Genomic DNA, 72,089 nt, shown 5'->3' on the forward strand with positions numbered 1-72,089 from the left:
GCTGGGGTCGGGATACCCCACCAACTCCTCCTGAAGTCACCCCCAATGGGCTGGGGTCAGGACACTCCAAAATGCAGCGCCCTCTGCAACGCTAGGAACCCCTCTTCTACTGGGGAGCTCCCTTGAGGCCTCCTCCACCCCTACAGCCTCGCCCGGTCCTCCGGTTTTAACAATAACTGAACCCAAAATCTCCCCTTCCTGGGTTACCACATAACTTCCAAGCACAACCGAAATCTCCCCCCTCTGGGATTCCTACATAAGTTCCAAGCAAACCTGGCTCCCTCTCACATCTCCTCATCAGGGTTTCTTCTACCCAGTGCTGCCAAGCAGTCGCTCACCAGCTACCCGGCTTCTCTAATGTTCTGCTCAGCTTGTTTGCACAGAGCTCCCTCTTTCTCCTAGGCTGCCGGCAGGGGAACCAACTCTGGCCTTAGCCTTCTCTGTTTATAAAGGCCATGCCCTGCCCCCTGGCGGTCAGCTGACCCAATCTGTTGCCATAGCAACTCCCACCTGCTGCCCTGGCGAGTGGCAGCTGAGCCCATTTACTACTATTCGGTAGCAGGCACCCGAGTGCCCTGCTACAGGTGGATAGAAAATTGGCTGGAGCATCAGACTTAGAGGGTAGTAATCAATGGCTCAGTGTCTAGTTGGCAGCTCATCTCAAGTGGGGTGCCCTAGGTGTTGGGGCTGGTTTTGTTCAATATCTTCATCAACAACCTAGAAAATGGCATAGAGGGTACCCTCTGTAAGTTTGCAGATGACAGCAAGCTGGGGGGAGTAGTAGATATGCTGGAAGATAGGGGTAGAATTCAGAGAGACCTAGACAAATTGGAGGATTGGGCCAAAAGAAATCTCATGAAGTTTAACAAGGATGAGTGCAAAGTCCTGCACTTAGGATGGAACAAGTCCATGCACCAGTACAGGGTGGAGACTGTCTGGCTGGGCAGCAGCTCTGCAGAAAAGGAGGTGACAATAGACAATAAGCTGAATTTGAGCCAACAGTGTGCCCTTGTTGCCAGGAAGGCTAATGGCATACTGGGCTGCATTTGTAGGAGTGCTGCCAACAGATCAAGGCAAGTGATTCTTTCCCTCCTTTTGGCACAGGCGAGGCCACATCGTGTCCAGTTTTGGGTCTCCCACTACAGAAAGGATGCTGACAAATTGGAGAGTCCAGTGGAGGGCAGTGAAAATGGTGAGAGGTCTGGGGCACATGACTTATGAGGAGAAGCTGAAGGAACTGGGCTTATTTTGTCTAGAGAAGAGAAGACAGGTAAGATTTAATAGCAACCTTCAGCTACCTGAAGGGTGGCTCCAAAGAAGAAGGCTCTAGACTGTTCTCAGACTTGACAGATTACAGAACAAGGAGCAATGGTCTCAAGTTGCAGTAAGGAAAGTTTAGCTTAGATATTAGGAAGAATTTTCTCACTAGGAGGGTAGTTAAATACTAGAACAGGTTACCCAGAGAGGCTGTGGACTCTCCATCCTTGGGTGTTTTTAGACCTGGCTAGACAAAGCCTTAGCAGATATCCACAACATCCTAGTTGTGGACAGTTCTGCTTTGAGCAAGGGGTTGGACTAAATAACCTCTTAAGGTCCTTTCCAACCCCAATTTTCTATGATTTCTATGATTTAACTTAATGCACCACAGGCAATTATTTTTGTGGTATTTTACTTACTACTCTCTTTTGAGGACAACAGTGCTTTCAAAGGAGTAAAAAAACAATGCTACGCAAGGTTATGGCTGCCTGGATGAAAGCAACAATAACATGCAGTCAGGAAATTCATCACATCCCCATTTAACACACAAGAAGTTGATATAACAGACCTTGGGGCACTGAGAAAACTAGTGCAGAAGGATATACAGCAAAATTAATACTAGAACTTCTCATGCTGCAGAGATATGAGAACCGTGTATAAGAACTACATCATAATTAATTTTTTAACTATTTTCTTTTTCCGGTTACCTTTTACCTGAGGGAATCTGCTTCCAGCATGTATAAAAGTGTGCATGGCTCCCATACTCCAGTTACAAGCATTTGGTACATGGCAGCATAAGCTTTAGATAGTAGTTTAAATATTGCGGACGGTCTTCTGTGCACAAGGAAATCGCCTACCAATGAGGCAGTGGTTCATACATGCAGTCATGTAGGATAAAAAAGGCATGATGGCCAAGGGAATGTTTCTTTCCAAGTTATAAAAAATGATAAACAACCTCCAGCAGAAGCTCCTAGCTAGAGCAGGCAGGAAAAGGCACTTGACATTCAAATTTTAACAGCAGGTCAGAAAGTAGAAAGCTCAGAAATGCAGACCATATGCTTCTTTATTCTAAGCAACAGCTTTTAATGCTATAGATCCTAAACATTTATTTAATATTTACTGCTAAGAAATACTTAGGATGCATATAAGCTTAGGAAGACAAGGCCCCATCTACATGACTAGAGATTTGCTAGGCAAGTTCCCTTTCTGCATGGGGCTAACTGTATCATACATGGTTTACTAACTACCCATTAGGGTGGGAAAACATTGGTAGCCTAATCAGGGAATGTGTTTGCCTGGAATCCTACCTTTTAGAAAAAAGTGATAGTGTCTGAATAAAATCCAAGAATGCTCCAAGAAATAGTCGATGCAGTACTATAGTCAGTTCTGCTCTGTAACTGATTTGCTCCACTGAGCATGTGATAGAAAGTTTAGGATGGGATGACTTCATTCTAAAATAAAGCTACCAACTCAAGTTAAATAGAATAAAAGTAGAATATCAAGTTTCATACCATTCCTTGGCACTTGCAAATATTTCACTCAAATGTGTTATTAAGAACCATACATTTTCTGTAGGAACATAAATGGGGAAACAAGACAATAACTTATTTTAAAAAACTTTATTTTTCACAATACATTTCATGCAGATCATATTTACATTTCTCTTTAAGGCAAACAAAAATTGGGTTCTTATTCCTGAGTTTCTTAGCACCATTAGAAGTAGCAAATAAACACCTGGGAAATTTTGTCTCCCCTTATAAATCAGTTTTCTCCCACGAAAAGTATCCTTTCCTCCAAATTTGTATTTCTTTCAATAAGCTCTCTGTATGGCAATCCTTTCTGCTGCCCTCACACAGTTCTCAATTTTTAATCTTTCTGGGGGAAATACCATTTGAAAAGCTAGCTTCCTCTTATCTTAGTAGTTCATCTTTCCCTCCAAATGTATGAAGCCATAATATTTGGAGGGCTAAAAATCCATTTTTCAGCCACTACAGGATAGGGAATGAGCCCATAACTAATGAGTATTAGAGCTGATAAAAAGCTGTCAAATTTCAAATTTTAATTAAGTGAAAGAGGATAAAAAATCCAGACTACATTTTCAAGTGGTCATCCCTAGTTTAATCCATTACACTGCTGTTTGAACTTTTCTAATTTTAAAAGTTTTGATGAAATTTTAGACATATCTTAAAAATGCAGCAAAACTAATTTGAACAAAATTGCCTCTTCCTCACTGCCTCTTTTCTCCACCCCAAGTTGCTTCTTTAAAGTCTTGTCAAATGCATCACAAATATTTCTCAGAGGAGCTGATATTTAGAGCTGTTTATATTATACAACTATGACAACCCACATCAAAAGTTGACTAAGCTTTCCCATTTAAAATTCTTATCAAGTGAAAAGTAAGTAAACTGAGCTATCTCTTGGTCTGTTTTCAGTTATTCTGTACAAAGATGAGATGTGTCCCTTCGCAGATATTTCATTTAGAACTGATGCAAAATAGCAAATTGCCATAGCCAAATATTCCGTTTGTTAAAAGATGAGCTAAAAGGAGGAGAAAAACCCACAAAAAACCCACAGAGCTTCATCAGTTTCAATTTCTCACATCTGGGAAACTATTAGAAACTTAGCAGTAATGAAAAGACAAGAAATTAACCCAGTTGCTAAAGGGGACTAACAAAATTTCTGACCAGTTATTCATAAGGAAGCTAAACTCTGGTGGTACTGTACCTCTGTCATGGATTTTTCACAAGCGAATGAGATGACTTCTTAAAAATCATCATTACCATATACCTAACAGGGTCTATATAAAATGGGAACAAAACAGCTTACTGCAAGGCACCAAAATGATTGTACTGTATCATTTTTATTCTCATCTCTTTCTTCCTAATGTGAAGCATGCAGTTCTATTTTTAATATCAGCATACCTGTACCCCCAGCACACGGCTATAACTGCATTAACAACCTGTGAATTACAGGGCTTACGAAAGTTATAAATCTTCAGTTTTCCCCTTGGAAAAAAAACCTAGGCCACCTATTCTACTATACAGAGATAGGTTGTTATTCATTAGAGGAAGAACATACGATACTGTTTAAAACTGACTTATCTGGTCCCTGTAAAACAGCAATGCTGTTCAGAAGTCACTATTTAGTAGGGGGTGTCCTATCTCACTACGTGAGTTATTTCCACTACTCTTGAGAGTAGCAGGTTTTGCCTGTCAGAAGTCTATGGATCCTGGGGGACTCTACTGAAAATTAGGACCAACTATACAGGGACTCTACCAGATCCCTTGGTGCTAAGATGTTACTGACTAGATGTCTCCTGCCTTCAGGATTGTTCAGCCTCCCCTTCATTTGTTTAGGAAAAGAGAAGCACTTATCCATTTACGTTCCATCTGTAGTGCACAATATTGCAATGCACAGAGATACCCAAGACAATTCTGAAAAAGTTTGCTTGGCAGCATAGGCAGTTTAGCCACAGTAGTAAGGTGCTCTGCAGACCTGCTTCTCATCAAGGTGACTTAGCCCAGGCGGAGTTACAGTACCCAAGCAAAGTCATGTAAGTATCTCTATACGACCCTGTACATGGCACATGAAGACAGGTCTTTAGTCTCAGCTTGTTCAAGGTAAGCAGTATTCTTAACTATGATAATTTGTAAACTCAACTTCCAACACCAAATGTGAAAGTACTTCATGAATTATGAGAAACATTTAAATAGAAGTAAGTTTCCAGATAGTTTTGAATGCTACTCCTAAAGGCACAAGGTGCCTAGACACAGTAAAAGACACCAGTCTTCTTTACAATACAGAAAAAACAGATTACATCCAGTTTATTTATAAAAGGTTTATACAACGGAGTTATCACAAACATTTACAACCTTCCTGCTGCTTTTGAATTCTGAAGAGGTCGACACACACGTTTACACGGCTGTTTCCTTTGATTCTGATAGCTGAGGTGGCTTGAAATTTAGTATCTCTCTATATGTAATTCCTGAAAAACAGTATTAAAAGAGAGAATTGCTAGGATGTCCCTAGAATGGGCTGCACAGATGCTCATGTGGGACAAACCCCCAAATGGCTGGAAGTATGTCCATATGAGGATGAGAGGAAGAAAAGAATACAACATTTTCAAAAGCAGAAGTTCAAAACTATGTAAATGCTAATAATGTTCCAGTTCTATGTTACAGAACAGTAGCATTATTTTTAGGAAGACCTGCTGTACAGAGTGAAACTGAATATCAGGTTGTTTTTTAGGACCCTAAGTACAGGTACCTTACCTCTGGGAACTAATTAATTAAATGGGAGAACCAAAATTTAGACTCTAATCTCAGCTGAAAGTGTTGTCTCATACTGACAGGCAATGTGACCGTCTTAGGGCTGTGGCTGGTTGTTGGTTTTAAAGAGTAAGGTACTAGGAGGACAAGTTATGAAAAGGTAAGGTGCAGAGAGTTTAGTCATAGATAGGCAGACAAAAAGGAGTAGACTATTGGGCAAAAAGTCTATTGAATCATCACTTTTCTAAGGACTAGACAACTGGGAGAAGATGGCCTCAGATTTCCAAAACCGGAGCACAGTAGGCAGGAGAGGTATTGATATATAAGTTTTGCTACAAGTAGTTAACCTAACATATGTCCAAATCTGTTTTGGATGGACATTAGTTCTTTCCTTTACTTGGGATTTGCCTTTATTTCACCATAGCCAGGAAATTTAGTTACAAACAGCTTCTTTGTTCCACCTAGCTTGGAATGACTGTAACAGCACTTATTATAGCATCTCAGGATTTCGTCTTTTGACCAATACTAGAAAGTATGAAGAAACAAACTAAAAACATGCCTCTCTAAAATAAGCTGGTGTACACGATAGGAGGAGGCACTTCCTTTTAAAATTGTTTTAAATTGAAGGCTGAATTAATTTTCAACATTGTTAGGAGATTTTTGTTTTAGGCATCCCAAAGATGGGACTTGTCATTTTAGGAAATTTGGGAAAAGTCTTTGTCTAGTTTCAGCATACCCAAACAATGATGCACGAAGTGTGGGAGGAGAAAGAAGAAAACCAACAAATCCAGGAGCAGAAGAGAGAGACAAGTGAGGAAGGAAAAAAAATCAGCAATTTTCCTAAAGTTAAAGTTAAAACTGAAAAGCATGATAATCATCCTAATTTTTCCTTTGGTACACAGGCCTATAAACAAAAGCATTCATTAATCAGTCTCTTGCTGCTTTATGAAGGTGTGGCTGCTACATCCAAGGGCAAACCGTAATTCATTAGGTTTAGGGATGGCATTCTTCTATTCCATCAGCCTTAAGCAATAGTGTGCTACCTAAGAATTCAGAAAAGGGCTTGTCTATACAGTCTATGCACTGTTCTTGTGGAAGATCAAGAGAGCAAAGTATGCTGTGTTTTTCTTTCTTCCATTTTCAACACTTGCCAAGGCTAAATAACCCTGACCTGCCATAGTGAAACAGCAAGCTAGAAACACCTCATGTAACTTGCACAGATCTGTAACTCAGATTTGTTTCTAGCTTTGAGAAGGCCCATCAGGACAGGAGGGTATTGACAACCCTGCTCACATTTGTTTTAGAAAAGGTAGACTCAGTGGCAGTTCATAAAGGGTGTACGTGCACTCCCTGAGAGCACTGGTATACCCCAAGACAGGCTGCCCTCCCCACTTAGGTGACAGGCAGGCATGGGGTGGCAGGGGGGGACCGACTTCTGGAAGTGGCTGCGGCGCTCCCACTCCCCAGCCAGTTGGGGAGTGGGAGTGCCGCAGCCACTTCCGGAAGCCGATGAGCGAGATCACCCGTGGGGAGGCTCCCTCCTGGTCAGTGAGATCCGCTTTGGGGGGACCCTCCCTTCCCCAGTCAGTGAGATTGGCCATGGGGGGGGGACTCCCCCTCAGTTGCTGATGGGGCATGGGCCCCCCCCGCCCCGAGTAAGGTGGCACCAGTCAGCCATGGGTAGATTTGTAACAATCAAGGATTATCCCTGACAGTGTATAAGCCTTGAAAATGGATAAAGAGAAGACCCAGAGCAACAATAATTGGCTCCCACTCCATCTTCCTTCTTCAGTGAAAAAGGAAATTACCATTTAAATCTAATCTACACAATGACCACAACTAGGGGTGCAACAACAGAGACATTGGGGCTGAAGCCGATAGCCGATCTGATTTCCAATACAACTACGTGCATCTGATAATTCTGTTGTGGTGGAAGGGAAGGGCGAGGGAAGGGGGTGTGTGTGCTGGGGGGTGGGGTAGATCAAAGCCCCCATGGGGAGGGAGGGAGTAGGGCTGGGGCTGTGTCAGGGGCTGGGACTGGGGCAGGAGCGGAATAGAGCCATGGATCATCTAGGGGGTGTGGGGGACTCCCCTTGCTGCATGCATCCTGGGAGGGCATAGGGGGGGCATGTGTCCCTGGATCTGCATGGGATGCAGGCTGCAGCTGCAGGCTGGGGCTGTGTAGGTCTCTTCTTGGCGGGGTGGGGAAGAAGCTGGACCAGGCTCCGCTCAGGGCAGGCAGCAGCGGCGCTGGGAGGGAGGCTATGGGGAGTGGCTGCAGCCACCCCAAAATTTGCCATATCCCCCACATAATCTTCCCTCCTGCTGCCTAGTGCTGCTGCCACCCACCTTGAGCACAGCCCCAGCCCAACCCTGCCCCCCCACCACATGCCAAGAACAGCCTGGCAACACCCCAGCCCCAGCTCACAGCAGCAGTCCCTCTGCCCTGTGCAGATGCAGGGGCACACCTCCACCCGTGTTCCTGGGGTGTGTGCAGCGGCAGGAGCCGCCCCCCTGTGCCCCTTGGACGAGCCGCAGCTCTGTCCCGTGCCTGCCCTGCCCCAGCTGGGCAGCCCCTGTTCCAGTCCCACTCCCTCCCTCACTGCAGAAGCCTTGATCTGCCCCTCCCCCTCCCACCACACCCCTTCCTTCCATCACAACAGACTTACCAGCTGCACACAGCTCTCCAAGCTGCCGGGCTGTGCTTCTCACTGCCTATGTGCTGTGCTGTGGCTGCATGCAAGCACGGGCCATTTACTGGCCGAAGTATCGGCCACATCAGGCCAGTTTCTGATACAGTTAATTTTCTTCATATCGATGCGGATCCCATATTGGACTGATGCATCAGTACACCTCTAACCACAATGGTGTTTCACAGACTGCCTCTTATATCTAATTATTTTTTTGTGTTTCAGACACCACCAGCAAGTGAGAAGGCTTGATAAAAATCCAGAATGTTCCATTAAACCCCTCCCCACCCACAAAATAAATAAAGCAAAACAATACAATCAACAAAGAAAAGAAAAAGCCACCACCAAAGGCTACTCTGGAGTTTCCACCCAGAACATGGAGAAGGATTTATAATGCGCATACATACTGACCCATGTGCTACCTCTATTTAGTGGAGATACTAGGATGGAGCACCTACGGCAGCTGCCATGGGTGCCAACTTGGAGGGGGAGCAGCAAAAGAAACAGCTATGCAATTGTACCAATGGTGTAGTAGCAACCTGAAGTTGCTGCTACCCCTAGCTGCGTCAACACAGCTATGCTGTTATGCCTCTGCCTATACTCTCAAGAAGAATCCTTTTCCAGTCACATAAAGTAGGCAGCACTGCTTCCAAAAAGCAATTTTTTTTTATTTCCATTCATGTTACCTAAAGCTTATGCCTCTGTGGTTCAGAAAAGCAAGATTAGAACCTGACCTAGCCTTGCTGGGACCAAAAAGAGTTGAAGATTATACATGAGAACCTATGAAAGGATAATTTGGTGTGGAATGGAGATGACAGCAGAAAAAGAAGAGGAAGAGAGAAATGCAGAGACTAAAGGGGAGGACCCCAGGAGAGGTGAAATCAGTAGAGCGGTGGTTCTCAAACTTCCTTTTTTCGCAGACCACTTGAAAATTGCTGAGGGTCTCTGTGGACCACATAAACTTTTTTTTGTTCTACAAATCAAAGCACACAACTCATATTTTAATATCAGTAGTCTTACCTTACAAGTACAGATATTCTTGATTGTTCCGCAACCTTTCTGTGGACCACCTGAATGGAGCTCGTGGACCAGTGGTGGTCAGCGGGCCAGTTTGAGAACCTCTGCAATAGAGGGTTCCCCTTCAGGGAGAAAAACAGTGACTTTGTAGATGGCAAAAAGGAAGAGCTGGTTAGAGGGTGACAGGAAGAGAGGGCACGGCTCAATTTTAATATTTCTAGATCCAAATGATGCCTACCTTCTATCTGCTTTGATCAAAGCAAACTCCAAACTATGGAGGATTAACTGTGTTTTTATTTCCCTTTTTGTTACTTCCTCTTACCATCGCTGCAATGAACTTACGCTTCCATTCATCCAGTGGCAGGTCCATATTGTCAAATGTGTCATCGTATTTCTCTGCCTCATTTTCCTCTTCAGGATCATGAATTGGTTCAAAATAAGGATGTATTAAAGCTTCTGCTGCTGTTATCCTCTTCTCTGCATCTAATACCAGCATCTTCTCCAAAAGGTTTACAGCTGTTCAACACAAGCCAAACACTACCTTCAAATAAACCACTACCAAAGCTATCTTGGATTAACAAAACTGCTGTGGTGCTTTTGGGTTTTTGTTTTTTTAAAATTAGATGATTACAAAGACAAGCTATTTGGGCTTCAATTAAGATATTTGTTATTTTAAGGTAAAGTAGTATTTTGCAGCTACCAAGTTACTAGATCACTGCAATACTGTATTTACTAGATTCTAAGACAAGCCCCACCAACATACGAAAAAAGTCCCTTGTCTTGGAATCGAGTATGAGGGCAGTGCAAGGGCAGGCAGCTGCTGTTTCTCAGGGCTGAGGCCATAGTTGCAGCTGCTGTTTGTCTGTCCTCTCTCCTGCCATCTCCCCCCACCCATTCAACCTCTCCTTCCTGCACTTTACCCTTGGGCTCTGAATCATAAAACTCTATGGACACTGCAGCCTGGGGCACCGAGCACAGCCCCAGCCCAGCCCTATAGCAGTGGTGCACAGCCTGCAGGGCTGCTTTGGGAGCTGGTATGGGTCCATGTTCCATGCCCCACACTAGAACAGGATGGAGGCTGCCAGTGTAGAGCAGAAGGTAGGGAGAGGGGCCAAAGCAGAGGCTGGGGGGAGGCCAGGCAGGTAGTAGAGGTAGCAGGGGCAGGCACAAGCAGGAGGCAAGCTGCCTCCTCACACCACCTGTCTCCCTACAGCTTGCCCCTCTGCAATGGTGGGAGGGATGAATTAAAGATGTCCCTCTGATAATTAGAATCTTTATATAGAAAATTATAACAAGTTAAAAAATCTTCTATGTATAGAATCTAATGACTAGGGGATTGTCATAAATTCAGGGTCATCTTAGATTCAAGTAAATATGGTATTCCATTAAAAAAAAGTCTTAATTATGGGTAAGATCTCAGGGTAATCTGTGTGTTTTACCAGATCTCAGCTTTTTACACCTTTCAAAACATGAGTGAAATCACCTGTGTGGAACTGCAGCACTGATAGTCTGACATCCATATCATGGATCTGATCCAAAAGCCAGAGGAAAATCAATGATTTTTTAAAAACATTTCCTTCAGTTGGTTTTGGATCAAGTGCTATACCAGTTTACTGACATGGTACATTATCTTGAGCAGCTTATAACTGTCAACTCAAAAACAGCTTTCTTTGGAATACTTGTACATTTCTCAGTGAGAACTACTTCCACAACAAGGTTCAGTCTTCACATTTCTGTTGATTAGCCCTTTCTGTTGTGTAGGTGATCAGAAAAGTCTTTAAGAATATCTTTAAGATATTTTAGCATAACAGAAAATTAACTTTTTATTTGTTCAGTTTCCTGATCATCACAAAGGGTTTGATTCAGCAAAACATGCACACCTGGCATGGACTAGGGTCTCTAACACAAACTACTTTTGATCAATTTTCCTAATAAATGCAAAGTTATAAGCAACAGAGAGGAAAGGGTTGGAATAAAATAAGTAGCATCATGTAGTTTTACTTCTAACAGTTGATATCCTTTCCTTTTGTAATACAACAACACATTCACAAGCATTCTTACCCAAAGGATTTGTGTACTTCAGGATGGATGCAAAGTCTTTTTTCTGCACCTTTGGGAGGCTTTTGATATAGTTTTTTGCCTTAAAAGAAAATGAATTTCAGTTAGAACATTTCTTACCTCATAGGTATAAAAAGGAAGAAAAGTCTGAAAAGCAAAGGCACAAGTTTTAAAGATACAGAAAGACTATCAGTTTTCTAAATACATTATTCTAAGCATATAATTCATGCACTCAGTGTATTCTTCATAAAAAGTAGTAATAAACTCAATTAGAGCTGTTTATATGCTACACATAAGAAATATTAAAAAGTTTGGGCTATGTATTTTCAAGTGTCAACCTTTAGGCAGTACCAGGGGTTTTTCAGAGATGCTAAATACTTCCCGCTTCCACTGACCTCAGCAGAAATTCTAGAAGGACAGGCGGCTTCAGCACAGGTGATCAAGATTAGTAGACATAGGTGAAAGTGTTGATTATTATCCTACTGTATAATTTACAAAATTTCAATGTTTAATAATGGCATTTAACTAAATAAACCAAGGCAAAAATATTTTAAAAAAATCTTTAAAACTTTTACAATGTGATTCAGGGAACAATCTTCCTTTAGATATTTTTGTATCTGCAATTACAACAATCCGACAGAGTAGAATACTCACATCTTGACTTTGTAGCTTCTGAACAAAGTCTTGAGTTGGTGTGCCTGTTATCTTCATTATTTCTGTAAGCTGATCCAGATCTGAATATGAACAGTAAGGAATCAAGAAACAAAAACCCAATAAAAATTATGCAATTTCCTTGCATTTAGAAATCAGGGTGGAACCTGCAATATAAAGGTGAGACAAGGAATTTACAATTTGCTGAGATAAGGGTTCTATGTTCTCTTGTATTATCTTATTTTATGGGCCATATTAAGTCTCTGCCTATAATTTCTCAATAATGGAGTAATGCAGTTATATTTTAAATAAATGGAAAGCTTCTCAACAGATCATAACATTTCTGAACAAAAAGAAACCTTGAAAAGACCTTGAAAAGTGTGGACACAGAAACTGATGCGCCCACACATACACTGGTCTCTTATCAACAAAAATCAAAGGCCTGCTTCAATTTAAAAGCCTATTGAGCAAACGGAGTACATTCATTTCTGTAACCAATGGCATTCAAAGTTGTGAGGTGGTATCACTTCCAGACATGTCTGACTTGTTAGGCTAAATGACCAGGCAACTACATACACCTGGGCTGCCTAGTGGTGGTATCTCTCTGCAATTTGTCCAGCTCAAGAGCCAAATTCTTGGCTCTGAACTTGTAAGAAGACATTAACTTTACCACCAAACCAAATCTCCTATTGAAGTAGTCCAAATGACAAAGGCTAAAATATCAAGTAATTTGCCCAAGTGTTTAAGAGAGAGAAAATTTAGACTATTAATGAACTGACTGCTGCTTTAAATCTATGTCTATTTTTTTAAACCGAAACACACAGACACCTACATGCTCTTCATAGTTTACTAGTAGGAACTCAACACAAAAGGATACGATCATTTCCTTTGAACAGTGGCCTCCCTGTTATCATCTCAGCCATTATGCAGCCCACTGACCAGATGTCAACTGAAATAGAAAATAAATAAAATAAAAAATTATACACACACACACACAGATGTATATACACACACATATACACCCACACATTTTTCTTTTATATATATATTATATATGTAATAACATGCATATAATATATATATAATAAAATGCATATAAAATATTATTTTATATGCATCAACACCACAAAATTGCTAAATGAGATATTTAAATCCCCCCATACAACTAAAATTCAGTTTCATTTCATTACATTATTTAAAAAATATATTCTTTTGGTTAATTCTTCATGCCAAAAGTATTTATTAAAAGTAAGGGGGAATATACAGTTAACTGCCATTCACAATTACTGCATGAAAGAACATCTGTCTTTAGAGAGAGAGGGTTAATTCCTTGATTACAAACAGATGCAAGTAGGAGACAATTCTTTTATGCTTTCAGAAATATTCTACAGCTGTCTCCATATTACTTTAGTTATCTGTCCTTGCTTAATGGTGTAGTTTCCCCTTCCAGTTAGGATAATGACGGAAAGATTTCTGAGGCCATACTTCTACAGTAAATTTATCATGCCTAGCAGGAAAAGCTGAGTTGCTTTGGAAGGGCTGCCTGTAAATCTGAAGGAGTTCAGCCAGGTCTATGTGAGTTTATTAATACCGTTAAGCAGGGATCCTGGTTTTACTTTTCCCATAGAAAAAACAGAAAAAATCCACGGATTTCTCATTTTTATCAGAGAAAACACGGATTTCTCCTTTTAGAAGAGAAACCCATGGATTTCCCCTTTTTGCAAAGAGCTCTGCAGGCTGGCTGAGTTCCAGCCTATAAGAGCTGTTTGCCCGGGAGCAAGCAGGCTGCAAACCCCCTCCTGGCCAGACTGCCCGGCCAGCTGCAAACCCTGGGTTGCAAATGCTGTGCTCACTGCCCTGCTGCCCTCCCCCAGACTCTCTAGAGTGCAGCATATGTGACTTGCACGGCAGGCCACAGCGGGGCCATGCATGAAAACTGCCTGCTGCTGCAAACTTCATGCTGCCCTGGCCACACTGTGCATGGGGGCAGTGCACACCCATCATTCCCCCACCCTCCACACAGATCTGGGGGGGCGCCGGCTTGTGCTCCTGCTGTAGCAGCCACTGCCTTCTGTTGGGGGTAGGTGCTGTGGACCTGGGACCCTGGCCCCATAGCTCTGCTGGGGACCCCCTCCAGCAGGGCTGGGGACCAAGGGGCACAAGCAGGGATGGAGGGCTGTGGGGGGGAGTGAGGAACACCAGCAGGGCTGTGGGGGGCATTTAATTTTAACCACGGATTTTGGGATATTTATGAGAGAATTTGCAATTTTTTATCACAGAATTTGTGATTTTTTTTTAATCACAGAAAACCAGGATCCCTTCTGTTGAGTGATTCACAGATACAGTTACACTGCTTCCAGTTAAAAGGCAGTCTAAGAGGCAGCCTGGGCAAAACAATTCGGAATATTTGATGGTAGTGATGTCAGACATAGTAAGTTTATTGGGCTCCCACGGCCCAAAGGTATGGACTGTACAATGGTAGAACTGGCTACCGCATGCACACAACTTTGGATTGCCTTTCTTTCTGCTTCCAATGCAGCTTAATTTTTTTGAGAAGTAAAGTACAATTATCTGAAATTGTAAAACAAGGAATCTATTTTCATTGCATTATTGTTTGCATTTTCACATATTTTTAATACTGATTTTTCACTTAAGGAACAAAAGACATTGCTAAATACAAATAAAGCAATCTTTATTCAATGGGTGCCTGGTGCTAAGGTCTTCTAAGAGATGTTGATTCTAGTACATGAACACATACACTACCTGTCTGAGTATAATGCATCCAATTAAGTATGACTTCTGGGGCTCTGTACCACCTGGTAACTACATAGCCCGTCATTTCACTGTCAGTGTGCCTTGCCAGTCCAAAATCCAAAATCTGTAAGGGAAGCACAAAATAAAAGTACAATGCAAACAAATTACCTATCCATTTCATATGGAACTCCCAAGTGTTCTTTTCTGCATTTTAAACCAAATTTATTGGACACACATTCATTCTAACTTTCCTTTGAATAAGGAATGAGACTGACTTTATTTTTCAATTAAAAGATGAGATATTTCCCCCCATTTAACATGGGGGAAAAGCTTAGACTCAAGTATGAGGCTCTGGGGCAGGCAGCTGCTGTGGCTCCAGCTTTTGCTCTGGTCCCAATGTAGGGTTAGGGCTGGAGCCATAGCTGCTGCCTGTCCCCGCCACTTCTACACTCCCCACTGCTCCTCCAAAGCAGCTTGCTCCCCCAATGCTGTTTCTTTCCTACCTCCTCCTCTTCCCCCAGCACAACCCCTTTACCTTTGCCCAGGTGCCACATGAAGCATGAGCCCAGCCCAGCCCAGCCCAGCCCTGTGGGGCCAGATGGGGGCTATGTTCCAAGCTGCAGTGAGGATGGAGCATGCTGGCACTGGAGCAAAGGTAAGAGGCAGATGAAGGGGCAGAGACTTTGGGATGGGGGAGACAGGTACTTGAGGCTGTGGTGGGCAGAAGCAGCACGGGGTGGCGGGGACAGGGAAGAGGGGCAGACACAAAGGAGGGCTAAGTAAGGTGGGGGCAGGCCACAGAGGGCAAGTTACCTGCCTGCCTCGTACCAACTGCCCCCACACAGCTCTCCCCACCACTTGCCCCCCTTACTGCCTCCCACACCACCCCTCAACTGTCTGCTTCATTACTGCCCCCCACTGCCTGTCTCACCTTGTGCCCCCCCCATCTTCCCCACTGTCTGTCCCCATTTTCCTGTCCCATTATTGCGCCCCTCATCACCTGTCCCACTACCATCTACAGGGGGATGAATTTTATATGATCATCCAATAATTGGATACTATACATTGAGGATTATAACAAATGTGTAAATTTCCCATGTATAAAATCTAATCATTGGGGGGTCATCTTAAATTTAGGGTCATCTTATATTCAGGTAAATATGGCAGTTAGGTGTTCTAGCCCAAAAACAGGTAAAAGGTAGCGTAGAAGTGCATCTACTGTGCACAGAGCTAATCTATAAGGTACACTTCTACCCTGTTTTCTGTTTAACCGAAGAATGACAATGACACCCTTCCAAGACTGCATAGCAACAAGCTGTCTTAGGTACTTAGATAGTCTTCCTTAGGTACTATAGAATCTGATTCTCCCACAATTTTAAATTTGTGTTCAAACATCATGCCTGTGAGACAAGGAAGTATTATTATAGCTATTTAATAAGCAGGAATCAGGTGAACAGAGGAACTTGAGCAAGGTTACATATGAAGTTGGTGGCTGAGGAAGTGACTGGTCTCAGATCGCTGGTGGCTAAGGATACTCCTTAGCCAGCTTTCTTCTCCTCATCTTCATTCTCTGGAGGGCCTTTTGAGTAACACAAGCAGAGAAGAAAACACACCCAGAATTTTTAAAATTACTTATTTAAAAACTAGTCTCAGATATTTATCTATCCATTGACAGCTTTAAAATAAACATGAAAGTCTGTGTCAACTTGTACATAATGGTCCAATACAGGAGCCTAGAAGCAGGAGCCTTGTAAAGGTCAAGGTGGTTAAGATTAAAGATCTTTTCTTAAAATAAGTCAGTGGCTGCATCTACCTGAGATGCTGACTGTGCAGTTGTTACTATGCAGTCACTGAGTATTTGTTTAAACAAGTACTGTATAAACAAATACTAAATGACTGGAGTCACTGCGCAGTAGCACTGCTGAATGGCGTTTAGGTGATGCTGACTGTGCTGTAGCATCACATCATGCTTCCTGCCACACGATGCTACTCTGCAGTAGTAACAAGCTGGCCAGTAAGCAGGTTCACAGCGGTGAGAAAATACTAACTAGAAATATAAGGAGGAAGGTCCATGGATTTCATAACCTTCCACTGATTAGTTGGGAGAAACTGAAAGAATGGCTTATGGTTGGGGCAAAAATAAAGAAAAACAAAATATGATCTCCCATAGATGCTAAAGTATGTAGATTTGCTCGAATAAATACTAGTTCCCATGTTCACCAGGTTTTACATATACCCTTGGGACAGAGATTTATGCTGGAAATACAGAGAGGACAATGCACAAGGACACTGGATTTTCAACACTCACTGTTTTTAACACTCAACCATCTAAAAGTATTTTGCCATTAAAAAAAGTTTCATCATTCCCCTGACACTAATAAAACAGGAATATTACATTATATTGTTATTCATGGAATCAGACTGTACAGTGTGATTATGGCTTTAACATCACTGCCTCACTTAAACACAAATTTCCACAGTTTATATCAGCTAATGAGGCAACTGCATTCAAAACAGAAATGGAATATAATTTCTACCCTGCTCAGAGGAATTTTATCACTCAAACTCTGAACACAGAAGAACTAAGCACAAATGGAATAAAAATATTCTTTTATGGGATAGGAAGATGCATTTTAAAAGGTAGCTTTCAAACAGATACAGAATAATCTCCGATGTCTTGCTAATATTTCAAAATAAATGAAAAGCAATACTTCTGTGTTTTTTCTTGCAATGTGAAGGCCAGCTTTGTACCACTGATGATAGAGTGCTTCTACCACTTTATTCAGTAATAAGTAATAATTTACTAAATTTAAGATTTGCAACATCATTCAAGTTTAGACACAGTTGCAGTACAATCCCATTCTTTTTTTTTTTAATAAAGGTGTAAAGAAAATGACTGCGAATTTTTCCATGTTTTTCAGAAATTTTAGGACTAGGTTTATTTGTGAGGACTAAATGCTAATTTATTCTCAAGAATCATAACTATACTGTTTGAAATCACCATATCAAAAGTTGCATAATGATATTCATACAAAGCCATCATTCTAACAAGCTCCTGATTTTCCACTTTTAGTCTGGGATTTGCCTTGCCAGAAACTAATTTTGGGCCAAATTTTAGCAAAATCCCTTTAATCACATGAGGTTCTACTTGGGGCTGGGGGGGAATCCTTTAATTTACAAAGGAAACCCTTTAAATTTCAAAGTTCACTTGCTTTTGTTGTTGAAATGGTAATCCATTTCAACAACAAAAGCAAGCGAACTTTGTAACTTCAAAGTAAGCTTATAAATAGACCACCTTGCAAACCTGCATTTAGTTAACCTTAGGAAACAAGTTATTAATAAAATAGTCTTATGAATATTTGAAAATGCATGACCAAGCATCTGCTGTTGAAATTTACAATAAGCATTTAACTGGAGATTTAAAGATGGATAAGACACACTATTAAGTTGGCAGCCAAACTGTAAACCCATTAGCTATGGAAAAAGAGGACATAAAGTTGTGCTGATAAATACAGTGAAGCTTATTAGTCCTAAGTCAATGAGCAATGTACCCTTGCAAGCCCTACTAAATGATTAGTGCCAAAGACAGGCGGAAGAAGCTGTCAGATTTTTAACCTATGTGTGCCGGTTATGGTTTTAGGACCTGACTCTAATCGCTTGAGGCTCCATGGAGGTGGAATCTCTCTGCTAATGTTTACACGCAAAATGGACAGTCTTAAAACTGTGCATTAAAACTTAACTTTTGCAATGCTGCCAACTTTAAATTTTTATAATAAGTCTTATAATATTTAAGGTTTTCCTTAAAAACCCAGTTCCTAGAATTACAAAAGTTCTATGAGATTTTCAATCAGGACTCATTTTCTCCGATGCCTGATGAAGGGTGTTTGCAATTAAAGGAATTTTTTTGAAAAAATCTAGTTGGTCTAATAAAAGATATCACCTCTACCATGATCTTGTATCAGCAACAGAGCCTAAATTTCTAAAATTTGCCATGGCACGCTTATGTGTAAGTTGCTTTATTGAACAAAACTTTATTTGCTTTTTTGTAACAACCTTGTCACTGCAATTAAATGCATATTGCTGTGTCAGGTTTATTTTAGATAATTATTTCTAACTATAAATATTGTACTAACAGTTTTTCATCAGTCCCATGGGACACCAATGCCTGCTATGGGACAGGGAGATCTGGGTGATGGGGATCCCCTACCCTCCATAAATGCTGACCTCGTGAAGGAACACCTTGAGAAGCTGGATACCTTCAAGTCAGCCAGCCCTGACAATCTGCACCCCAGGGTACTCAAGGAGCTGGTGAGCGTCATAGCCCAGCCCCTGGCACGGATCTTTGAAAACTCCTGGCGCTCTGGTGTACTGCCCGAAGACTGGAAGAAGGCCAATGTGGTGCCGATCTTCAAGAAAGGGAGGAGAGTGGATCCGGCTAACTACAGGCCCATTAGCCTGACTTCTATCCTGGGGAAGATCCTAGAAAAGTTTATTAAGGAGGCCATCCTTGATGGACTGGCCCAGGCTAACATTCTAAGGGACAGCCAGCATGGGTTTGTTGCGGGTAGGTCTTGTTTGACCAATCTCATTTCCTTCTATGACCAGGTGACCTATCACCTGGACAAGGGAGAAGAGATTGATGTCATATATCTTGACTTCAAAAAAGCTTTTGATCTGGTATCCCATGATCACCTCTTGGCCAAACTGGCCAGTTGTGGCCTTGGCTCCACCACGATCCTCTGGCTGGGAAACTGGCTTCGTGGTCGGACCCAGAGGGTTGTAATTGATGGCAGTCACTCATTGTGGTGCCCTGTGACCAGTGGGGTCCCTCAAGGCTCTGTCCTTGGACCCATACTGTTCAACATCTTCATTAACGATGTGGACATTGGAGTCAGGAGTGGACTGGCAAAGTTCGCCGATGACACCAAACTTTGGGGCAAAGCATCCACGCCAGAAGATAGGCGGGTGATGCAGGCTGACCTGGACAAGCTCAGCAAATGGGCAGACGAGAACCTGATGGTGTTTAACACCGAAAAATGCAAGGTTCTCCACCTTGGGAGGAAAAACCTGCAGCTTCCTTATAGGCTCGGCAGTGCTACGTTGGATAGCACTACAGAAGAAAGAGACTTGGGGGTCATCATTGACCACAAGATGAACATGAGCCTGCAATCCGATGCTGCGGCTACTAAAGCGACCAAAACGCTGGCTTGCATCTATAGATGCTTCTCGAGCAAATCCCGGGACGTCATTCTCCCCTTGTACTCGGCCTTGGTGAGGCCGCAGCTGGAGTACTGCGTCCAGTTTTGGGCTCCACAATTCAAAAAGGATGTGGAGAAGCTTGAGAGAGTCCAGAGGAGAGACACGTGCATGATCAGAGGTCAGGAAAACAGATCTTACGATGACAGGCTGAGAGCCATGGGACTCTTTAGCCTAGAAAAGCGTAGGCTCAGGGGTGAACTGATGGCCACCTATAAGTTTATCAGGGGTGACCACCAGGATCTGGGGGAACATTTGTTCACCAGAGCGCCCCAAGGGATGACGAGGTCGAATGGTCACAAACTCCTGCAAGACCGTTTCAGGCTGGACATAAGGAAGAATTTCTTTACTGTCCGAGCCCCCAAGGTCTGGAACAGTCTGCCAGCGGAGGTGGTTCAAGCACCTACACTGAACACCTTCAAGAGTAAATTGGATGCTTATCTTGCTGGGATCTTATGACCCCAGCTGACTTCCTGCCCTTTGGGCAGGGGGCTGGACTCGATGATCTCCCAAGGTCCCTTCCAGCCCTGATGTCTATGAAATCTATGAAATCTATGAAAACAGGTTGATGGATTGGAAGATTTCCTTGGCAGATAAACAAAATAATAAAATTAGAATGTGTCAGATTTGGTATTTCAGTTTAATGATCTAGACTGAAACTTGCAGATGGTAATGCCTCCTTGTACAAACGGTTCAGGTGGTATCTGCTGAATATAGCAAGACACAGGGCATGGGTACCTGGGAATAGTATAGCAAAAGAAACAGCTGGTAACTATTTCCATATATAAAGCTCCTAGAAGATTTTAAACACCTGTTTCTTATGATCAAACAATAAAATAAAAAAACCAGAAGTTATCCAATTAAAGGTTACATGTTATTCTGCAAGACCAACCATAACTATCCTCCTTCTAGGAAACATACCACTGTCTAAATGCATTTAATATTCATATTAGTTTAATAGATTCAATATTATGAAAAGAACCACTTTCAAAGAAGCAAAAAATGTGCAACTTTAGATCTGGATTCTGATATTCTTGGCCATGTACTGTTGGACATAAGAAAAGTGCCTGTATACAGCACTTGACCATAATGACATGACTTTTTTTTTCTTTTTTTTTTTTTTAACAAAAGTCCGTTTCTTCACTGAATGACTGTATGTTAAACTAATCAAGCATTTATCACACACTGCACATATGAAGGCTATTAGGATTTATAAAAATGTATATGTACGCACATATACTTACACCAATCCATTCAGCAAACAAGTTGCGTATAAGTTACCAGTTCCATCTCTACCCCATCAAAAGGGGTCAACCACAATTTTTACACCCATCTTTACCACCCCCCTATCAGGAGCATCTACCTCAGCAATCACTTCTAGTTATGCTGGGAATAATTTAACCTGTGAACATCTTCATTTATCCAACAGTTATGCAAATTCATTGCGAAGTTGGGAACTGTTGTCAATGTGGGTGAATTTCCTCATTCTCTTTACCTTTATTGGAGAAAAGTATTTGATAGTCATTCTCCATTCCTAATATAATACACTGCCATTTGTCATGCTTAGTTTTACAATCCCTTTGGAAATTTATTGACCCATCATCTGTTTTCACACACCACTGACCTCTTAGAGCTGTGCAAGTACATCTGATGAAGTGAACAGGCCCTAACATTCAGGGTTTTGTTTCTCTAAGAGATGTTTCATTAGGGACTGAAGTCAAACATACAGGATAATTCAATGCCATGATCTCTTTTGATATATCAGTTTTGGAAGAATACTGTACCACATTTGTGCTTCCACTTTTTGTTGTAATTACATAGCAAGACCTCATGTCTTTATAATTCTTCAAAAGGTTGAAATCTCCACCTCACTGAAGTCAAGACAGTTTTGTCATTGGCTTTGATACTACCATTGTTTCACTCATATTGCCTCATGCAGTTTACTTGCAACAGATCAGATTATTCAGTCAATTTATATTTCCTACCTTCAGTTCACAGTCTTCATTTACTGCCAGGTTTCCAGGCTTCAGATCCTATTAATATAATCAGACTTGAGATAGATTTTTGCAACAAATGGAAAAAATACATCACAAGAGTAAAAACACTTGCCTTAAGGAAAGGAAATATTTTAGTACATAAGAAGTGCTATACAGGGTCAGACAAATGGTCCATCTATTCCAGTATTCCGTCTCCAGCAGTGGCAGAGGTGGATGCTATTGAGGGACAGCACTGAAGCAGGTATCTCTAGGGTGACCTATCCCCTCCACTGAATATCCTTCTGGTATACCCCATGTGGTGAAGCACTAGCACGGTGCTTGCCACTTAAGGGCTGTTGCAGACTTCAAGTGAGCCTGCTTTGTGAGCAGCAGGGAAAAGCCTCCCCCGCAGGAACCCACCTTTAAGGGGGAAGGTGGGTGGTAGAGCATCTTTGGTGTCCACCACTTTAATGTAGAAAGCAGGCAGGTGCAGGCCTGTCCTGATAAGGTGGTCATTTTAAGATCCTGGCTCTTAGGGTTGGGGCAGCAGTCTGCTGCCAGCAGCTGAGGGAGCAACACCACTTAGCTACTCATCTTAGAGGTAACGGCAGGAGCTACTGGGGATGGCAGGAGGTTCCTGGTCCTGGGCACGACCTGAAACTGCACCCTGCTGAGGAAGGGTAGCCTGATGGGACTGTTTGTGGTGGAGCAGCCCCCAAGAAATGCCAGGCCAGTTACCTCCCTGATGAAAGGCAGGTAGGGGCACCTTAACCCCAGCCCACACCAACCCAATGGGCTTATAAAACTGGAGAGGAGTGGGGCCAGGTATGCCCATGTGAGGCACCTGAGTCCATAGGGGTGTGAGACCCCAGAGACTGTAGTGGGGCCAAGCATACCCATGAATGGCACCTGAGCCCTCAGGCCTGCAAGACTCTGGAGAAGAGTAGTGGGGCCAGACATGCCCATGCAAGGGACACCTGAGCCTGTTGGGGTGAAAGGCCCTGGAGCCCCAGGAAGGAGTGAGAGTTCAGTTGAGGCCCTGGCCAAGTAGTGAGCGTGTTGAGGCCCTGGAAGAAAGGGGCAGAGGTCCAGGTAAGCTTTCAGGCGCCGGAGGCCGCAAGCGGGCCTGAGGCCATGAGAGGTGGCATAGAGAGAGTCGTGAGAGAAAGGGGTGAGTCATCAGGCCCAAAATTGTGAACTAGTGGGTGGTGTTACTCAGCAAGGGGCCATGGGAGGAGTCAGCCCAGTGCTGTTAATTGCCCAGCCACCATTCAGATGAGGGTCGCAGGGGAGGCCCAAAAGGCTGTGCCAGGGCCGGCAAAGGGGTGCAGAGTCAAGCCTGATGGCCCTCTGGGGTCGCTCAAGGGAGCAGGGCAGGGTGAACGTGGCCCACTAAGGGGGCATGAGTGGAAGAAGCCTGGTGAGAGCAGGCAGAGTGCCAGATGCCCCAGTGAGAGGGGGGTGGTATGTGTGAGACCCTGTATAGGACAGTATGAGAGAGGCCTAACACTGAGGTGGGCCTGGCCTCAAGCCAGAGCATAGCACAACTTACAGGAACATCTGCGAGACATGGGCAGGTAGGATTTGTGTGTTAACTGCCCTTAGACATCAGGGTGCTCAAAGGGCAGCCTCCCACCTAATTAACATCTTTAATTTATAGCTAGGTATGGCAGACAAGTAAGGCGGGCAGCTTGCCCAAAGACAGATAGGCGGGCCAGTACTATGACTGGGCCTGGGAGTTTCTCTCTCTCACACCCCATTATAGGATTAGAGGTGCCAGAGGAAACATCTCTAATCATCCTGCTCAACAGCCATTAATAGATTTATCCTCCATGAATTTATCTAGTCTCTTTTTCAACCTGGCTATGTTATGTTCTTATGTAAGATAGCCTTGAACAAAAGTTCCATTCAAGTCATAATAACGACAACTAGCCTAATCTAATTAAGAAAGCTAGTTTGGATATTAATTTGGATTATTTACACACAGAAGGGGAAATCAGATAAGGAAAATTACTTGACTCTGAGTTTAACTGCTGTTAGGCCATACATATATTCCTAACGAATCAATTAAAAATGTCCATTGACATGTATCGAGATATACTTAGAGATTATTTGTCCACACATGCCTGGGGTGCTTTTGAGTGTTAAGAAGGGTTAGACTTTATGATCAGACCTACTTCACCTGAAACATACTTTACCTAAAACTTCTCAAAAAAATTGTGGAAAAAGGGGAATTTTCATGTCAAGAGAAATTTATTTGAATAAAACCTATTAAATAAAACGGCCAACAACAAAACAGGGTGGGTCTTGATATCTATCAATATTGCTCTGTACTGATTCATTGAGCTCATAGAATTTGAGACTATTTTTAAGTAAGGGCAGATGGCAAATGGCTATCAAAAGTTAAGATTCTTAAATTTTATTACACAAAGTTAATGATCTTAGACTAGGAAGAAAAAACTCATTTTTTCTAAATCTTCATATATTTAAGTGAGTCACACTGGAGAACTATTCCCACCCCCAAAGTTTTCAATGTTCATTCAATTACATCACAGAAATGGATGACAAAGAAATGGGGAGTGTGGGTGTGGCAGGAAAGTAGGGGGCACTCCTGCATTGAGCCACCTGCCTTACTGTGCCCAACCAAAAACCATGCTTCAGGTGTCTCCCCTGGGGTGCCTACATCTGGCCAACCCCCTTTCTGAAGCTCACCTGGAAGCCTGGGTTAACCACTGTCACCACCCAGGGGCTGGTCTTTGTTAGGGCTCTGTGACGCCAGGGTACACAGACCCTGTAGTCTTTGCCCATAGCAGGATATATCTGCATGCTTCTTATAGCCTGAAGCTTTAACAGTAGTCTCCCTTAGTCAGCTGAACAAGGGAGCTAAAAAGCTTATCTAATCCCTCTCAAGCAGGTACAGCATGGCTTGGTATAACAGATAGCTTTACTGATTGGCGAGGGTAGGCATGGGGAGGAGTACAGGTCAGAGAAGTACCAAAAGAAAAACCCTAAGCAAACAGAAGCTGATTGGTAGCCTTTTGCTATGCTTCTAGATCACTTCATCCCAAGTTACTAGCTAAAATTCAGATTTACATCCAGAGTCTGACCAAGCTCTTTCTCTGGAGACTGTATGGCTTGTTTGCCATGTTCCAAAACATGTATCCCCTCTTTAAGCTACAGGGACCCTTATAAATAACCTTTCTGATCTCATCACCTGGACCCAACTAGGATCAGGTATTTTCTGAGAACCACTGATGCTGACCAGTCAGTTTGAAATACGTCAGCCCCCACCTTGATGAGTGATGACTACTCTAGGACTGCAACTCCAGGTAAATGGTGGGAAAGGTCACACAAAGGAAGGGTGAGCTCCCTCCTCCCTATGGAGTTTACAAACCTGTCACCTAAGAGGCCAGGTGAACTGACCAGGCAGAGTGAGAATCTCAGAGCTGTCTCCGAGCAGAGATGGGGCAGCCAAAAAGGGGGTTTCTTCACAGTAGGCTATTAAGAATCAAAGGCTGCTTACAGACATGGAAAAAAACCAACTAATGGCACTTTAAATGCTGAATGGTCCCACACTGAGCCCCAACCATGCCCAGAAGAGGCATTGCATTGGCTGGACCTTGCTCACCCCAACATCTGTATAGATCAGGTGTTTTAGTGGGGCTTTTTGGCACTTCTGTGTAATAGCTGATTCAATTTGGATAAAAGTGCCAAAAAGCTCCGCTGAAGTGCCCAATCTATATACACACTGCAGAGATAGGTGGAACTAACTCTCTGCTGCTTCCAGTAAAGTGCATTTTTCTTTTCCTCCCCCCATGTCTGTTTGCAGCTAAATGGTCTTTGGAGAGAGAGATGAAAAATCTCTGAAACAGAGCTGAAAATGTCTCTCTCTAAGCTCCATCTTGCTGACTCTGATCCTGAGTGACTGTAAAGTTTAGACCATGACCACAGCAGCTGTGGAGGCAAAAATACAGTTACTGAAGTGTTGTATTATATTGGGTTTCTGCTGAATCGCTATTTCCATTGGCCAAATTAAAACAACTGGAATGAAGAATACTTTGAGATGTTTTTGGTATTATGTTGGAACCTACACCCCCCAAAGGAGTATCCTCCTGTTATGCTACTTAAGCCAGCCTCCGTCATGAAATAAAGACAACTGTAGGTAATCAAAAATATTTTTAGGATTCCCACATTGATTCAGGTGAGCTTTTGAGTGGGAACTGTGAGAGCACAAAAGAAATCAGAATGGCCAATTTTATTATCCCCATAAAAACTGACAGTGGGGAAAAAATATAAAACATTTCCAAATGGAAAACATTGACTTCAAAGTCTGAAACTTAGTATTTTTGCTTATTTGCTAAGCTTTCTGGTGGAAAAAAATATTATTATATTTTTGTTAAGGATATGGGAGACTTAATATGACCTTTTTGTTTACTCTAAATCACAATGTTTTCCTTTAAAAAGATTTTAGTTGAATATTTTCAATCATCTCTACTCACTAGCTGTTTTAAAATGTTTGCTAAGGAAACCATATACATTATAAACACTGAAGCAAAATTAAACAACTTGGAAATAGTCACACATGCACACGAACAGCAGTTATGGTATACAAATTAAAATAACCATTTTAATAGGTTTTGCTTACCCTGTGAATTATGCCTGATGAATGGATGTACTGTGGAAGAAAAAAAAGACTTAACTGACATGTATTGGCTCTTCAGTAAATTGCTACTTAATTTACACTAATAAAGTAACCTTGTGTGCTGCTAAAGAAACTTGAAACTAATACAGGTTCCTTGACTGTGAAGATGATTTCCCTAGTTACAGTTTATGCCTTTTAGAAATAGTTTATAAAACTGTATTGCTGTGTTAAAAAATATAAGCAAAGATTACTAGCTACTAAGTAGAAAGGTGAAGAGAGACCAATCAGAATGTTAGGAGCAGCATGATAATATTATTTATCCAAGTTTATTTTGAATTAAAAAAAAAGTAATACTTTTATGAAACACTTCTAACTTATTCACCCAAGGACTTCACAAAATATTATTATGAGAAGGTTGTCCTGGACTCCTGAAATTACACATCGGGTCATAAGGTTTTTCTCGCTTTCTAAAGAAAAGAAATACCTACCTGGACAATCATAGCTTAGATCTGGATACCTAAACAAGTGCTCTCCACCCTCTAGAAGAGTGGTTTTCAAACTTTTTAAATCTGCAGACTCCTTTGGAAATGTTGAATGGAGGTGCAGACCCTTCTGAATTGTAAGTGTGGGTATTCACATACTTTTGATTGATCATAGTTCTCTTTCATGGGCACCTTAGATAGTCTGCAGAGCCCGTGGGGGCGAGGAAACCACTGCTCTAGAAGACCCCATTTTCGGAAAACACATAGAACATGCTGACATTTATCCTAGGATTTAAATGAGACTTAAGCACTGGGGACCCAACTTCATGGGCCAAGAGGTTCTTTCTAGTCTCACGTTCCTATATGTTCAGGTAACCTTCCTGAATTGGTATCCCTGCCTGAAAATAATGTTAAAATACATTATCTCCTATTGGAATATTCATTATCTTTTCAGCAATCTACCTGTGTTTGAGTCTTTCAAAACGTAACTCAACAAAATGGATACACAAGGACTAGATGGTTTTAGGATAGCGATGTATATTCTGTATTGAGCAGCAGTCCCGTGCTCACAGAGTCATAATAATCTTATACATTCCGGGCATCGGGAATTTCTGCACAGTTCTATAGGCAGTTGTACAAAAAGAGATTGGTATTGGTAAGCTAATGTTATGGCAAACAAACCTGGGCAGTGAAGGAATAAAATCAGAAAACTATATGAACCAACTGAGATGTCTGTAATGCTTGAATTTTTGGGGGAGTATTAATTATTGCCATTAGCATCTGAATTTTATGAGCTTTTGAAAGTCCACTTGGAAGACTGCTGTATTCTAGAACATGGAACATATCTGAAATATTTCATAGCACACTGGCAAGATTGGAGTTAAATATAAAATTCCCTTTTCCATGTAGCTTGTAATCTCAATTGAAATATTCAGGAATTTAGCTATTTCAAGTTAGATTTTTCTTAACATATAACCCCTTTAATTTGCAAACAATCAACAAGGAGTGAAATTACCGCCCTCAGCATCATAGGAGAATTACCTGTCCAGGTTCATCTTTGACCTTCCAAATTAGATTAAAAGGTTTGAGCAGTTCACAAGATCTGCATACAGAAGAGAGCAAATACTAATGACAATTCAAAAGGTATTGGTGGTGAACAGGAGACAGGGAAATGCTATTCAGTTTTGTCCAGGGATTCTCCAAGTCTTATTTCACTGAAGAAAAATGAGATAGGTATAACAGCAGTTTGGCACATAGGCAAATAAGTTTGCAAATAGAAGCTGGTCAGTTATTTCCAATCCCAATTTATCCTGCCAGCTCTAGACAAACCAGACACACACAGTGCTGCTGTGTGCAGATACCACAACCCCCTAAATTGGGATAACTTTTTTTTTAATCCAGTGGAGAATTAATATTGAACAAGCTAGAGTAATCACCAATGTGATTAACATCAGCTAAATTTATCCTGGGGTAGCCACTTATTAAAGGCAAAGAGGCTATTGCTTGCTGGTCACAGTGAAGTCTGCTGTGCAAATTACTCTGGGATGGCTGCATGTCTATCCTACCCACAGTTGATCAAGGTGTAAATTACCTTATTAAACAAACTGATGTACATGATGCCAAACTACATTTTAATCACTTCAAGGCCTCTGTGGAGCAGTAAGGCCAACTAGTCCCTTGGGGCACCTATACAGCTGCATCAAGGCTGCTTTGATGCATTGTAATTACAGCACATCAGAACAGACTCAACTGAGTCTGCTGGAGTGTGGTAACTACCGTGTTCCAGCAGATTCCAGTATTATGTATATTAGCACCCCTGTGCCGAAAAACGATGGCAGGATCACTTTAACTGAAGCTCGTTGAACAAGATTTAGTTGAAATGCCCTTGCTGCCATTTTTCAGGGTGGGAATGCTGATACATGAGACACTCTTGGAGTTTTACTCAGAATGGCTTTTGGAGCCACCCTAATTAAAACGCCCCCAACTCCTGGAGCCTGTGTATAAATGTCCTTTAGTTGTGAGGTGTGAAAAAGCATGCTGATCCTTAATACAGAGCTCAAACAACTGAGTTATTTGTCTGAGTAGCTGTCCAATCCTGGAGCAAAACTTGCCCTTTCTGAAAAAATCGTTTTGATACTGAAAGATTAAATCTACTGCTGCGATAAGCCACATGGCAAATGATCCACATCTTGAGAAGCACAGTGGAAGAGAAAGGAGGGTCACAGATGGGCATATTATTCAACTTCTCCGAACAGACCTAGCATGCATTTTACACTTCAGTCTCTATATTTGCAAGTTAGAGCAGCCCAAGATCTAATATTCCAAGGTTCCCAGCAACATCTTGATTTAACAAGAATAAAATGTCTCACTCATTTATTGATGCTGCATTTTTATTTTCATTTGTTTTACTTAAATGGATACCTCCACCATATAAGACTTACCAAATGCTCAGAGACTGTTTTAGTCCCATCTGTTAAATATACACACTCCCAGAATATACAAAGGGTCACTCTCCTACCTAATACCCTTGCTTTTGGAAGCAGTGTACTCAAATTGCTTATAATAAAGTTTATGAGCTTCTTAACTGTTGCTTCTGCTGTCTCCACTGTTTCTAGTGCTAGTTTTACAAGGAGACATGCCCATCTACCTTGGGCTTATAGTCTTCTAGACCACCACTGGCTGATGATTATGTAAGTTTCTTGGGAATCATCGCAGAGCCCATGGCAAAACTGTTCCAAAACTTGTGGCAATTTGGAGAGGTTTCTGAGGACTGGAAGAGGGCCAATGTTGTGCCCATCTTCAAGAAGGGGAGGAGGGAGGACCCAGGTAACTATAGGCTAATTAGCCAAACTTCTATCCCAGGGAAAACCCTGGAAAAATTCATTAAGGAGTCTACGTGGGATAGGCTTGCACAAGGTAGGATTCTGAATAACAACCAGCATGGCTTCGTCGCGGGCAGGTCCTGTCTTACCAACCTCATCTCCTTTTACGATCAGGTAACTCGCCACCTGGATAAGAGAGAGGAGGTTGACATCGTATACCTTAACTTCCAAAAAAGCCGTTGATCTAGTATCCCATGATGTTCTTGTGAGCAAACTGGAGGATTGTGGGCTTAACTGCAAGACAGTTAGGTGGGTACAAAGCTGGCTGCAAGGTAGGACCCAGAGAGTCCCAACGAACGGATCTGTGTCGTCCTGGCGAGAAGTGCCCAGTGGTGTCACACAGGGGTCGGTGCTTGGAGTACTTTTCAACATCTTTATCAATGATTTGGATGTGGGGTGAAGAGATCACTGGGCAAGTTCACAGACAACAAGTTATGGGGGGGCATGGTCATGTTTGAAAAAAGACTACAGATAAAGGTGGATCTAGACTTGCCAGCAAGTTGGGCAAGTCAGAACCAGACGAAGTTCAACACTGAGAAATATAAAGTGCTCCATCTGGAGACTAACAACCCCTTACACACCTACAGGCTTGGTGGTGCCAAACTGACCAGCACCACAAACAAAAGGGACCTGGGGGTTATAACAGACCACAGTATGAACATGAACTGGCAATACAATGCTGTCGCCAGCAGGGCAAATAATATTCTGGCATGCATCAATCGATGCATCTCCAGCAAAACCAAGGAAGTTATTCTTCTGCTCTACTTGGCACTGGTGAGACTCCAACTGGAGTACTGCGTCCAGTTCTTGGTGCCACACTTTAACAAGGATGTGGTAAAACTTGAGAGAGTTCAGAGAAGGGCCACACATATGATTAGAGACTTGCATGGCAAGCCATACGAGGAAAGGCTGAGGGACCTGGGACTCTTCAGCCTGAAAAAGAGAAGGCTGAAAGGGGACTTGGTAGCAGCTTACCACTACGTCAGGGGAGTACATCAAGGGCTTGGTGAACAACTGTTCACCAGGGCACCCTTGGGAAAAACCAGGAATAATGGCAACAAACTCCTGACCATTTCAGGCTCAATATTAGGAAAAACTTCTTCACATTTAGGGTTTCCAGACTGTGGAATAAACTCCCTCCAGAGGTGGTGCAGTCACCTACCCTGGAAATCTTCAAGAGAAGACTGGACAGTCACCTTCCTGGGGTTGCCTTACCCCAGCTGTCTTTCCTGCCTAGTGCAGGGGGCTGGACCTGACGAACTTCTGAGGTCCCTTACAATCTATGAATCTATGAGGCAGAAAGTATAACAAAGCTCAAGTCATGAATAACACCAAGTGTCATAACTAAAGGGTCTTATTCAACGAAAATGCTCAGATGGTGAATCAGATGCAAGTTACATTATGGTGGTGACAATTCTGGCATCATCCATAGGGAATCGAACACTAAACTGCCTCTCAAACATAAAATTACTGTTGTAGGGAAATAGAGCAGGAGAGTGCTAGGTATCATGGAATAGGATTCATAACGTGAATCTTGCCATTGTCTCAAGCATACAGGCAACCAGTTAATGTCATGCATGGGCATGTGACATCAGGATGGGAGGAAACTCCTTGATAATGAGGAAGTCCTGTGCTTGTGTACAGAGTCCTGAGAGTATTCTTCTGGAAGTCTATAAGAAGTCACGCTTCCAACAAAACTCTGTAACAAACAAACCAGCTATCTCTTGCCAACAGCCTGCTTTATATTTGACAAGCAAATGTTTTCTCATTGAAGCTCTCATATTTCAAGAATACAGCTGCTTAAAGAATTTCCAGACTTTATTTGCTGGCAAAATTACACACGGAGAAATATACCGTAGAGCCAGTGATTTCTGCACACAATAATATGGCAGGAATTAAAATAATTTAGTCTCAGGGTCTTGTTAAAAGTGCACCCTCCACCACTTTCAGGAAGAATGGTTTTCCTTAAATATCATAGTATTAAGTAATCTCTTCCCATGCTGAACTACTGCCTTATTGTTGCCTGTTTGCTCCAGTCAGTAGCACGACTAAATATATGGGTGATATTCCATGGTACAATCTTTTCCCTACTCTAGTTACCTTTATGAAAGGTAGTTTTATTAAAGGTCTCTCCCCCTCCACAACCAACAATGCAGGTTAGAAATGCACGAGGAAAGAATAAACTTTATTTGAAATCTCTTCATATAATTCATATATTTATTAAACACTCTTTATAGAATATGCTGAGACCAAATTACTTAGCACTTCATTTCTGGTGCCAGATTTTCTACTTGGCAAAAATGCTTGAATTTTTGTAAAGGCCTTATCACACATTCACTTGCAACTATTGCAAATCATTGGTATGTAGTGACCTCTTAAAGTTAGTACATATTAGGAGATATGTAAAAAGAAAGAGAACACCTATGCAACACCATGAAGGCACCTAACACATGCTAAACAACTTGAATGTGTGCCTGCTTGCATTTTAACTACACTTAGTAACAGCTGAATGTGTGACACCCACCCCTAGGTGAAAAGTGGTGCACTGTGCTTTTACTAAATGACAGATCCTGCACGTACATCTGCTGTTTATATAGAGTCCTCAACTATTTACTGCAGACAAAACTAGTTACATTGTGGTAAGTTACAAGCTTCAGCAGAACACAGGAAGTGACCAGACTATTTTGTCTCACAGGGAAGGGAGGAACTGAAGGGGAAGGGACAGAACTGATTAGCAAGGTCTGTAAGCATTTTCTTTGGATGGACCAGTTCCAAAGCTCCAACACAAATTATGCAGTCCACACAATTTCCCCCACTAACTTCTGGATTAAGCCTGCCAAACATTTCAGAGTATAATCTATACAGGATGATGTGACAAGGGAGTGTGCAAAGGTGAACCCCATTCCAAGGAACATTTTCAAAAGGAGATGGGGCTGGAGGAAAGAAAAGTGAATTCCGTTCTCTCAAAAACAAGAACCCAGAAGCACTAAGCTGAGCCTACCATAATACTGGTTTAGTGCTGTCACAGAAATCCTCAAGCAAACAACCATGAAGTATCTCTCCTGCTGGAAATTTCTATATGGAAATTTTCTAACAGTGCGTTCTTACAATGAATTAGTCTGAAGATAAAAATAAAAAGTGTAATGATTCAGTGGCACATAGTATGGAAGGTTCTGATATTCTTGACCTAATGGATGAATACAGTCATAGGTTTCTGCTTATATGGTTGACACAGTTAGATTTATATTCCTGAAAGCATGGGGATGGAAGACAAATAGCAAACATAGAAATCATTTCCAATGAAAGATGCAACAAGATTAGACTGATCATATGTATCTGTTTACATGGAATATTTAAGTAACCCTGCAAGGTTTCACTAGTAGTGCAGTGAAATGTCCTAGTTTCTGTAAAATTCTGAGATGCCAGATCACCTGAGGAGCTTTCTGCTTATTTTCTCTTTACTCAATGTCCTGCTCCCTGCAATTCAAGTATGCATCAACTGTTCTGACCTCTTTCCCCAAGGAGGGGCAAATAAACAGCAGGACAGGTAATATGGTTTTGGTGACTAAGGTCAAGATCAAGGGGCTCCAAGTTCTTACCCTAGAAATGGGGGTGACTTTTTTGTGGTTTCAGATTGAGTCTCTTATTTTCTCTGCTTTATTTTCTCCATGTGAACTATAGAATTTACAGACCAGGCATGTGAGCAGGAGGGTGGAAATATGATAATGTGTTTGCAAAAGGATGTAATGAACTTCAGTTTTTACAGTCAGCACCAAATTTTCCAATGTGAGCCATAGAGGATGAATAAGTAAGGAACAGGATTCACTTAAAGACAAACTAAAGCTATACAAACTAAGTCTGGCCATAGGAGTAAAACAACAGGTACAAAGGAAGTAGCTATGTGAAGCAGCAGGGTGCATAGTAAAACAGCAGACACACGCACATCATCACAGCATATTAGGCATACCTTGGATTTTTTTCCCTTTTTTTGTTTCAAATGTTTGCCAGTATAGTATCGATGTGAAAGAAAAGCTGGTTAGAAGTCAGACTGTATGCAAGGCTTAAAATGAGAAAAAATGTATCATGGGTCTCTGTTCAAATTCCCACCAATGGCCTGTATGATATAAACTGCAAAATCAGGACCATAAAAGCCAAAAACATTTACCGTGTAAAGAATACATGAAAATCTAAACCTTGTTTTTTCACAGCCATGTTGGAGTGTACACCTCTAGATTAACAGAATTGAATTCTACAGAAATAGCTCCCACTGTGGGAAAACCAGGTTTCAGCCTGCAAATCTAGGTCAAGGCACTTCCAACAATCACATTTAATCTGAAAGCTGACCTAGCTGAATCAGTGTTAAAGGCAGAATAGAATACCTTTCAGAGTAACCTCTTTTCCTTTTGGAGTTTCAACAGAAGGAAAGAACAATATCAAAACATAAACCTTTTATAATAACAATGTTTTTATAAATCAAAGGCAAGAAACATTACAACTAACAAATTAAAAATTCTTGTTGCTTTCCTGCTCAGTCCTCATCTCGAGTGAAAGGTTCTTGTCTTGGATTTACTGGAGTCATACAGGCAAAAGAAGAATGCAAAATGTTTTTCTCTTTTTTAATCATCTATAAAATGCCAAATGAAGAAGAAACAGAGCAGAATAAGATGTTTTTAGTAGTTCCCTCTTTTTGTGAGGGGCAAGGGGGGAGGGGGAGGGGGGGAGCGAGAACAGAAACTGGAAAGGAGGATAATTGCAAAAAAGTTCTAACTTCTTACAGCAACACCACACTTAGATTTGTCAATAAGCCACATTAATTTCATTAATTTGTCTTTTTCCTCTGCCAAGCCACCCCAGCATCTCAAGCTAGTAGACTTGAGAGATTCTTCAGGTCTCAGGGAATGGCTACATGAATTGTTACATTAAGGGAAGGTATTTTAGAATTTCACAGGAAAATGTCAGATGCCCAATTCAGGAAGACATTTAAGCCAGTGAGCTGTCCACGTGGGATGAGTTTCATGCATAAACTTAGTCGTATATTTCACTACATTGTTTAATTGAGGTCCTAACATAAGAGCCCAATATTGAGAATGTGGAGTGACCCATGTACCTCTTGGATCTACTAGGAATCAGAACAGTCCAGCACCTCACAGGAGTCAAGCTTCTATTCTTTGACATACTATGACTCAGAGTCTCTGCTGACCATATCAAAAACAGTTTTAAACTAATTTACAACAATCATATGGAATATCCCCAAGGAGGAATCCCACAAACAGTTAATTAAAACAAACAGAATTACCAGAAAAGCCAGAATTTCCCTGAGCACAGCCTAGGAAGGAGGCACTCTCTAATAGTTACTATGGGTGGGGATGGAGATGCGGGACAACATTGTTCTCTTCCCAATAGCATTTTTAAATGATTTCTGCAGCCTAGAGACTGTTTATTTTGGCCATATAGCTCAGGTGCTGTGCACTGGCATATGCAATACCCTGAGTGGATTGGTCATATGGAACATCGAATCCACTGAAGTTGAAAGTTTTGCCACTGAAACCCTAGCCTTGCCAAGTCAATGTTGATCTCTTGTTCCTGCAGCTAGTAGGGGCTAGATGTGCCACAGATGCAACACAAATCAAATGCAGATGAAGGAATGAATGAAATTGCAGGAGAGACTCCTTTAGCTTAACAGAATGAGAGGTACTGATAGCATTTAAAAGGTGCCATCTTTAATCCAATGCAGCAACCACAAGTTCAGATCATCAAGTGGCATATCCATCCTTTCAGTATCAAGAGTGTTTTAAGCAACACAGACAAATATTTGTCATTAACAAATAAATCCACTTCGGAGAATTTCAGTACTCATATTTCTATAGCGCAGTTTGGTCAGCTCCCCAAAGTAGTGTATTTACTTAAGTCCAAGATGAGGTTTTTTTCTCTGCCATCGAAGGCAGGGGAGGGGACAGAGGGGGAAAAATCATCTTGGATTCAAATACCAGCATCCCGACTCTGTCCCAGTCCCGATATTACTCAGGGCCAAAGATGGGGCTGCTGCCACAGATGCTGCTTCTGCAGCAATCCAGTGAGTACAGGTTAGGGGCCAGAGCTACAGTCCAGGATGGGTGGCAGCCTGGGTTGGGGATCGATAGGAGCGTGGATAAGGCAGAGAGCCATCCCTAGGGGTGTCCAGGGCCGGAGGTGGCAAGTACCCAGAGCGTGCAGCCAGCGGTGTGCAGTGGCTGTGGTGGGGCCTGTACAGCACTGTGTGCAGGGCCCCCCCAAAGCACAGGGATGGCCCTGGTAGGTCAGAAGGATGGGGGAGGGGGAGCAGGGGAATAGCGAAGCTATGGGAAAACAGGTGGGGGATGGGTGGCAATCTAAGTCAGGGATTGGGCAGGAGATAAATCAGCAGGACAGCAGAGATGTGGGGGATGAGGTAGCAGCACAGGTCGCAGAATCAGGCAGGAGATAGGGCAGTTAGGGGAGAGGAAGTCAGGGGATGGGAAGCAGCACACATTGCTGCCCTATCCCCTGAAAAGCTGTTGCCCAGTCCACTACTCATACTGCTACCAAACCCCCTGACTGCTGCTGCCCAGTCAGCAGAATGGGTCAGGAGATGAGGTAGCAGGGGTGGGAAGCAGCACATGCTGTTGACCATCTCCCAACATGCTGTTGCCCAATCCACATGTCCTGATCTACATTGCTGATTGGCAGCAGCTGAATCAGGGGATGTGGTGGCAGCACTGTGGGTCAGGGGATGGAGCAGCAGTATACTGGGGTGGGACAGCAGCACAGGTTGTTACCCCACCCTCTAACCTGCACTGCTGCCTCATCCTCTGACCTGCACTGCTGTTGGGGCAGAAGTGTGGGTAAGGGGAAGTGGCAGCAACACATAGAGGGATGGGACAGCAGTGCTCGGTGGGGAGGGTGGCGGGGCAGGTGGTAGATGCAGCAGCAGTGTGAACAGGGGTTCAGCAGCAAGGGACTTGGTATGGGGTTAAGCAATAGGGGGGAGCAAAGTACCAGGGTCAGGCTGCCTGCCTGCCCCCTGTGGTTGGGAACAAGTTTAAGACAACCCCCGAACAATTAGATCCTATACATGAAAATTATAACAAATAACTAGATTTTATCAATGGAAAACTATATATTTGGGGGGTATTGTCTTAAATTCAAAATAGTCTTGGATTTGACTAAATATGGTATGTACAGTTATCCAAACAATGGTAAACCAAGGAAAAAATTAACTTGTAAGAGAACGATAAAGAAGCAGCAAACCTTTAGTCCCTTTAACATCTGATAGACCAGGAACTGGATTCGATCTTCAGTTAATTTCTCATGCTTCATTATCTTACTCAAGTCTGTTCCCATGAATGGCATAACCAGATAGCTAAAGAAAAATCAAATACTAATTAACTCCTTGAAGTCTGTCAAATAAATGGAATGCAACATCACATTACATCTCAGTGATAATAAAATGCAGTTAATTCCATTAATTTACTGGTAAATTTAATCTCGCATTTCATTTAAAACCTATATAACCAAATCACTTCTGCTAAAAACAACACAGCTTCCCCTTGCTACACAAATAATCAGTTTTGACTGCTTAAGCAAAGACTGAGCAACTAAGCCACTGATTATAGAAAGCTATTGGTCAGTTAATAGAAATAATACATTTTAACCAAAGATAAAATAGCCCAGGCAAGACATGTTACTTAGAAGTCAACTACATAAAAGCTCTGAACTTTACATAGTGTTGTTTTCTTTACAATCACTGTGATGAGTTAAGGAAACTACTGGGTCCAATATGCAGAGATAAAACAGATGCATCAGGATCACACTAGATCAAAATTGGAAGAGGGCATTACTGACACAAATTCTTAACCTGGAGTCATAAACAAGTGTCAGGGGCTTACAACAACCCTTTGCAGAAAGGAAGACAAGTGTGAGGAAGGGCGAGAACCACAGCAGCACATCAAACTGATATTTCAAGGCCAGCCTAAAGCAGAAGTAATGCAAAGGACAGGTTTAGATCCTATGTTTTAGAAGGCCTTTAATATGCTTATCACTTAAAACTAGCTTGATACAAGAAGTGCACCGATATATAGGTGCCATATTGATCAGCACCAATAAAAGGAAAATTAACATTATTGGCTATCAGCTTTTTTTGGCCAGTGTAGCCAATAATGTCACCAATAAATACATTATGCCTTGTGGAAAGGGCCCCGGACACTGTGTGCAGTTGCAACACGCACGAGATCAGGAATGCAGCCAGGCAGCATGGAGAGCAGCACCTGCAGGTAAGTCTGTGGAGGGGAAGGGGCATGGGGGAGGAAAGGGGTGTAGGGGAAGACAGATCAAGGCCCCCATGGTAAGGGAGGGAATAGGGCAGGGGCAGGGGTTGGGGGTGCTGCCCAGCCAAGGCAGTGAATGGGACCACAGGGCTGGGTCAGGGAGTGGGATGGAGCTGTGGGCAGGTCATCCAGGGCCATGGGGGGGAGGGGAAGTGTGTTCCTGCCACTGCACGAACCCCTAGGGAAGCATGGGGGGCATGTGCCCCCCAGATTTGTAAACAGGGTGGACGCAGACTGCCCTCTGTGGGCTCGGTGCTCTTCACCTTGCTGCCCCCGCCCCACTCCCTCCCTCACTCTGGAGGCCTCGGATCTGCCTCCCTACCCCACAGCCCTTCCCCTCCACAGACTTACCTGCAGGGAGCTGCTCTCCATGCTGCCCAGCTGCATTCCTATAAATCGTTTATTGAATTGGTATCGGCCAATATGCCTGGTGAAATATCGGCTATCATTATTGGCCAAGAAAATCTTTATTGGTGCACCCCTACTTGGTAACAAATTCTAACAGAACAAGTTAATAGAGACTACTTTAAAGCAAGAACCTCACTGGCAGTTTAAAGTTCAAACCATAACTTTTCTGCTGCTTATGATAAAAAGCAGACACTTTCATGAAGTGACAAAGCTAGGTTGCCCAATCTATCCATATTTTTTTTCTTAAAATAATTTTCCTTTGTTTAAAATCTAAGATGGCATCAATTTCATTACAATTTTATTTGCAAACTAAAAATATAGCAATAAACATTAATGACTGTACTTCAGGGGAATGTTACAATAAGATAGTTCCAAAGAACTATGGTTGAGATTTTCACAAGAGCCCAAAAGCATAAGGCAGCCATATCACTTTCAATTTCCACAGAATTAGGACCCTTAAACCTCTAATCTCAGCCTCCGCATTTTCAATTCTTTGGATACAAAATTCAAACATGAAGTAGTGAAAGACTGGAGAAATAGAGCAGAGAGATTTTATTCTCTATGAGTATATTTATAGCATATAAAAATGTTTCTGGCTGATAAAGTGGACCTAGAAAACATAATTTAACCTCTTTTTTGTCAGTGTTCCTGGAAGGTAAAAGCATAGATATAGCCATTTTTTCATTCTTATTAAATTCATTTCCCCAGAGGTCATAAATATTTGAAGTGGGCTAGAAAGAACTTTGTGAATGTTCTAGCAAAACCACAGGGAAAAAAAATCTAAAGGAAGTAGTTACATTTTTGTTGTTACTGTCAGAGAGCTTTGAAATGTGTAATAGTCCTATACCTCTCTGTGCATGTTACATTTTTTTTGTACAATCAGGCCCCTGAAAGCACTCTACAGCTGTGACATAACCCATGTGCATGGCTGCAGAGTGTTTTTAAAATGGCCGATCACACAAAACTTAATCGTTGATAAATTAGGTATTAACTGAAATTACTTGATATAGACTTCCACAACATTCTCACAGGCAAGCTAAGGAAGCATGGGCTGGACAGACCATAAGGTAGACAGAAAACTAGCTGAAGCATCAGGCTCAGAGGTTAGTAATCAATGGCTTGATGTCTACTTGGCAGTCATATCAAGTGTCGGTTTTGGGGTTGGTTTTATTCAATATCTTCATCCATGGCCTGGAAGATGGCACAGAGTGCACCCTCAGCAAGTCTGCAGCTGACACCAAGCTGGGGGGAGTAGTAGATATGTTGGGGGTAAGGTTAGGATTCAGAGAGACAGACAAATTGGAAGATTGGGCCAAAAGGGATCTCATGAGGTTCAACAAAGACAAGTGTAAAGTCCTGCACTTAGGACAGAACAATCCCGTATACCAGTACAAGCTGGCATCTGACTGGCTGGGCAGAACCTCTGCAGAAAAGGACCTGGGGTATACAGAGGACAGTAAGCTGAATATAAACCAACAGTTTGCCCCTGTTGCCAAGAAAGCTAACAGCATACTAAGTTGCCTTGTAGGAGTGTTGCCAGTAGGTCAAGGTAAGTGATTATTCCAGGGGCGGGCAATTATTTTGGGTGGAGGGCTGCTTGATAAGAATTTTGGCAAGCTGTTGAAGGCCGCATAGGTAGCCCCTCCCCTTCAGTTGCCCCACCCCCTGGTTGCCATCTTTTGACTGGACATGCCGCCCCCTGATCTTTGCCACCGGAAGCCCAACCCCTTGCACAACTTACCAGGCAGCAAGGGGTTGTGACCACTCTAACATCCTGCCCCAGCAGTGGGGTTTCAGGGGCATCAGACCTCCCTCAGAACTTTCCCCTGATCTGTGCCAGCTGGTCCCAAAAGGAGCAGGCTCCGCTGCTGCTTCTGCTGGCCAGTGCCAACCCAGTTGGGCTCATCCCATCCCCAGAAGCGCCTGGGAAGCTAGCTTCAGCCTCATGCTGCTCTGGATAGGACGGACCCGGCTAGGTCTTCACCTGCCAGGAAAGGTGGCATGCAGCTGAAGTTGGCTCCTCATGTGCTGTTGGGGATGGGAGAAGCCTGGCCGGGTCAGCACTGGCCAGCAGAAGCGGCAGCAGAGCCGCATGCTGCTCGGGATGGGACGAGCCCGGCCAGAGTGCCAGGCTCAGCTGCACTTTTCCCCCTGCCTGTGCCAGTCAGTCCTGAGCAGCACACAGCTCCACTGCCACTTCTGCTAGCCGGTGCTGACCTGGCCGGGCTCCTCCCATCCCCCCCGCAGCACATGGGAAGCTGGCTTCAGCCTCATGCTGCTCCGGATGGGATGCACCAGCCAACAGAAGCGGTGGCGGAGCTGTGTGCTGCTCGGGACTGACTGACACAGGCAGGGAGAAAGGTGTCCTTGCTGCTCTGGCCAGGCTCGTCCCGTCCCGTCCCGTCCCGTCCTGAGTGACACATGGCTCTGCTGCTGCTTCTGCTGGTCAATGCAGACCCAGCCGGGCTCCTCCCATCCCCAGCAGCACATAAGGAGTTGACTTCAGCTGCATGCTGCCTTTCCTGGCCAGTGCAGATCCGGCCAGTTCCATCCCATCCAGAGCAGCATGCGGCTCAAGCCAGCTTCCCACGTGCTGCTGGGGATGGGGTGAGCCTGGCCAGGTCTGTACTAGCCAGCAGAAGCATGGTGGAGCCGTGTGCCACTTGGGACTGACCAGCACAGGTAGGCAGGAAATGCAGCTGATCCTGCGCCGCTCTGGCTGGGCTCATTCTGTCCCAAGTGGCACACGGCTCCACTACCACCTCTCCTCCCTGGTGCTGACTGGGCCAGAGCTGTGGCCCAGCTGCTGCTTCCCCTCCCCAGTGCTGGCCCGGCCCAAGCGGCACAGCACGGCACAGCACGGCATGGGGAAAGCCTACCCAGCAGCCACTTTCCTGGGCTTACCTGCAGGGCAGGGCCCCTTCCAGTCCTGTGAAGCAAAGCAGAACCTGGTCCAGACACTGTTTCCCCCCACCAGCACCACAGGTTCTGGCCCAGCCCCCTTGCTGCAAATGTGGCCTGAGCCAGGGGTGGGACGAGGCCAGCTGGGTGAGGCTGAGGTCAGGGTTGGCTGCCTCGCAACCAGAACCCAAGGAAACAGCTAGGGGTGCTGCAGCCAGCGGCTGGTGCCGCCAGAGGCTTTGAGAGAGGCAGCTACCATTACATGGGTTTTGAAGGGGCTCTGTGGGCTGGAGGGAAGTGCTTGGCCAGCTGGATCTGGCCTGCAGGCTGTATTTTGCTCATCCCTGGATTATTCCCTTCTATTCAGAACTGGTGAGGCCACATCTGTATCTAGTTTTTGCCCACAACAGAAAGGATGTGGATAAATTGGAGAGAGTCCAGAGGAGGGCAATGAAAATGGTGAGGGGGCTGGGGCACATGACTTATGAGAGGCTGAGGTAACAGGGCTTATTTAGTCTAGAGAAGAGAAGACAAAGGGGATAATAGCAACCTGAAAGAGGGCTCAAAAGAGAATCGAGCTAGACTGTTCTCAGTGGAGGCAGATGACAGAACAAGGAGCAATGGTCTCAAGTTGCAGCAAGAGAAGCTTAGGTTAGATGATAATAAGAATTTTATCACTAGGCAGATAGTAAAACACTGGAACAAGTTACCCAGAGAGACTGTAGACTCTTAATCCTTGGGGGTTTCCAAGACCCACCTAGACAAAGCCTTAGCTGGGATGACTTAGTTGGGGATAGCCCTGGTTTGAGCAGGGGGTTGGACTAGATGATCTCCTGAGGTCCCTTCCAACCCTAATTTTCTATGATTTTATGAAGGCAATATAGAGCAGAGCACCTTCAGAAACTTGTGCTCCCTTGAGGATTAATTTTTCATGCCTTTGTGATGCAGGGCTGGCGCGAGCACCAGCTCACCCTTGCCCACAGGGCTGTCAGCAGGGGAAGAAGAGGCGGTGGAGAAGGAACCCAATATCAGCTGAGGTATTGATGGGAGTCAGGCTGGACCTGCAAGGTGAAGGGGCTCTGTTCTACCGCACCTCCAGCTCTGGCCAAACAAAGCCTACCTGGCAGCTGCGTGCTTCCCCCTCTCCCTCCCCCAGCTGACAGCCTCAGGAGTGGCTAGAGCTGGGGGAGGGGGCCTAGGGAGAGGGACATTTTCGTAGCCTCCTCAGAAGCTGCTGGAGTGCCCCCACCTGCTGGCCAGGGCCAGTGTCGGCAGCTCATTTCTCTCTGATCAAACAGGCAAATATCTGTTGGTTCAGTGGGGTGGGAGGCTCTAACTTACTGCATTTTGTGTAAAGCACCATGAGTTAGAGAGTTGCCCTTAAACAGCTGGAGACACCCTTAGGATCACAAATGCAAACTTTTAATGAGACTTGTGCTCCTAAATCTCTCTGGTACTTCTAGAAGCTATTACTCATATTTGGTAACAAAATTATCATGGACAGTTCCTTATCATGGTAGGGTTTCACTACACACATGAAAATGCAGTCTCTACCTCCACAGACCTTAGAATTTAAAACCTTGAGTCTACAATGTGATACAGGTAGACGGACCTCTTGTTCCCACACAGAGTTTCCCCAATTTCACTGATGTGGGGCAATATACAACCGGTAAGTGCTGTAAACAGGATGGGAAAGAGGAATAAGGGAAAGAATTAGATCACAATTTTTACAACTAGCTGTGTGTACAGTTTGATGGCTCTGAACTTGTAAGAAACAGAATATATTAAAATCTACTGGGAGAAACATGGAGTCATGAAATAAGAACAGAATTTGAACATGCAATATTTCTAGATATTACTATAATCTGTGAAACTAAACCAGTGATGTTACAGGCCACCCTCTGCCAACCTATATAAATATACAAGAGCAGGCAAGAAAAGATTGTGAGCACCTTCCATTTGTACAAGAGGAAGCTACATAGGATATCCCAATCCTGAAAAGACTTATGCATATGCTTAGCTTTGCATCCAGGAATAAGTCTAACTAAATTGAACTATTCCCAAGGTAGAGAATGCAACACAGGCATGTGTCTTTACAAGATTAAGGTTCTAGACTAGGAGTGGGCAAAACAGCAGATGTGGCAGGAAGCTGGACTCCATTTCCCAGCAGCCCTTGTCCACATAGCTGGGGCCCATCTCCATGGAGACCACAGGTGCCAGTGTGCTGTGATAGCGCAATGCTGTGGTTGCCAGCCATGGAGACCAGCCCCAGCTTTTCTGGCAGGGTGCTGGGCAGGGCAAGACGGGGCTGCTCCAGAGCTGCTGGGATCTTGTGGTGGGGCAGCTTGGTTTGGGGCCAGGGCAGAGCCAGGATCCGCTTCAGAGCAACCCCTGCCCTATCACAGTGCAGCTGTGGCTGGGGTCTCCATGGAGACCAGCCCAGCCATCTGGGCACGGGCTGCTGGGAAATGGAATCCACTGCCAGCTGGATCCAACCCATGGGCCAGACTTGGCCCACTCCTGTTGTAGCCTTTCACTCCAAGTCAGGGCTGGAGAAAGGGTGTCTGTGTCTATCTGTGCGCATGCTGGAGTAATCAAGTGTCACCTAGACTTCAGAAAGGATGGATCCTTGGCTCCCCTCCCTGGTCCAGACTGATGCTTGATTGTGGAAGCCAGTCCAGGCTTCTCACCCACCCACCACTGCCTCACAGCATACTCCAATGCAGTGTCCTGAGGATTCAGATAACATCATCTCTGGGGACTAACTGCTGGCCTCAGCTGCTGTTTCCAGTAATACATATCACAGACCAAACAATTCCACATGACTAACTAGCAAAGGGTAAACAATCAATGACTCATCTGACCTTTAATCCACAAAGGTTTTCTCCAAGCCTGTTTAAGTGTAAATACATTTGTACTGGCTCATATCTAACAAGCTGCTGAGTATGTACAAAACAGCCTTTGCCATAGGTCTGCTGCACTTTTAGTCTTAAAATAAAATGTTTCTTTCCATCTGATTTGTACCTTCGAAACTTGTCAGGGTAGTTTTTTGGGACCTATTTGAAAGTTCATTCCTTGCTGTGAATGACTATATTTAGTGTCAATATGCCAGATATTTGAGATAAGAGCTTTGCCTCAAAGATCTGCATGGTTAGAATGGCACTCAGTCCTTACTTTGGGACTTGCTAAAGTTTCTGCCTTTGATTCTCAAATAACACAGGATACCTGTATAATCACCAAAGACGTATTCCTCTAGTATAAAAAGATATTTTGAGAAACCAGAACAATTTTGCTGGTGCAGATCTAGGGTACCATTTGGGGCTGCACCGATAAAAACCATCTGGACCAAGCTGATTAACAAGCCATATTGGCAGATATTGATCTGATTGCTGATATGCTGGGGGGAAGGCCCCTGAAGTGAGGGAGGGAGTGGGGCTGGGTGGCAGGCAGCTCATCTGTGAGGTGTGGGTGGGCTGGGGATGGGGTCTGTTGGACTCTTCCTGGCCAGGGGGCTGGGCCAGGGCTGCACTCGGGGCAGGTGGTGGCACTGGGAGTGAGGCTACGGGGTGGGCTATAACCAACCTCAAAATTCACTGTAGCCCCCCAGATCCCACCTCCAGCGCTGCCTTAACTCAGCCCCCTTGCTGGGAAGAGGGCACCACCCCCAGCCACAGCCCACAGTGGCAGCCCACCTCACTCTGCATGTGGATCCGGGGGGCACATGCCCCCCTACGACTCCCCTGGGGGTATGTGCAGCAGCAAGAGCTGCTGCCCCCTCCCCCGCCTCCTGCACTCCCCAGATGAGCTACTCATGGCTCTGTCCCCTGCCCAGTCCCAGCACCATTACTAGCAACATTACTAGCCAAATCAGCCAAAAAAAGCTGACTGCCAATAATGTAAATTTTCCTTTTACTGGTGCCGATATGATATGGACCGATGCATCACTGCACCTCTAGTACCCTACCCTTAACATTGGAATCTGGCCATTTATTTCTAAAACAAATGTTAAGTAAAAGAGATTTTTCAAAGATAAATAAGGGAGCTGGTTAGCTGAGATCTCAAAGCACTGTAAGGGAGTTAGGCACCTTGGGCTGCAGGAACCAAGCTTCTTTATAACAACTTTGAAAATTCAACCTAACATTTTATAGATGCAAAAACACTTGCATGAAGTGGATTCAGAAACAAATACACAGGCTTTCCTAAAGTCAAAAACTTACAAATCATTAAATTTCTCCAATGTGACATCTGGTGTGAACACATCCAATATTCCAATAACCTAAAAATGAAAATAAACAGATAAAATATAAATTAATATTTCATCAATATAAGAAAATCCCCAAGTAGCATAATATATGAAAAAAATCTAGCTCAGAGCATTAGTGACAAACAAGACATTAGTGACAAATAAAGATGAAAAACCGCATGCCTGGAGCAAAGCCTTTCCTAAAATATCAGGAGTATCTGTCAGCCACTGTATGTCAGATTACACTTTTATAAAGATTGCTTGATATTAAATAAAAAAACCCCAAGTTTTAAGTTGTTTGTTGCAAAGACAACCCCTTTTATCCTGAAGGATCCTAAAGTGTTTTGAAAAACAATTTGAAACCATACTGCTTTTCCTCAGGATTAGTTCATCAGTATTATTCATCTATCTCTACCAAAAAGGAAGAAAACTGTATCTTAATGCACAATACTAAACACTTTAGAAAAGGAGGAAAAGAGTATTTTTTCCATTTCATGTGAGTATAATTTCCCTTCACTCTGAATACAGTTCCCAAGTGGGAACCTGGCCAGATCCTAGGATTAACAATTCTTTATTACTTTTAGAAGGGCCAGTTGATCATAAATGACTACAAGTCTTCCAGAATGTCGTCAAGTATTTCACTGAGCATGACTTTATCTTGGGTTCTCCTTAACAATATATAGTGCATCAACATAACTATTCTACCATCTGGAAAAACTCATAAAATAAACATCTTTTCCCAGAATTTTTACTATTAAGTTATTCAATGGAACTAAACCAGCTGGCAAGATCTATTAACTTCATTGCCAACACTTCTCTCCAACTAATTAAACAACCAGTAATTTAAATATGTAGGTCCAGATCAAAAAGATTTATTGTACAAAAAGATTTCTTTATACAAAAAGATTTATTGTATTTACCTGAATCCAGGATGAATCTGAATTTAAAATGACCCCCCCCACTCCCCCCAAATAAATAGATTCTATGCATGGAAAATTAATAGTTTTGTTATAATTTTCCATGTATAGAATCTAATTATTGGACAATCATCTTAAATCCACCCTCCGCACTGCTGCGGCAAGGAAAACAGTGTTGGGAGCAGAGGGAGGCAGTGGGAAGGCAGGCAGTAGAGAGCAGAAAGTAGGGAATAAGTCAACTTGGAGCTGGAGCCACAAGAGCCACCAGCCCCTCACCCCCACTGCCTCATACTCAAATCCAGTCCCCTTCTGTGTTAAATGGGGGGAAAAAACTCATTCTGGATTTGAGTAAATACAGTAGATGCGCAAAATATGAGGTAAGCAGAAGACATTTTAAGACACACTCAATGCATTTTGAGACACTACATATTGAGTCTCAATACATACTAAGACTACTACCTGCAGAACTAATTGTAGCTAACACTTTCTTTTCAAGCATGACCAGAGGATGTGGTGGTGGCATCTTTTTATGTAGCAGTCTAGTAGCAAGTGGTTCTTAATTCTTACACTCAAGATGCCCCTTGGAAAATGCTCTCTCTTAGATTTCACTCATTTTTTGCAACAAAACATTCAGAAAACTCATAACAGGTTAGAATGTTTTAACACCATGGATTCCTATTTCAAATCTCTAGGTTTATCTCGTGAATAATGTTTGTACACTCCACAGCACCCTGGTCAAGAATCACTGCTCTGTGCACTCTGGACAGGGGTCCTGGTGCCTAACAGAGGGTTCTGGATTCCATGCTGAAGGACAGGTGCCTAAAAGTTAAGTGTGATGTCTACCTTGTACACTGCTAAGTCCTTTATTGAGTCATTTATGATGATCCTGGAGGTCCTGCTTCAGCACTTTCTACATATTCTGAGACAGCAAGGAGGGAACCATCCATTAAATGCCCCACCCCCCACCTCCAAGATCAACAGAAGGAATTATTTATGGAAATATTTTTTCCAACGATCAAAATATTGATTGCATCTTAATCCTCAGAGAATTAAGAAGCAAAGCCACCCATGCCAGAAACGAATTCAGGTAGTATGACATTCAATACTGTGATGCGGGGTAGCTACTCAATTCTGCTAACTGCTTATGAACTGCCTGCATTACACTAGGTGAAAAGGAATGAAAATTAACCACTGGCTAGGACATTTGAGATTACAGTGCATGCAGGTGGCAATCACCACAGCAATCACTTATAATACTTATAATGCCCACATTTAGGCTGTGACTACCTGAACTCATGCAGTCCAGGCCACTGCATGCACTACAGTTCTGATGATTCACTCAGGCCTTACAGCTCCATCTGTGAATGCAGGCAGGCACTTGTGGAAATAACTAAAAGCCTTTGTTCCTAAAAGTATTGCTGCAATAGATCTTCCAAAGCCCAAGGTTATTCTAGTACAGGGCTATCCAACTTCTAAGTCCATGAGGGCCACATGCCCCAGGGGCCACTCACTGTGCTAGCTGCACCAGGCAAACCACAGGTCACCAGGCTGCACACTGTGTGAATTCTTCCTTCAACACACACAGTACCACAGGCCCATGTGACTACCTCCTCCCCACCACTGATGCACTGCATGGGTCTGATTTCTACCCACCCCTACAGGATCCCAATTCTCCCCCCTGAGCATATTGCCCCAGAATCACCCTCACTCCCAGTGCTGCCCTACCAGAGGTGGAGGCAGGAAGCAGAGACTGGAGACTGGTTGCTCTTGCAGCCAGAGCAATGGGTGGAATGGTGACTGGGTGAGAGTCCCAGGGCTCCAATTTATCCCCTCATGAGCCACATGGACTGCCAGTTGGAAAGTCCTATTCTACCAATAAACAGCACTTCAAATTATGTTGCATGCAGATGCCTCAACATAGCTGTCAAAACCTGTTTTGCTTCATGCACAAGATAAATCATTGCAAGAAAAACCATGACACCCAATTATACCCAAAACAAATATTCCTCTGCCACATGAAAGCTCGACATACCACTCCCATAATAAAACACTATTTATTTTATATTAGTGTACCTGAAAAAAAAAATCTATCATTGTGATGGTATAGACACAAGCAATGCTGAAACCATGCAAAAATAGTGAAGAGCAATTTTTAATCATTTGATCCAACTTAAAAAAAAAAAATCACCACCAAAAAATAGCCTCACCTCTTACAAAGTCAACCATGATGTCAGTTCTGTTTCCATCCTATTTTTGAGAGTTGCCTGCAGATGTGAAGTACCAACTGGGCAGAAACTGACACAAAAACTCTTGTTTTAGTGGGTATCACCAGCACTCCTACTGACTTTCATAAGGCCAGCGTGTCATCTGGCATTTCTAAAATTGCAGTATAAGATTATATCATAGTGTTGGGTATGAGCACATGCCCTGTTGTGCGATTTGGTTTCATAAGCTTCTAGTTAAAAAAGGTAGTAAACCACTAAGAGATGCTGTTCTCCAGCCACTAAAGCAATTTTGAAATCCCAAACAGTATCAGGCCCTCACCTTCAATTTTCAATGGATCTATGGAATATATCTATGGATTAGTTTGTTTGGGGTTTTTGTTTTTTTTTTTTGGGGGCGGGGGGGAGAAGGAGAAGGTGGAGCAGAGAAAAAAAATCGTATGGTCCCAGAGAGATTTATAACCTGTACCACGGCAATCATTTTGAATACAGCCTAAGGATATCAGATGATTAATTTTACACAGTCCAATTCAGCATACAATAACACTTTATATCAGAAACTTCCACTGCAAGAGAACTGATCAGAGCTACTAGTTTATCAAACTCTGTGGCATTACTGTGGAATTAAGGAACAATATCAGGCCTACTTTGAGAAATACTAAATTTCTTTCATGCTGTTTTTGGGGACAACTCGTTATAAGGATATTAATAACAGGCAAACATGGAGGGAAGGATAAGAAAGAAGGAAATAGTTAAAGCTTTAAATATAGAAAATTCTCTCCCCTCCTGATGTCCCCAAGAAACTACCAACACAAAAACTTTTGTCCACTTCATTTACAAGAAGAATTCTTAAGAAGTTAGCCGAAACATGGTAAAAAACCCAAACAAACAAAAAACAACATACTGAGGAATGAGGCTTAAGATTCTGGAAAGTTCTAAAAGGTATTTTCTTTGCAGCTATGATTTTTCCTTTAGAAGCTAAAATATATCATTTCCTGTGGCTTGTAATATGATCTTTTTGAACTACTATAAAAAAAATTTTTTATTTTATATTCCCTAAACATTAGTCTGAGTCAACCAGAACATTCATATAGTAATAAAGGTGAAGCTGCATGTCCAAAGCCATGCCTTATATTCTGACATTGCAGTAAAAAATATTTGTTTCAGACAGACACAGCAGAGTTTTATGAAAAGCCACTACAGAATTTTTTTACTACTGATTCTGAAGCACTCATGGGCCTTGCTTATGATTAAAACTATGTGTTGACTTTTTTAAAGATGCACTTGCCTGTATTTAGATCTTTAAAAATTCATGCATCATTATAATATCTGATTTCTCATCTATCCTAATGATTTTAGTGTGTCATCCATCCCAACAGAAGGAAGGTTTAGGTTGTAGTACTATCCATATGCTAATGATCTCACACACTCTCTCTCTGTTTCACTGGATGAAATTTGTGCAATCAGCTTGTTTTTTCAGCATCTAGTCAAGTCAGGCCTTGGATGACAGCTAACTGGCTGAAACTTAGGCCAGCTAAAACAGAAGGAAAATATTCAGGCTCACTAAAACAAAGGAAATGACAAGTGCTGTATTGAAAATTTTCCACTTTTTTTTAACTGATGTTCATGGTTCAGAGGGTCCTATTAGATCCACAGCTCCCCAGGGAGCAGCAGAAGCTCCAATAATGCTTTTTCTCTCTTCTCCCACACAGTTCTTGGCAGGCCATTTGAATGAGACTTCTCATCAATCTGTTGTCTCCAGTCTGAATCACTGTGTTGTGCTCTACTCACATCAACACCTTACATCAGCAATTCTAGCTGATGGCTGCCCAGCTACCTCTTAGTACTCCTTTTCAGGGAGACAATTATATCAAAAACTGTACAGACTCCCAGTTGACCTCCACCTGCAATCCAAAGTGTTGTCTCTCTTGATCTGCCACTGTTTCTATGGTCTTATATTGCTTCAAAAGTGCCTCTCATCTTGTGTTGTAACCTGGAATATAACATCGGCCAGGAGACAAGATGACAATCCTAAGACTTTTCAGCAGTGGACACAGAGCTCCTCAGAAAAGGGAACAAACTCTTTCCTCAGGCTTACACTACCTGAAATTATATATATTCAGGACATACTGGAAAGCTTGTTTACTTAGTCATCTTCTAGGTAGATGACTGGATTGAGTGGAAGAGATCTGTTCTGACACGATAGAGTATTTTAGTTTGACACTGCATTAGAGTTTATTATAAAACACAGTTTAAATTGTTCCTGGCCTTAGACAGTGAATCTGGTGTCAAAAGACTCTTAAAGTTTAAAACAAAAATCCTTATCAGGCAAGTATTTTTCAGAATGCAGGATACAACTTATTTTATATTATCTATGCTAACACTGAAGATCTGTAGCTTGCTTTGGAGTGTGTGAAATGATCTGGTATTTAAAAAGGCATTTAAATTCTTCCCAAAAAAGAAAGCAATTCATATAATATAAAACACATTGTTCTTTGGACAAGGAAATACACAAGAGAATGACTAGTAAAAATAAATTTGAATATGAGTATAGTATACAGTACCTTTAATAAATTTAACATCTGAATCTCTAAATATAAGGTTACTAGGAAGAGAAAACATCTGTAGAAAATTAACTTAGGCAAAATGATGCAATATTTAAAGGGCACTTGTCAAGGGTTTTAAGATCATAATGTATTTTGAGTCTAAATTTGGTGTGATTAGATCAAAGGAATCTTCTAGATTTTATGAAGACCTAGAATTTTTAAAAAACTCACTCCATTTGAAGGACTATGTAAAATTAGTTTAATAACAGCAATTGTTATTGTATATTTTATCTCTGCCCCGCTCACGTGTCATGATGCCCTCCCCTCCCCTCGTGAATGCATGTTGCAGTCATGAACAAATACCCCTAGGAGTAATGAGGGCACTATGATGGATTACAACACTATACCCACTTTTATTCTACAGCAATGCCAGTTCCACCCAAACCACAGAACAAAACAACAAATTATTGGTCAAGTTTGGCCCTGAACTTTTAAGTAGCTGCACCTGTATTTATTTATGCAAGTACCTTAGAAAGAATATTCACGTCTAGAGATAAGCAAATGCAATAATGATTGAAGTTGCAGGGCCAGAGTTAGTAAATAAAAATATGTTTGATCTCCTGTGCATTACAATTGGGTTGTTGTTGCTATTATTTTTGGCTTTAGTTTAGAATCAAAACATACAGCTCTTCAAGGTCAATTTTAGACAGGTTCAAAGGAAACACGTGCACGCGCACACACACACACACCTTATAAACTTTCCCACTGGAAACTAATATAGTTTTCTACATGAACTGGTGGTTTGACCTCAGCAATATGCTATATCAGCTTAGTTTTCAGTCTTTTTAAGTTAATAGATAAGCTAGAAAAACTAGCTAGATGTCAACACAACTACTAGCTTAAATGATTCTTTCGGACATTCAGAAACAGACAGAAAAAGGAGGCAGAAAATGCCCTATAGCAAGACAATGAAAAGAAGAGGAATAGCTAGAGGAACTACTACTTCCTAACAGGTAGGCAGAAGTGCCATAGGGGGGACACTGGGTCCACACTGGTACATATCCAGTGCCTAGGAATCCTGCCAAGGGGTGTGCTAGTCTTATCCTGAGTGGGCACAGTGGCTAATTCCACCTCCCCACGCTCTACTATTCAGGCTTCATTCCAGAAGAGAGAAATTTAATTCACTTGTGAGAAACGTTTCCTTAATATCGGGCCTGAACCCTTCTTTCCTCTGATCCTTGTTTTCCCTTCTGTGACTATAAATTACTCTTTTCCATCATATATAATTATTCTTCAGCATTTATGGATTGAGATTACATCCTCTAGAGCCTGCTCTCTTTTACTCTTTAATTATCGAGTAAATACATGGAAGAGGTCCATAATATTGCGCTGAAGGGCAGATTCGGCACAGAACAACAGAGAAATATGCCAGCCAACTGAGGAACAGATTTGTCTTCGAAACAGCAAAGTCACCCTACAATGACATACAGTTAGATGTTTGGTAACTGCAAGAATTGATGATATTCCAAACATTCAGTTTGAGAGCTTTGGGAATGATTCAAGCACAAAGGCCTTACATGCAGTGTGACTCAGTGCATTTCAGAACACATACAATGCCAATTACCAGCAATTGAACACTAGGGGAGTGGGAAAAGAAAAGAATCAGAAATTGATAAAGAATATTTAAGAATAAAAGGCCTGAAGGACAGTGATGGGATTGTAAAGCTTTGTGTGTAGTCTGCTTCCTCTACATGTGTAGCTAAGGTATTTTAGAGGTTATTTTCAAACTAAAACCAGATATTGATGATGCTGCCTTCTAAGTATTAATGCCATGCATGTAAATTACAAGGTTTCAATACTGCAAATGACTAGCTTCTCTTGCCAGCCCTTGGTTTAAAAAATCTGTTCCTCAAGTCACAAGCATGATCCAATATCCACAATTTTAATAGTTTCATAGTTTCATGGTTGGAAGGGACCTGAGCAGATCATCAAGTCCGACCCCCTGCCATTGGCAGGAAAGAATGCTGGGGTCAAACGACCCCGACAAGGCGTCTATCTAGCCTAATTTTGAAGACGACATTAAGAAATGTTACTCCCAACACACTGTCCCCCTTTTCACTTCTAAACTGACCGAATGTATGGCTATGATTCTGAGCCTCTTTCAGCTCCAATGTCCTTGTAGTTTGCCTGTCCCCTTGTGTTCCTTATAAACTGCTTTTAGTCAAGTCTCCAATAATCTCTTCCTAGCTAAAATCCAATGTCTGTAATTTATGACTTGCCTTGATTTTTGTGCCCGTTGATCATATTTGCCTAGAAATTAAAATCCTGCTTCTGATTTCTCTGATCATGCTTTCAACACCTTTACTGATGGTTCCTCCTCTTCCACAAAATTGTATCTTCTCAATTATATACCTCCCCAAATGGAATTTATTCATTCACACATAGTACTGGGCAGGAAATACTTTTCCAGTCCAACAAAAGGTTTTGTTATTTCAACAGCTTTCCCATTCCATACTGGAATGAGAGAAAGATACGAACAGATAATAGTACAGTGGAAAGCAAGAGAGGGAGTATAGGCAACAGCACTGTGGAAACGGCTCTCCCTGGGAATGTGAAAGCCTTAGATTCAAGTCCCAGCTGCTGGAGACCCCGCTTGTCTCCCATGTCCCAGATGAATACTCCAGCTACAGCGCTAAAGAGTCAGTCTCTCCATCTGTCCTGTAAGAGCTCTTTCATTTTGTAAATATTATTCATTATGCCAGAGGCTCAGATTCTAGTGGCCAGGGTATCAGCTTGGAACATGCCAAAGCCAAGGTCCTGCTCTAATGAACTTTTAACTAACTAAACATTCACTGAAGCAAGGACATGATGCTTCATTTGACATATCCCAGGTTGGTGGCCTGAGCACTGGGCTGCAGTATATCTTTCTGGCAAAATGAACAAAATTTATGCAGTCAGTCAGTCTTTCCCTCCCTCCCACCCCCCGACACAGACAGCAAATAATATTTACAGACAGAGGAAAAGCTCCAATGCGGGAAGCTACAGTATCCACCAAAAACAGAACAGACAATAACCGATGGTTGGGACCTCTTATGTGAGATGTAGAAGACCATGGTTCAAGTTTCTGGTCTTTCTTCCTCTCTCTGTTTTCTTGTTTAAAAAAACTAAACAAAAACCATTACAGCCTTGAGAAACCCATTCCAAGCAGTGTCTGGTGTATTACCACAGTTTCAGTTAGACTGGTCAGAATTTTCAGACAAAACAAGTATGTTGGTGTAAAATTGCTAAGTAGCTCTATGTAACAGCATATCTACCTTAGTCAACTAATTCTGCTGTGGAAGCAGCAGACCACACAGCATATGCTGTAGCGCAAGATACAGCCTTGAGGGAATTTACTAGCGACTGAACTCACATTTTCATGCTTCATGTGTTTCAGAAGGCGCAGTTCCCGGTAGGCTCGCTTGGCAAAGAGTTCAGACTGAAACGGGCGATACAGTTTCTTGATAGCCACTTTGGTACCATTTCTTCCATCAATAGCAGAGCTTAAAGGGAACACAAAGAGTTTGTGAGCGAGGTCCTAAGTAATATTGAAAGACTCATCAGCTACGGTAAACTGAACAGCGGATTAGAAGTCAGAGAGTCCTGGTATGGACGTTCTGCTTGGCCCTGCCACTACTCTTCTGCTGGACGAAGGAAAAGCCACATATCCTCTTTGCTGTAACGTAGCACACTGTAAAATGGAGATCGTGAGCTGCGTCCCCCCCCCCGAGAATCTCATCAGCAGGATGTTGAGAGTCTATGTGCACTAACTGTAAAGGATCACCAGGTGAACAGAAGCCAATATCAGAAGTTGTGAAAGGAAACAGCTGGGAAAGAGAAACAGCGACACATCTGAATTCCACTAGGCTGCATCTGAGTAAGTGAGACTTTCTGGTAGAGAAAGAGAGGGACAAATGAATAATTATCTCCTAAAAAAAAGCTCATCCATCCTAGCCAGGTAAGCTGTGGCATAAAGAAGCTGTGCAGAACTGCAGGGTTGGAAGGGCCTTCCTGATATCGTGGCTATCTAGCCACAGGGCCACCGGCCAGGCGTCACTATCACAAAGACACGCCCTGAAAAGTTGCAAGAGAAAAAGGGCTCTGCACAAAACTCAGCCCCAGAGCAGGGCGGAGGAGCAGAGCTGGGGGGAGCCAGCGAGGAAGGGGCTGAGCGGCCGCTTCTCGGGAGCAGGCAGGCGCCGGCTGCCTCAGGAAACAGCTCTTGGACGGGCTCTAGAGCTGCAGGTCCCGGTTTCCCCCTCGGGAAACGCTCGCTCTCGTGTGCACTCGGGTTTTGCCCCGCGGGACGACTCTTACAAAGTGCCGCCCGCGGGGACTCCGCGGGGTGCGTGCGGGAGTGGCGCCTGCGCCCCGCGGGCGGCGGGGAGGAAACAAAGCGAGTGAAGCCGCTCACCACACGGCGCCGTAGGCTCCGGCCCCCACGGGCTGCAGGTCCCGGTAGCGCTCCCGCACCTCCCACAGCGTCTTGGTGAGCTCCTGGCGGTAGAAGCCCCTCTTGGGGGAGCTCATGGTGCGCGGCCCCCGCCCGCCAACAAAGAGCCCCGCGGCCGGGCTGCTGCGAGGGGCTGGGCTTGGACACGTCCCTCCGCGAGCGGGGGCTGGATGTGGCTCCGGCGCCTCTTTCCCCTCCTCCTTCCTGCCCCTGCTCGCCATTCACTCCGCGGGGAGGAGGCGGGGGAGAGGGAGGCGCTCGCCGAGGCCCTGGCTGCAGCGGGAAGCTCCGCTCGCGCCACACCTCGCTCCCCGCCCCGAGCGACCCTCCGCCGCCCCGCCCAAAGGTCTCGGGGCGGGAGCGCCTCGTGCCCTACGGGGTCACCTCCTGGCGGCCCCCGGGCGAGTGCTAGCGCTTGGCTTTGGGCTGCACGAGAAGAGCAGAGCAGGTGCCGGCTGCGTGAGAGCACCGTGCCTGAGCCGCCCGCTATCCCCCTCTGCTCTTACCAGGACCCAGCGTGTGCTGGGGCGCGAAAGCAGGCTGGCACCCAGCCGGGGGCAGGCAGGGAGACTGCTACTTCTCCGAGCAGGACGCAGGGTTCAGCCAGGCCTACTGTTCGGGGGTGGGGGGCATCTACATGTTCATTACTTAATGCGCATTAAATCTAGTACCTTTGGGCACTTACCTACACAAGTCTGCTGGAAATCCAGCGTGTGGGAGCAGGGATTAATCAAGTCTGCTGGAGCACATAAATTGACATGTCTAGCACTACTAGGGTTGCCAACTCTAACTAAAGCTATTCCAGGAGATTTTTTTCCCCCAACATGAGGTAATGTCATTAATTGTACTGTCCAACCTGTTGACAGTATCAATCTCCCAGATTGCTTTCAGTAGTCACCCGGAGATTGATACCAATTCTGGTAGACTCCAGGCCAATCTGGGAGGAGCGGCAACCCTAGGCACTATGCCAGATCCAGGTGCATTATTATTTTTTAGTGATGCATTAATGCACATTAAAGCGCATGTGTAGATGCACCATAGTGCCCACATGCAGTTTGCCCCAGGATAAATAAACAGTGCTTGGAGGAAAGTACTGAAAATAAGATAGTCTTGCAGTAAAGTCCAGCGTGTTTGTTAGTTCCAGGTTTTTTTCTGAATTAGTTCTGTGACAGGAAAAGAAAACCCACTTGAAAGCAAATGTATATGGGGAATGGGGGGGACCCAGGGGCAGTTTGGACTTTTCGCCTACCTGCCAGGTTTGGTATGGGGCTGAAGATACTTGAAGAATAGGAGAGACGTTGTTATTATTACCATTACATTCCAAAAGTAAATAAAGGTTCTTCTCAAACTCATTCAAGATATGAAACAAAAATTGAAAACTTTCCGTGCTCCAAGAAGCCTGTAGTCTCAAAAGACAATACAGATAAACATAGTTTATACTGAGAAAACTATTTCAAGTTGTAAATTACAGTAAGCACATTTCCCCTCTTTTCTGTCACATTCAGGCATTTACCTGCACCTCTCATGGTCCTTTTCTAGTTCCATTCAAACTCTTTGCTCATTTCCCTGTCACTACCCCCATTTTCCTGCTGCTTCATACCAATTCCACAAATGATGTACATGGCTGCCCACATAATTTTTCCTGTCTCTGATTAGCATCTTTCCCCATTCTGTATCAGCAGAATGGAAGCTGAACACAGATTATTTTTCAGGCAGAGGAGAACGGGTATGGGAGAGGAATAGCTCATGGGATGCTGCTACAATTGAGAGAGGCAATTTTCTGCATCTAGAAGTGACAAATACTTCTAGCTACCTTCTCCTGATAAGTTCTAGTGGTATCTTCCTCCTGATATCTGCTGGCTATTTTTTTCATTTGTTTTCTTCTTCCTCTTTTGCTTCCATCTATTTTGCCCTTACCTCTTTTTTTCTTGTTCCTCCTTGCCTTTCCTCTCTCCATTTCCTTCTTTTGTTCTTAGAAGCTCTTGTAAACTCCTGCTTATTATTACATACTATTCATACTATAATTGCACCACACAATACAAAAGTTATTTGCTGTTTATCTACCCTAGAGCAAACTGCAGGTGCATCTACACATGCGCTTTAGTGCCTATTAGCCTATTTTAATGTCCATTAATGCATTACTAAAAAAGTGCTATTTACTTAATGCACTTTAAAATAGGCTGAAGTGCATATGCTGTTACCTTTGCTATTCAACCTTATCCTAGTATCGGATAATTTATTATATTTAAAAGATCAATTCCTCTACACTTGACTTACACAGTCACTGAAGGCAAGGAGGCCAATGCACTGCAGGTTCAAAAGAAAAACATGCAAGCTTAGAACAATTTCAGTGCAGATATATGGAGCTTAACAAAATCGATAGTATTTCTTCAGTAAGTATGTCTGGCACATGATGTGTACAGCAAACACCTACTTTAAAACAATTTTGGTGTGACTATAACTACCATTCTTTTTCTTTGGTCTCTAGTGAAGCCTTTCTTTTGTCTGATTTCACTCCTAAACAATGTTGCTGAGGTTAGATAATTCAGGCTTACTGTCACTGGATTCAATCTGTAGCTTAGCTAGAAGGGGGTAATCAACTTCTGCTTGTGGCCAAGTTTCATTGTCTCTGTTGCCTTTTTGGTAGTTCCTGTGGAATTTGTCCCTTTTATGTGTAAATAGTAAATTTGGAAAAGCTGCCCCACCCTCTCCTTGTCATGATGTAGACATCAGAGCTAGGAGAAAAAACAGGCTTTTTAAGTTGCTTGGGGAGAAGCCTTGCAGATTCACTAGCGGCCACAGTTGTGACATCTTTCCACAACACATGCATTTTCCACGGTGGTTCTGTACTGAGAGCTGTCCTGCTTACCTTGAAGTTTTAGTAAGCATGGAAACTACAGACCTTTTTACACTTGACAGGTACTGTAATGCAATGAGTGTGATGAGTATTAGATTAACAATATTAACCTAATTAAAAGTCAGGACCCCAATAGGATTTCTGTATTCAAATTAGAATATTATAGATGATGGAAATACTTTTATCCATGTTATACAGTGTCCTTCATCCAAATGATGCCCTGGGTGTAGTGAAGTCTGTTGTCGTATGGGGAGGGCTCAGTAATCAATTTTCAGCCAATATATTATTTATTCAAAGGGTACATACCATGCAATATATGTTTTTGTTTTCCAGTGTAAATGGACTTCACCACTGTACATTCTAATACTCAATTGTCCTTTCCCTGGGAAACAGAGGCCATTAGCAACTTTTTTACAGGGAAGAAAATGGTTGACTTGGATACTGTAGGACTAAGACACTGAATCAAACATAAGACAACATTGACATTTGTCAGAAACTTAGAGTATTTAGAATAACTACAGACTCTGACTAAAACCTTCCAAAATATCTAAGACTACTTTTTGCCTTGTGTCCTTAATGTTAATTATTACTACATGTGGACTAGATGGACAGGGATCCATTATGTGCACCTCTTCTAGGTTCTACTGTCAAACTGTAGCATTTCTAGTCAACAATATCCAGCCACTGGTGAATGTAATTGTATCAGTGTGGATGCCTGGCAATTTTTGGTTGAAAGGAAATCACCACAGAAACGAATATTATTGCTATTCCCTCCTCTCAACACAAACCTGATTGCCTGGGGTTCATAACTGAATGTAATCAAATGCTGCTTGGGTTGACAGGTTATTATTTTATAGTCACAGAAATGCCTGGGAATTTAGGAATCAGGGCATTACTGTGCTAGATGCATGAAGCAAAAATGCACTCTATAATCATAAATGTACTCTATAGTCATAAATTTATGATTTTGGTTGTATAATAAGACAAGACAACACAAACATGTATGAGGAAGGTGAAGAATGATGTAACCAATATTAAATGATAAGGTTTGTCTGGTATTTAACACATGTAGTTTGAAAGGCTCTAAAGATGGTCCTAAACACCAAGGCCTGTTAAATAAAGTTTGGCATTTCCATCTCTAGAAGCTAATATAGCACCAGGCAAACATCACCACCTTTTCAAAGCCCTTGCCCATAAAGGGCAGGTTTGCAGGAAAGCAATTGGCAAGGCCGTTGTTTTAAAAAAACGCAGAGATAGACTGAGACATGGATATGGGATAAGTATAGTCGCCCTTGTAATCTCTTCCATGGTTAATAATCCACTAGGCCTATAAGGCTATTTTAGCTGATGGGAAGACTCATCCTGGGCCTTAAAGAATAGTTGATTAGACTTCTTTTCACTGTTGTTCCCCAGGGTTCTGCAGACTGTGGATAACCATGAATCAGGCCCCACCAACACAGCTGCCCAGGCAAAGTGCAAAGTGGTGCTATCCCAATCAGCATTACTCCCAGACTCCTGGGACAATCCTGTCTAGTTTGCATTCTGACCCATGGATTTTGAAGAGGAGTGAGAAAAGTGCATAGTGGGACACTTGCAGATGGTCTTGAACCCTCCGCCATATAATTGGTTCTATACGTAGCATTAAAAAGCTGATTCAGGCTCACTACAAAGTCTCATCTTTGCTGTTTAAATAATAGACCACATATTTTTCAGAAAGTCAGAACAAATTAAAATTAATTTGATATTTATTGTCAATGCTGTTCCATGCTTTAAGTGATCACACTGTTAATGCTGTATTTACAGCAGGGGAACCCAAAGTGTTGATCATAGAGAACCATTTATGGGTGCTGCATAATAAAAGGTGTAGACAGCTTGAAAGGCTTTAAACACAGTCCCAAACATCAAAACCTGGTAAGTAAAGTTTGCCATTTCTATCTCTAGAAGCTAGACCAACCCCCTGGTCTAACTCATGGCATTTTACAGAAAGTGCCATGAGTAAGAGCAGAGGCAGGCAAAATATGATCTGGCCTACCAGACCATTCTATCTGGCCCATGGAGCCCCTAAAAAATGTAGTAAATTAATATTTATTTGATCTTGGCTGTCTGTCAAAGATGACAGGAGCCAGGGGCAGTAGGACACGGGGGAACTGGCAGGACCGAACAGCCCGGCCCCGCTTCACCCTCTTCCTTCCTGCACCCACACTGCTCCAGCACCACGTAGCCCCTGGCTGTATTGCTGGACTGGGGAGCGCTGGTACCTGAGGCCAGGAATGGGATGGTGTGTGTGTCTGTAGGCAGGAACAGAGAGAGAGTGTGTGTAGGCAGGGACAGAGGGTGTGTGTGTGTGTGTTCATAGGATGATTCCCACACACACACCCCATCATAAACAAGTACCCACACCTCCCCTTGCACTGCCATATACACAGACCCCACACCTGCACCCTCCTCCCACACACAGCCCCCCACAAATGCCATACCCACACACACCCCACATATCCACACACACACACCACATGCTCCCTCACCCCACACCCATCCACCCCCAAAGACACATCTATGCCCTCTCCTATACCCCACATACCCACACACCCACAGTCCCCCAGAAACCTATACCCACCTTCCACAACATACAAGAGTAAGACTTCATTTTAATCTATTGTGCAATCACTTTTATCTACACTACGTGAACACATGCAAATCAGGAGAAAAATATTTTTTGAAATCATATTAATGAATGTTGTAGATCTTTTATTTTGTTTTAGTATTTTTCTGGTTCTGAGATGGCAAAACCCCTTGCTGAAAGGAGTACTTCCAGGGCTAAGGCAAGGGACTTCTGGTGGCAAAGGTCAGGGGTTAGGGGGAGGACTTCTGATCATAAGATAGCAACCAGGGGGCGGGGCACCTGTCAAGCAGCCGGGATACCCATGCGGTCCTCAACAGCTTGCCCAAGCTTGGTAAGTGACCTTCCACCTGAAATAACAGCCTACCCCTGAGTTAGACTGATCCTCCCGACCCAACAGATGTTAGCTGTTGGGTCAGGAGAGTGGGGAATCAAACTCCAATTTGGAACCAATCCAGGGAGGAAGGCTGCATGTCCCCTCTACCCTCCCAGCCTGCAGTGCTGTCTCAGGATGGGAAAGTGAGAAGGCGGGGGATGGAGGTCTGTTCTAGGATTTTCCTAGCCTGCACTGGAGTGGGATGGGGAGGAAGAGGTGGATTAGAGCCTCCCATCTCATGCGGGCTCTAATCCACCCTCCCAACCCTCCAGCACCAGCTGGACAGCCCCCAGAATGGACTCCCTTGCCCCCTCCCATTCTGACAACAGTGCCAGGAGGAGAACTGGGTTTCTTCAGCCCAGCTCTGCTCCTGGCATGTGCAAACTTTGGAGCACCTTCAACTGAACATTCTTGTAATGAGGGTTCATATTGTCACAGGATCAGACCCTTTTAAAGTGCTCTGTAGCCATGCATTTGTATAAGGTCACTGTGAGGGGGCTAAGGCCCCGCGGGACCCGGCCCGAGGGAGAAAGCCCGGAGGGGCGTCCAACTTCCGGGATCAGACCCGGAAGTCTGGCCGGAGGGTTAAAGTTTTCCGGAACACAAGCCGGGCCGGAGTGAGACCGGCCCGGGACGATAAAAGCAGCACCCTTACCCTGGTTAGAGGAGGAGGGAAGCTTCGGTCGGAGGCGGACCGGGGACGAGAGGAGCCGGACGAGACGCGGCGAACGCTAGCGGCAGCGGGACCGGCGGCAGCCGAACCGGAAGCGGGCGAGCCAGGAGCGGCGTGGGAGAAACCGGCGGCAGGATCCCCGGCAGGGACGATACCGGTAACGGCGGTAGCGGGATCGGGGACAGAGGCACCGGTGGCAACCCCGCCGAGAGCAGCAGAGCCCGTAAGCGCTAAGCCGGCGAGAGCGGAGGGGACTGCGGCGGTACCAGGAGCAGCGCGGACTCCCGAGACGGCACAGGTACCAAAGGGATTAGAGGTGGTCCCACCGGGCGAACCCGGGAAGGGAGCCTCAACCGGAGGAGACTTCCTCCGAAGACTGGTGGCTGGCTGGCCACGAAAGAAGACCCGTGGACAGGGAGGCGGACTTGGTAACCCTCCCCCCCCGGGTCTAGAGACACCGGCCGTTTAGGGCTGGACAGAGGCCTTATTGGAGGCTCGGGTGAGGGTGTAGGGGAGTGAGGAGCCCTCAGGACCCCGGACTGTGGAGCTAGGGTAGCCCCTTGCGTTGGACCGTCAGCGCCCCATTTTGGGTGAACCCCTTTTTCCATCAAGACGTGGCAGGCGAGATTAACGGGGCACCAGCGGTCCGGCGCGTACTTCTACTCTACAGGGGCCATTCGGGACTTTTGGGGTGACCCGCAACCGGGAGGCGCACCCCAGTGCCCACAGTCACAAATGGAGCATGTTTTCAGGGGCCAGATTGGGTGAAAATTGTCACTTCTATCTGTGCCTTCAGTCAATCTGCAAAGCAATACTTTTATGTTCAACTAGCCAGTTGCCCATCAGGAATGATGGGGCAGGGGCATGGGCAGGGACAGAGCACTGCCACCCACCACCCCACACCGCTGCCACCTCCCAGGAGTGGTGGGGGCGGGAGCTTGCCTTGCTGTCCCCTCCATCCCCCTCGACCAGCACCCTGTGCTGCATGCCAGCGGCCTCTCCCTCCCACTCCATCCCCTCTGTCCATGCTACCACTGCCATCTCCTGTCTGGAACACTCTTGGAGCACTCAGATTGGTTGTTTCAGTCAGCATTGTGATTGGCTGCTGAGACAACCAATCACAGTGTGAATAAAGCATTATGGACAGACAAACAGACTAAGGCTTTTATTATATTAGAATAGGTATGGCCCAATATGTCTTATATATAAGAAGTTATAATAAGGAGCAGCTAGTATTCTTCCACAGTTCAAGCTTGAGTGGCACTTGTGCAGCTGACTTTTTGTTTATAAAATGGCCAGTGCAAGTAACTGAGCACCTCCCGAAACATTCTGCATGTTGGTGTCCATTTGAGGTGGGGAGTTGCATTTCCTGCCAGTTTACTAAGCCCATCACAAAGGATAGCAGTGCTCATTAATGACCAGTGACTTTTAATGAGGGATCACAGGGTTGCTGCTAAGTTTTGTCAGTCAATTACTACTGAAGATTTAATGGCTATAACCTTGCCAATGAGCTCATTCTCTCAAGGATGAGCATTAAAAAGATTTTTAATGGGCCACATAGAAATACTTTGTTGCATGCACTTTGGGAATCTATGATTTAATGGTGTAGTTCTATTTCTTATATACTTAAAATGTAGATACATTTTTATATTTTAAATCTAAAATAAGGTCTTGATGCATCAAAAGCCATTTCCTAAGTGTGCCATGATTTTTTTTTCTTATATCAGTTTTTCTTACCATGACTAATCACATTCATGTAGTCATTCACTTAGTCTTACCTTAAATTGCACATTTTCCTTGTATCTTTTAGGACTGTAAAGTGGTTTAGAAGAAAACATATTTGTTCAATATTTATCCTTGTTCTAAAAACTGGACAAAAATCTTGTTTCATCTGAAACCTCTACTCGTGGTATTTCCAGCGTTGCCTCCACGCCCTCTTGTGTGAACTGTTGCCTAATATTTTGTTTCATCTTTTACTAGTCTTTTAAGAAGGTCTATGTATCTGTTATGTAAAACAGCATTTTTAGTAAATTCAACACTCATATAAGATTTGAATTATAAGTTATCTGAATTATTTGTAACAACATGTTATTTTGAAAGTTATTTGGCTGAAGTGTTGCAGGGAAAGCAATAGTTGCAGCTGGTATTTCCTGTTTGCCAGAGGGAAGGAAAGAGGGAATGAAGCCAGTAGGAGGGGTAGTAGATGAGCTGTCACAACTGATAAAACCCCCTGGTGTCAGCTCTGCCAATTATCCAGTATCTCCTTTTCACTGAAATCCTGCACACCTTCCTCTACCATGATGTTTTGAGGAAACTGACAACAGCTGATGGCTAGATTATAGGCAGTGCCAAGCATTTTCAGCTTTCATGCCAAGCAGCAATGCTCTTAAACCAATGGTTCTCAAGCTTTTTGGGCCCTCCCTCACTTTTGATAATTGAGAGGCACCCAATTTCAAAAACTAATTTATAGTATTTTATAGATTTATACTTCCTTGCAGAGGGGGTTGGCAGTGGAGGTGGGGGATCATCCAGCCAGGGACAGAACTAAGTCTGCACTTATCTGCTTAAAGTCAGGGGTCCACAGGCCCACAGGCCAAATTCAGCCTGTGGATCCATAACATCCAGCCCATAGGGAGCCCCAAGGGTCAGAAAACTTGGCAGTGGGGAGTGGGGGGAAGCTCCACATGGCTAGATCCAGCCTTGTCTGAGCTATTGCCTGCAAAGGATTAGGGCTGGGCCTGCCCCCCACATATCCAGATCAGGCTAGGCTGCTCCCCCTGTTCTCACTGCATGCCTGAATCCCACCCTGACCCCCACATGTGTCCAAATTGGGGCTACTGCACCCCTCATCCCCCTGCACATCTGGATCTGGGCTACCATGCCCTACCCCTTGCCCTCTGCATCCAGATCAGGACTAGGACCTACCATAATTGAGGAGGTGCCAGTGCACAGAGCAAGGGTATCTCCAGGTGTTCTTGTATTTGTTTTCTGTTTGAAGATGGTGTTTGTGATGACAAGACCATGCTCTGTGCACTTGCTCAGGAGAAGGATGTCATTGGAATTGGCCTTCCCTACTCCTTGGTGCTAGACAACTTGGTGCTTTACAGTTCCAGGTCACATCCAACTTTACTGAAGTCAATGAAGAGAATGATTTCCTTGCAAGTATTAGTCAGAACATGGTCAAGGTTGGAGTAGAACTGTTCTTTGACATCATCATCGGCATCAAGCAGGTGTGTATACACTGGGGGTAGTGTACTCATAAAAACATAGACATTTGGGCTGGAATGGACCCCGAAGGATCATCAAGTCCAGCCCCCGGCCCCAGGGGCAGGAAGCCAGCAGGGATCATAGGATCCCAGCAAGATAAACATCCAAACGTGTCTTGAAGGCATTCAAAGTGGGTGCCTGAACCACCTCCGGCAGCAGTCTGGGGCTTGGACAGTAAAAAAGTTCTTCCTTATGTCCAGTCTGAATCGGTCGCAGTGGAGTTTGTGACTGTTTGATTTTGTCATCCCTAGGGGTGCTCTGGTGAACAGACATTCCCCCAGTTCCTAGTGAACACCCCTGATAAACTTACAGGTGGCCACCAGATCACCCGAGCCTGTGCTTTTCCACGCTGAAGAGTCCCATGGCTCTCATCCTCTTATCCTAAGGCCTGTTTTCCTGACCTCTAACCATGTGCATGGCTCTCCTTCACGCTCACTCAAGCTTCTCCACATCCTTTTTGAATAGTGGAGCCCAAAACTGGACACAGTACTCACCAAGGCCGAGTACAAGGGGAGAGTGACGTCCCAGGATTTGCTTGAGAAGCATCTATGGATGCAAGCCAGCATTTTGCTCACTTTACTAGCTGCAGCATCACATTGAAGGCTCATGTTCATCTTGTGGTCAATCGTGATTCCCAAGTCCCTTTCATCTGTAGTGCTAACCAGCATAGCACTGCTGAGCCTATAAGCATGCTGCAGGTTTTTCCTCCCCAGGTGGAGAACCTTGCATTTTTTGGTGTTAAACACCATCAGGTTCTCATCCGCCAATTTCATGAGCCTGTCAAGATCTGCCTGGATCACCCTCTGTCCTCAGGTGTGGATGCTTTACCCCAGAGTTTGGTGTTGTCAGCTAACTTGGCCAGCCTGCTTCTGACACCAATGTCTACATCATTGATGAAGATGTTGAATAATATAGGCCGAGGACAGAGCCTTGAGGGACCCCGCTGGTCACCGTGCACCACAACGATTGACTTCCATCAACACCACCCTCTGGGTCCTACTGTGGAGCCAATTCCCCAGCCAGTGGAACGTGGTGAGGTCGAGGCTACAGTTAGCCAGTTTTGCCAAGAGGTAATCATGGGATACCAGATCAAAGGCTTTTTTAAAGTCGAGATATATGACATCAATCTCTTCCCCCTTGTCCAGGTGATAGATCACCTGGTCATAAGAGGAAATGAGATTGGTCAAGCAAGACCTACCCGCAACAAACCCGTGCTGGGTATCCCTCAGGATATTGCCATCAGCTAGTCTGTTAAGGATGGTCTCTTTGATAATCTTTTCCAAGACCTTCCCCAGGATACAGGTCAGGCTGATGGGCCTGTAGTTTACCGGATCTACTTTCCTCTCTTTCTTGAAGATAGGCAAGATATTGGCCCTCTTCCAGTCTTTGGGCAGTTCACCAGAGCACCAGGAGTTCTCAAATATTCATGCCAGGGGCTGAGCTATGATGCTTGCCAGCTCCCTGAGTACCCTTTGGTGTAAACCACCAGATTGGCTGACTTGAAGGTATCCAGCCTGTCAAGGTGTTCCTTCATGAGGTCAGCTTTGATGGAGGGTAAGGAATCTCCATCACCCAGGCCTCCCTGACCCATAGTGGGCAGGGCCATCCCATGGGGTTGATGAAAAACTGATGCAAAGTACCCATTTAGCAAGTTTGCTTTTTCCTGGGCATCGGTTGTCAGTTGTCCCATCTGGTTTAGCAGGGGTCCAATGTTGCCCTTGCTTTTCCTCTGGCTCCCCACATATCTGAAAAAGGACTTTTTATTGTCCTTGATATTTGTAGCTAGTTGGAGTTCAGTCACAGCCTTAGCTTTCCTGGTTTGCTCTCTGCAGGTCCAGACCAGAGCAGAGTATTTCTTCTTGGTGGTGGTTCCAGTCCTCCATCCTTTGTAGGTCTTCCTTTTAAGATGCAGGAGGTGTGCTAGTTCCCTGGAGAGCCAAGGGGGCTGCTGTGCCTTTTTGTTGCCTTTCCTCCGAGACGGGATAGTCTTTGCTTGCCCATCCAGGATTGCTCCCTTGAGGAGCAACCAATCATCCTGTACTCCCCTCCTCTTTGGGTTCTGGCCATTTAGGGCCTCACTGACAAGCCTCCTTAGCTTTGTCAAAGTCAGCTTTCCTGAAGTCGAGGACTTCTGTATTACTGACTGAGTTGCCAGCTTTATGGTGGATGGTAAAGGTGATCAGCTCATGGTCACTTATCACCCAGCTTCCCGTTGATCATTAGGTCACTGATTAGGTCATCCCCAGTTGCCAGTACCAGGTCGAGCAGCGTTTTACCTCTTGTCTGCCCGTAGACTTCCTGTGTCAGATAGAGGTCATCCATGCATGAGAGAAAGCTTTGTGACTGCTCGGATTTGGCTAAGCCCTCCTCCTATGAGATGTCTGGGTAGTTAAAGTCTCCTATGACAACCATACACCAAGAGCACGTGGCCTTGGCCAATTCCCTGGCAAATTCCTGGTCAAGGTCTTGACCCTGGGTAGGGGGTCTGTAGTAGACTCCCACCATAGTATCCCCTGTGCTGTGTTCCCCATGGATTTTAACCCAGAGGGTCTCAAGTCATCCACTGTGGGTGCCAATATCAGCTTGCAGGGATGCATAGCTTTCCTTGACATAGAGAGCAATGCCTGTGCCCCTTTTGTCCACACGATCCCTCCTGTACAGGTATAGCCGTCTATACCTGTGGCCCAGTCCCGGGTGGAGTCCCACCAGGTCTCTGTTATCCCTATGATATCATAGTTATTTGCATTTAGCAGGAGGACAAGTTCCTCCTGTTTATTCCCCAAGCTTCTGGCATTTGTGTATAGGCACACAAGTGTCCCCTTGGGGGCCCTTGCCTTGCCTACAGTTTGCTCCAGGGCTGAGGCAGAGGTGGGTTCCCTTAAGTGCCTTGGCCTGCTGGTTTTGCAAGGGTTTCTCAGCGGGCCAGCAGCGGCAGTAGTCCCCCCATCCCCCGGTGGGCTTAGTTTAAAGCTTAGTTTCGTACTGGTTGTTGCTGATCTCAAGGTATTTGTTAATGCCCACAGGGAGCTCCACAAGTTGACTGATAAGCTGATTATTGATGGCAAAGCTGACACTGTGAATGTCTCTGTCCTGGGCCAGTTTCTCCTTCTGGAAGGAGTTGCTTCCACCTTCATCCCTCAGCTTGCCCTTATCTGGTTGTCTGGTCTCACTCAGAGCTGCAATGTCAATGTTGTATTTCACTAGTTCCTTGGAGATGATAGCATCAAGGAAACCAAGAACAACATGGTTACTAGACTGGATGGCACACCTGCTGCTCTACCAGGCTTGTGGTGAGGAACTGGTACTGAGACACCACAGATGTATTCTCAGAATTTGGAACAATCCCTGGGGATCTAAGGAATGCCAACATTGTGACTGTCTTCAAGAAATGACATAAGTTTGTGTTTAGGAACTATAGAAGTATCATTAGGGCTACACTGATAAAGATTATTTTGGCTGATGCCAACGGCCAATTATTAACCAGCCATATTGGCTAATACCAATCTGATAGTCAATTTACAGGAATGTATCCCTGCAGCTTGGAGAGCAGCATTCGGCCGGTAAGTCTGTGGGGGGCGGGGGGAGGTGCAAGGGGGGGGAAAAGGGGGTGTGTTGGGGGGGATTTTGAAGTCCCCATGGTGAGGGAGGGAACAGGGCACAGGCAGGCATTGTCCAGTCAGGGCCATGAATGCAACCCCACCAGGAGTGGGATAGAATGTGGATGGCTCATCCAGGTGGGGCTGAGGGTTAAGGTGGGGTGGTTCCTTATCACTGCATGCACCCCTGGGGGAGACATGGAGAGTATGTACACGGGGTGAGGGTGGGTTGCCTGCTGTAGGCTTGGGGCCAGAGGCTGGAAGGGGTGGCTATGAGGTGGGCTAATGCCAGCCCAAAATTTGCCATAGCCACCCCTCCCAGAACCAGTAACACACACCCCACCCAACCCCACCCCCACCCCAAGTACAGCCCCAGCCCAGCCTTCCACATCCTGGCTGGGCAGCACCTGCCCATGCCCCTTATCCACCCCCTCCCTCATCATGTGGCCCTCAGTCTGGGCCCCCCACACCTCTTCCCTCCCCCATGCCCCTTCCTCCCCACAGACTTACTGGCCAGAAGCTACTATCCAAGCTGTCAGGCTGCATTTCCGGCCATGGGCATGCCGCAGCTGTGCATATGCATGTGGCATTTATCAGTGACAATATTGGCTATACCAGCCAAGAAAAGCTGATGGACAATGGTGTTAATTTTCCTTTTACTGGTGTCAGTCTGATATGTGACCAATGTATCGGAGCACCTCTAGGTATCACCCTCTTTTCCACAGCAAGGAAATCCTCTCCCACATCCTCCTGAGCCATCTTCTATCTCTTGCTGAGGAAATCCTGCCAGAATCTCAGTGTGGTTTCAGAACATCCCAGGGGACAAATGACATGATCTTTGTTGCCCATCAGATCCAAGAAAAATGTGGGAACAACAACAGGGCCTGCATTGACCTGCATATGGCTTGCATTGACTTTACTAAGGCCTTTGATTCCATTAGTTGTGGAGCCTTGTGGAAAGTATTGGCCAGATGTGAATGTCCTGAAAACTATACCATGGTCCTGAGGCTCCTTCATGACCAGATGACTGTCACTATTCTTTATTGTGGTTCAGAGACAGATCCATTTGTCATCTGAACTGGGGTCAAGCAAGGATGTGTGATGCCCCAACTTTCTTCTCCATTTTTTTGCAAGTCATACTGGTTCTCATTAAGGGCCACCTTCCTTCTGGAACTGACAATGAATACTACATGGATGGAGTGTTCTTTAACTCGGGACATTTTTGTTCAAAGCCAAAGTACTCAAAACAACCATTCTTAACCTTTAATATGCTGATGACTGTGCCATCCTTGCACACAGTGAAGAAAGCTTCCAGATTGCACTGGACCTTTCAGAGAAGCCTACCAAACTTTGGGCTTCTCTCTTAACATCAGGCAGATTAAAGTGCTCTATCAGCCTCCCCTGGACCATGAATATGACTCCTCTCCCTAAATTAACATGGGGAAGACCCTGGATGTAGTCAAGCAATTCCCCTACCATGGTAGCCACCTCTTTCACAGTGAACATAGATTAGGAGATCCAGCACAGGATCAGGTGTGCAGGTGCCTCCTTTGGGAAATTGGTTTGGCATGTCTTTCTTCATTGCAATCTCTCAGAAGACATCAAGCTCCAGGTCTACAATGCTGTCATAATCCCCAGTCTCCTCTACAGATGTGAAGTGTGGGTGACCTATCATTGTCATCTCAAGAGACTGGAGAGTAGGGTTGTGTGAAATTTCACCGGCCATTTTGTTTCAACAGTATTTCAACTCATTTTGAGCTCGAAACAGCAAAATCAAAATGAAACGAAAGCCTTCAAAACAGCCTTGAAACAAAATGAGGCTAGTTGAAATGTTTCAAAACTTTTTTTTGAAGCAGCCAGATGGTGGGAGACAGGGGAGAACCAGGGCTGCACTCCCAGTGGCTCCAGGCTCAGCCAGGTGGGGAGCCCAGCCCAGGCTCTTTCCATCTCCCATGGCTGGGGTGGGAAGCTGATCACAGTGCAGGGGAAGGGAGCTGAGCCCCAGCTCAGTTTCCCACCCCAGCTCTGCAGTCGGGCTGGAGGATGGAACTGAGTCTGATCACTCAGTTTCCCTCCCCAGCCTGACCATTGGGCTGGGAAATGAACTCAGCCCAACTGGAGAGGTATCATTAAGAATGACTCTGGAAAATCCTCTGCATCAAATGGGAAGACCACCACACAAGCACCAGCATCTTGCTGAAACCAATGCTAGCAGCATTGAGGCAGTGATCTTCAAGCAGCAACTACACTGGACCAGACATTGTGTGCAGTTTTCTGATTCCTGATTCACAAAACAGGTGCTCTGCTACCAGCTTAGTTATGGTCTGAGATCTTGTGGTGGCCAGAAGAAATGCTAGAAGGACACACTGAAAGCATACCTCAAGAAAATGGATGCTGACATCAAGAGTCAGGAGAAGCTGGATGTCAACCAACTTCATTGGTGCCACAACCTCCACTAAGTAGCAGACCATTTTGAGGTAAAGCATTTTGCCCTTGAAAGAGAGGAGAGAGAGAAGAAGGAGGAGAGGAATCCTACCCTGCAGCCTACTGTTCCCTGCAGAAAGACCTGTAACTTCTATGGATGGATCTGTGGCCCAAGGATTGGATTCTTAGGACACCTGAAGACCCAACAATGAGCCATGGTAAAGATCATCACATCAAGGGATTGCTGATGACAATTTATCTCTTCACACTTC

The 72,089-nt window shown here is 44.0% G+C and overlaps 1 protein-coding gene across 2 annotated transcripts; it reads right to left on the bottom strand.

The window, feature by feature from the left end:
• Positions 1-2,861: 2,861 nt before the first annotated feature.
• MAPK12 (mitogen-activated protein kinase 12) lies at positions 2,862-56,254 on the bottom strand. 2 transcript variants are annotated; one of them, XM_090042141.1, is made up of 12 exons: positions 55,966-56,254; positions 54,925-55,054; positions 45,802-45,860; positions 37,200-37,311; positions 26,573-26,602; positions 21,937-21,984; positions 14,705-14,819; positions 12,819-12,890; positions 11,945-12,024; positions 11,294-11,372; positions 9,555-9,748; positions 2,862-5,242 (listed from the first exon to the last, which is right to left on the bottom strand). In XM_090042141.1, exons 1-12 carry the CDS (start codon positions 56,223-56,225, stop codon positions 5,219-5,221), a joined length of 1,203 nt encoding a protein of 400 aa, XP_089898267.1. In that variant the 5' UTR covers positions 56,226-56,254; the 3' UTR covers positions 2,862-5,218. The 2 variants fall into 2 exon arrangements, with proteins under 2 accessions (XP_089898267.1, XP_089898266.1); XM_090042140.1 differs by having other exon boundaries at positions 9,575-9,748; positions 55,966-56,243.
• Positions 56,255-72,089: the final 15,835 nt, after the last annotated feature.

Source organism: Crocodylus siamensis, chromosome 4 (assembly GCF_052110815.1).
Source record: "Crocodylus siamensis isolate JL-2025a chromosome 4, ASM5211081v1, whole genome shotgun sequence".
Classification (NCBI taxonomy): Eukaryota; Metazoa; Chordata; order Crocodylia; family Crocodylidae; genus Crocodylus; species Crocodylus siamensis.

Coding starts and splice junctions, on each gene's coding strand:
- MAPK12 (XM_090042140.1), bottom strand. CDS start 56,225: ATGGCGAGCAGGGGCAGGAAGGAGGAGGGGAAAGAGGCGCCGGAGCCA. Junction 14,820..21,936: donor ATGAAGACTGTGAACTGAAG/GTAGGAAATATA, acceptor CTTCCCTTACAG/ATTTTGGATTTTGGACTGGC. Junction 9,749..11,293: donor GAAGTACACAAATCCTTTGG/GTAAGAATGCTT, acceptor TGTGTTGAACAG/CTGTAAACCTTTTGGAGAAG.